At 44.0% G+C, this 70,159-nt stretch overlaps 5 protein-coding genes across 11 annotated transcripts in view; 4 read left to right on the top strand and 1 right to left on the bottom strand.

Moving 5' to 3' along the window:
- Window positions 1-3,279, bottom strand: part of LOC137593192 (high affinity choline transporter 1-like) — a 7,605-nt gene extending 4,326 nt beyond the window's left edge. Inside the window, exons 1-5 of the mRNA XM_068311847.1 lie at window positions 3,096-3,279; window positions 2,854-2,967; window positions 2,549-2,704; window positions 2,313-2,461; window positions 2,093-2,236 (exon numbers count right to left, since the gene is read on the bottom strand). Of these exons, the coding sequence (XP_068167948.1) occupies window positions 2,093-2,236; window positions 2,313-2,461; window positions 2,549-2,704; window positions 2,854-2,967; window positions 3,096-3,279 (747 nt within the window). The remainder of the gene's footprint in view (window positions 1-2,092; window positions 2,237-2,312; window positions 2,462-2,548; window positions 2,705-2,853; window positions 2,968-3,095) is intronic.
- Window positions 3,280-23,158: 19,879 nt separating this feature from the next.
- fgf17 (fibroblast growth factor 17) lies at window positions 23,159-29,176 on the top strand. 2 transcript variants are annotated; one of them, XM_068310967.1, is made up of 5 exons: window positions 23,159-23,424; window positions 23,515-23,551; window positions 23,745-23,889; window positions 25,801-25,907; window positions 28,757-29,176. In XM_068310967.1, the coding sequence occupies exons 1-5, from the start codon at window positions 23,393-23,395 to the stop codon at window positions 29,045-29,047; spliced, it is 612 nt and encodes a 203-aa protein (XP_068167068.1). In that variant the 5' UTR covers window positions 23,159-23,392; the 3' UTR covers window positions 29,048-29,176. The 2 variants fall into 2 exon arrangements, with proteins under 2 accessions (XP_068167068.1, XP_068167067.1); XM_068310966.1 differs by having other exon boundaries at window positions 23,712-23,889.
- A 2,005-nt stretch (window positions 29,177-31,181) lies between these two features.
- fkbp15b (FKBP prolyl isomerase family member 15b) lies at window positions 31,182-45,708 on the top strand. 6 transcript variants are annotated; one of them, XM_068311326.1, is made up of 29 exons: window positions 31,182-31,350; window positions 33,246-33,349; window positions 33,425-33,500; window positions 33,678-33,747; window positions 33,831-33,905; window positions 34,993-35,091; window positions 35,182-35,331; window positions 35,430-35,498; window positions 35,990-36,133; window positions 36,327-36,451; window positions 36,538-36,586; window positions 36,691-36,807; window positions 37,397-37,481; window positions 37,571-37,671; window positions 37,756-37,807; window positions 37,922-38,031; window positions 38,103-38,201; window positions 38,282-38,376; window positions 38,480-38,582; window positions 40,134-40,305; window positions 40,962-41,098; window positions 41,253-41,408; window positions 41,906-42,058; window positions 42,490-42,567; window positions 42,666-42,779; window positions 43,240-43,347; window positions 43,517-44,070; window positions 44,695-44,803; window positions 44,987-45,708. In XM_068311326.1, the coding sequence occupies exons 1-29, from the start codon at window positions 31,301-31,303 to the stop codon at window positions 45,059-45,061; spliced, it is 3,429 nt and encodes a 1,142-aa protein (XP_068167427.1). In that variant the 5' UTR covers window positions 31,182-31,300; the 3' UTR covers window positions 45,062-45,708. The 6 variants fall into 6 exon arrangements, with proteins under 6 accessions (XP_068167427.1, XP_068167426.1, XP_068167422.1 ...); XM_068311325.1 differs by having other exon boundaries at window positions 33,422-33,500; XM_068311321.1 differs by lacking the exon at window positions 31,182-31,350 and adding an exon at window positions 32,723-33,010 and having other exon boundaries at window positions 33,422-33,500; window positions 44,695-44,873.
- Window positions 45,709-55,264: 9,556 nt separating this feature from the next.
- On the top strand, window positions 55,265-61,015 carry ccn1l2 (cellular communication network factor 1, like 2). The gene is made up of 5 exons (XM_068310429.1): window positions 55,265-55,507; window positions 55,588-55,801; window positions 56,458-56,820; window positions 57,158-57,360; window positions 58,065-61,015. The coding sequence occupies exons 1-5, from the start codon at window positions 55,439-55,441 to the stop codon at window positions 58,365-58,367; spliced, it is 1,152 nt and encodes a 383-aa protein (XP_068166530.1). The 5' UTR covers window positions 55,265-55,438; the 3' UTR covers window positions 58,368-61,015.
- Window positions 61,016-61,363: 348 nt separating this feature from the next.
- Window positions 61,364-64,881, top strand: si:dkey-90l8.3 (LIM domain transcription factor LMO4-B). The gene is made up of 5 exons (XM_068310712.1): window positions 61,364-61,662; window positions 62,854-63,085; window positions 63,156-63,252; window positions 64,049-64,207; window positions 64,329-64,881. The coding sequence occupies exons 2-5, from the start codon at window positions 62,871-62,873 to the stop codon at window positions 64,335-64,337; spliced, it is 480 nt and encodes a 159-aa protein (XP_068166813.1). The 5' UTR covers window positions 61,364-61,662; window positions 62,854-62,870; the 3' UTR covers window positions 64,338-64,881.
- The last annotated feature ends 5,278 nt before the right edge of the window (window positions 64,882-70,159 follow it).

The raw sequence follows: 70,159 nt of genomic DNA, 5'->3' as shown, positions 1-70,159 counted from the left end.
TATGCGGACCCCCCACAAGGCTTGAGGATGGGGACTATAGGTGCAGCCCATTCTGAGTGAGTCACAGGTTCAATAATCTTAGCTTCCAGAAGCCTATCTAGTTCAGCGTCCACTAATGGTCTGACAGCATAGGGGACTGACATGGGTTTGAAGAACTTCGGCATGGCCTCTGTATCCATCTGGATAGTTGATTTAACACCCTTCAGAGTTCCCAACTCATCTTTGAACACTGCCTCGTGCTTCATAAGAACCTGCTCCAACTGGTGGTCACTCTCCACGGGTTTACTGGGCACTGGCTCCACCTGGTGGACTGCGTCCACCTCCACGGCCAATTTCTGTAGCCAACTCCTTCCCAGGAGGTTGGGCCCAGAGCCAGCCACCACAATCACGGGTAACACTCTGGAGACCTTCTAATGGGTCACAGTGACCTGGGCCATGCCTTTAACCTTAAGCCTTTCTCCAGTGTAAGTTTTCAGCTTTACCGGGCAGGCCTCTAACGGTCATGACAGCTAGATCTCTCAGCTTTACATACTGCTTTTGACTGAGAATGGTGACACTACAGCCTGTCAACCTTGAAATGTACTTCTGCGCCATTTATAAACACAGATTGTTGGATAGGGGGCACTCTATGAGCTTTCTGTCCTACCATGCATAAAGCGTGCATTGAATACATTTCCTGCTCTGATTCTCTCCATCCCGCAACAAATGTGCCCTCCCCCAAGTGTCTTGCTAGTGAGACCTGGCCCTGCTGCTCTGAGACCTGGTAGACTGCCTCTCCAGGTTTACTCCGGCCAGCCGCTCCAGCGTCATCTCTCCACAGGGCCTGTATATCACACACATCCTTCTCTGCTGTCTCCATGGACTGAGCGATCTCCCAGGCCCGCTTGAAATCCAGCTCCCGATGTGACAAAAGTTTCCTCTGGATACTGTCATCATTCACACCACAGACCAAGCGGTCTCAACATCTGTAGCAAAGTGTCCCCATTACTACAGTCTCGTGCAAGCTTCCTGAGATCAGCCACATACTGTGCAATGGAATCTCCCAGGCGGCGAGTCCGGGTGTTAAACTTGAATCTTTGCACAATCTCACTGGGCTTAGGGTCGAAATGGTCCTTCAGGGTCGTCACCAAAAATGCAAAGTCTTTCTGTCCAGGTGTAGCAGGACTCACCAGACTCTTCAATAGACTGTAGGTAGCTGGGCCACAACAACTGAGCAAAATGGCTCTCTTCTTAACTGCCTCAGTAATCCCATTAGGTGTAAAGAAAAACTCCAAGACTTTACAGTACTCTTCCCACGTTTGGGACTGGCTGTCAAATGGCCCAACTGTGCCAAATGTGGCCATTTGTGGCCTGATGGGTCGTCAGAGGCACTCCAGGACTGCTTTTCAACCACAGACTGGAGCGTATTCAAAGACGCAGCCACCCACAACAACACCACAGACCTCCAAGAGTACACGGAGACCGTCACTGCATACATGAGGAAATGCATGGATGATGTCACGGTCACCAGAACGATCTCCGTTCGAGCCAACCAGAAGCCTTGCTGACAGGTGAAGTCCACAGGTTCCTGAAGGCACGGAACGTGGCCTTCAGAGCTGGGGACAATGTAGGCCTAAGGACAGCTAGGGCCAACCTGTCATGAGGCATCCGAGTGGCCAAGAGACATTACTCCAGGAGGATCGCCACCCACTTCAGCGACAGCAGACACACCAGGACCTTGTGGCAGGGGATTCAGTCCATTACGGACTACAAGCCCCTTCTGCAGTCCTGCGACAGCTCATCTTATACTTTGTGCTGTACTGTCTGATGTACTGTCTGTGTTGTACTGCTTGTTGCACTGCCTGTGTTGTACTGCCTGTGTTGTCCTGCCTGTGTGTCCTGCCTGTGTTGTACTGCCTGTTGTACTGTCTACCGTGGGTCAGAGAGGACTGCAATTTCATCTGTGCTGTATGTCATGCATATATGGTACGTTTGACAATAAAGCTGACTTTGACTTTTGACATGAACAACAATTGCTGAAGTGTCGTCCCTTGTGTCAGAAGTGTTATTGATTCATTTTTACAAGGGACTCATAATAGAATTGTCATCTTACCATCACTAGAAAATGATCAATCCATTGACCAACATCCAGAGACTCAAGATGACCAAGCCATGGTGCCTGATATGTGTTGTTGACAGCTGTTTCGATGATGTCGGTATAAATCCCAGATATCATAACAAAAGGGACACACAACCACTGTAGAGAGAAGAAATAAATGAAGAAGAGGGTGACTGAAACATACCACCTTTCAGATTTACTTTAAAAAGCTCACCAGGCTAACAAGAATCAGTGACATCTGGATGACATCAGTGTAAGCAACTGAGTAGAGCCCCCCAAGAACAGTGTAGATGATGGCCACTGCAGCAGAGATCCAGACGCAAACAGTGAAGGGCAGATCCAGAACCACTTTCATGGTCGCCCCTGGATCAGAATCAAATATATACAGTACTAGAATAAAGATATGGTTGAAAGAAGTCAATGTGTTTGGGTGTAGTTGTGTATTTGTACCCAAAGCAATCAGTAATCCAGGAGTGACAAGAAGTTCACTTATGACTTGAACAACAGCAAAAACTGCAGTCAGTGCTTTCCCATACTTTCTCTGGAATGGATCCATCATGTTGATGTAATTCTTTTCCCTCATCGGCTTTGCAAAGAACAACCCACCTTTAAATGGATTAAAGGGAGAAAGAAATACATAACATTATGAAAGAGAGTGTTGGCTTTTGGTGAACTTTATTCCTGAGAGATTTGATGACAAAAGAATATTATGGCACTTTGAAGATACCTGCAAACCTTATAATTTTGTGACTTACCAATGACAAAAGAAATTGACACTTGCAGAGGAATAAGTGACCAGATTAGACCTCTGGTGGGGTCGTAAACTGACTCTGCAATGCCAATGACAAAGCCACCTCCAACCCAAGTGGCTGCAATTAAAGAAATATATACACATAAAATGATAATAGGAACTGTACCATTACTCTGGGAAGTGGGAAATACAAACGATTTAGAGAAAATTCCTGTTATCAGACCACATGAACTAATTAAGGCTCACCTGTCATGGTGAACATTCCCACGATCAAGCCGACACTCCGATTTGCCAAAAAAGTAGTCTCTAACTCTCCACTGTTTGTGTTATTGGCCATTTTCTTTGACTTCATTGATGCCCAGATGCCGATTCCCAACACAAATACGTAGAAGACGACCATCATTATTAGACCTGCTACATTGAGAGCCATTGTGATCCAGCTGGGTATTAAAGTTCTTTCTTTTAACTTGCCTACGTCTATCTGGAGACATTACATGATGACTGATAAAAACAGCTTTTTTACAATCATATTGGGGCGGGCTGATTGTTGAGTTGATATTGACAAGAGAATGTGGTTGAGCAACTAAGTACAGGGCTGTAACATCAATAAATGTATCTGCATGCACTTCAATAGGAGTTAATGATGGCTGTCTGACAAATAAATTATGGATTTCAAACCCCTTTTTTCAAGGAAGTTGTGTTGGCACCAAACTATTAAAATGTGTACGGGTGAGCTGATGTTTAGCAGCTGTCACACAACAGTTGGATATTTAAGTTTGAGCAGAACATAAATGATTCCTGATTAGATTAACTCTTTTGCGTCAGTGAGTGAAGTTATGTAAAAAGTAAACAAGAAAACAAGATGAAGATATTTTTTAGGACAACTCTACCCACAAGGTTAAATTATGAAATGAAAACAATTTTGTCTGTGTTGAAGGTGACCTGATCAGTGATGATCATCAAACTCCACTGGCTCAACAGGTCTTAAATTGGAATAAACTATGTTTTATTGAACAGCTGACATTTGCCTCTGCTGCAGATTGCCTGTAGTTGCTCCGTAACCGCTCCAAAATCTCATTGTACTATGTATAGTGACAATAAAGGCTTTCTATTTTCTTCTATTGGACACATCAGCAAAGAGGACGCAGACCAGTTGGGGGAATATAATCGTGCAAGTCAGATCTGCACCGAGGATCCAGAACACCAAGACACCACTGCTCAGGCTGGTGAAGGATGTTCCCACAAGCCCTACAACTACTATGGAGACACGAATCACCCACCTCAGCTCTTTGTCTGATGCCTATTAATTCAAAAAGACTTACCAACAATAAAGGAAATTGACACTTGCAGAGGAATAAGTGACCAGATTAGACCCCTGGTGGGGTCGTAAACTGACTCTGCAATGCCAATGACAAAGCCACCTCCAACCCAAGTGGCTGCAATTAAAGAAATATATACACATAAAATGATAATAGGAACTGTACCATTACTCTGGGAAGTGGGAAATACAAACGATTTAGAGAAAATTCCTGTTATCAGACCACATGAACTAATTAAGGCTCACCTGTCATGGTGAACATTCCCACGATCAAGCCGACACTCCGATTTGCCAAAAAAGTAGTCTCTAACTCTCCACTGTTTGTGTTATTGGCCATTTTCTTTGACTTCATTGATGCCCAGATGCCGATTCCCAACACAAATACGTAGAAGACGACCATCATTATTAGACCTGCTACATTGAGAGCCATTGTGATCCAGCTGGGTATTAAAGTTCTTTCTTTTAACTTGTCTACGTCTATCTGGAGACATTACATGATGCCTGATAAAAACAGCTTTTTTACAATCATATTGGGGCGGGCTGAATGTTGAGTTGATATTGACAAGAGAATGTGGTTGAGCAACTAAGTACAGGGCTGTAACATCAATAAATGTATCTGCATGCACTTCAATAGGAGTTAATGATGGCTGTCTGACAAATAAATTATGGATTTCAAACCCCTTTTTCAAGGAAGTTGTGTTGGCACCAAACTATTAAAATGTGTACGGGTGAGCTGATGTTTAGCAGCTGTCACACAACAGTTGGATATTTAAGTTTGAGCAGAACATAAATGATTCCTGATTAGATTAACTCTTTTGCGTCAGTGAGTGAAGTTATGTAAAAAGTAAACAAGAAAACTAGATGAAGAAAGATATTTTTCAGGACAACTCTACCCACAAGGTTAAATTATGAAATGAAAACAATTTTGTCTGTGTTGAAGGTGACCTGATCAGTGATGATCATCAAACTCCACTGGCTCAACAGGTCTTAAATTGGAATAAACTATGTTTTATTGAACAGCTGACATTTGCCTCTGCTGCAGATTGCCTGTAGTTGCTCCGTAACCGCTCCAAAATCTCATTGTACTATGTATAGTGACAATAAAGGCTTTCTATTTTCTTCTATTGGACACATCAGCAAAGAGGACGCAGACCAGTTGGGGGAATATAATCGTGTAAGTCAGGTCTGCACCAAGGATCCAGAACACCAAGACACCACTGCTCAGGCTGGTGAAGGATGTTCCCACAAGCCCGACAACTACTATGGAGACACGAATCACCCACCTCAGCTCTTTGTCTGATGCCTATTAATTCAAAAAGACTTACCAACGATAAAGGAAATTCAGACTTGCAGAGGAATAAGTGTCTAAATTAGACCCTTGCTGGGGTCGTAAACTGACTCTGCAATGCCAATGAAAAAGGTGACTCCAACACAGTAAGGAAAAAATGTTTATTATGCTTAGGGAATAATCATCGTGACAAATGACATAAAGGTATGGTCAGTTTGATGAGTTTACAAAATCCTCGTGCCTAAATTATCCAACAGTCTTAACCTTTTAGCAGTGACTATCGAAAAGAAACATGTAGATGTTTAGAGATAACAAGACTTTGAAATGCATGAAGGAGTGTATCATTATGTGACACGTTCCCTCCATGTTCAGGTCACACACACAGGTGAGGAGTTATCTCAGAAATCATAAAGGACATTATAAATCATCAATAAAATTAGAACTGCTTTACATAACTTGCTTGAAATAAAGAGCCTTCTGATATCCAGATCATTTATTTCTCACACTGATGTGCTATCTTTCAAAGTTGACGTGTTCCAGGTATGAGATCTGAAATAGGAGTCTTTACATAGCTCACTAAAACCATGTTTTCTTCTTTGCTATGAAATGAAGTCTTTAAATTAGTAGTGTTTAAATTATTAAGGAAAAGGGCAAATCTGTTTTAATCCACTGGAGGGTGCTGTGGTCTCATTTTTGAGAAGTGGATTTTTTTTTTAAATTATTATTTGTTCACATGGATTTCAGTGACCCATGATGTCACTGACGTGTGACTAGATAAGATACACACCTCAGGAAGTCATGATGATGTCATGATCGTGTCTGATGGAAGAACAAACAGCGACAAATTAAAACGTCTAAAACGTATGAACAGAATCTGTTCCGGTCATTTGTTCCAGTTTACTGAAACGGACTAAGTTAATACACGCTACACACTCCATGTGCTTCAGACTGTCATCCCCACTCAACACACCCAACCATTTGATCACATGTGGATGTTATCATGTGGTCACATTAACACAGTCTGAACCCCCAACCCCCCAGACTGGTCCACAGTCAGACCCGGATCAGTCCCACCAGTGTGTGATGTGGACCGAACTGTAGATGACACTGCAGCCTGTGATGACCGCTCTGTGGTTGGTGGAGTTTTGGGGGTGGGGGTGATTGCCTGAACAGAACCCTGGAGGGGGGTGGGTGACACAAATGGCCGTCAGGTGAAGAGGTCGGCAACATAATTCTGAAATGCACAAATAAATCAGAAGTGTTCAGGCCGAGTGGTCCAACCAGCCACCTGATGTTTCCTTTCTAAACACTCACTCCTCCCCCAAGGAGCTGCTACACTGTAAAAAAAAAAAAAAAAAAAAGTTCCCCAGCGGGGGCAAAAAGGTGGATTGTTGACTGATTGTTGGTTGCTATAAACCATCTGTGAAGAAAACACGAAGAAGAAACAACATCGTCTTCCTCAAAATGACCCTAACTTACTCGGAAAAATAACATTTTTTTTTGTATGTTAGTTCAATTTGCTTGTTCTAGTTTTAAAAGAATATTTTTATGCTAAATATTGAAAATTTTTCAAGAAATGAAAACTGAGCATAGTCATTGTCCATTTTGGTGTGTCTGTAGCTCTAATCAGCCGGTCCATGGGATGCTGCTCAAGAAAAGCTGTAAGAAAACAGAAGGTCTGTTGATGAAGAACAATCCATGGCTTTGCTACACCATGATTAAAGATGAAAGGCAGACGAATCAGACTGACCAAGCCAGCAGACCTCCAGAAATCCACATTTTTTGCAGTGTAGTCCGGGTCCTACGACAGGCTGTCCCTGCCTGCTGTAGATCCAGGGCACCCAGAGGGCATTCACACCTTGTTAAGTTTTACAACTGGTGCATTTGTCAGTCCCAGAGTTCTATTGCCCCTGACTCAGTCCCAGCTTTGAAGTGACCTTCTCTGTCAACTTGGGTGATGGAGACATTTTGGGTGTTTCTGCATTCAGCACACCTCAGGGTGGGTGTGAACCTGGATGAGGTTATCTCTGGAGGCAATTAAGGGCTAATGAAGGGTTAATGTGAATTGAATTTCATTAAACTAACAGGGTGATGATTAGAGCGGGTGCAATGACACAACACGTTATAGGAAGACAAACAGTGTCATCTGTCTGCAGTCAGTGGGAAGACTGACTGCTGGTGGAACATAGCCCTCCACCGGCGCCCAGCAGCCCCTTCAAAATGAATCAAATCACAATAAACTTTTTTTTAAAAAGTGAATTTCAAAATATTAAAAGACATTTAAATTGTTTTAGAAACATCACTTCAACCTGATCCATTTAAAACATATGCATATATCCCATGTCAGCCCCTCCAAGGTGACGACACTATTTATGGACCACATGAAGATGGACTTGTGTCTTCTGACACAATGGAACTTAATGGATCACTACTACTTTTGAGAAAATTAAAGGCTTTTATGTGTGCCTAATAGTGCAGAAAATACTGTACTTATAAAAGTAAAATTTAATAAATACCTCAAGTAAATTGTGTGAAATTAATAAGGAAATACATTAAATGTAGGATAGTTGGGCATAATGACACCAGTCTGCAGTCATTAGCCAGATTTTTTAGAATTACTTGTGGTTTAAGGTGTAGGCATCAAAAAAATATGTGAGGATTTCCCATAGGGTCTGTTGGAGTGAAACCACAATAGAATGTGTTACAGTAAGACAGCAAAAAAAAAAGTTTGGCATCAGTTTTACTACTTGAGATTAATTTAAAACCTCCTTCAACATCTGACTGCTTGTATTCCGTGTCCTTTTTCTTTGCACCTCAGACAGATCCTTACAGGTAAACAAGTTTTTTAGTACTTTTAGTTGTTTATTACAAGAAAAAACTACAAACCATTAAATTATTGCTCTTTTACTGCACATGCAGGCATTTTTTGACCAACCTAGAGATCAGATTGTCTTGCATATTTGTGATTTTGCTTTTGAAGTGATCTTCTTCATGGCTTCTGTTCGGACATGAAGTCCCAGTTAGCGTAGATTTCTCGGTTTTGGTTTTTGGAGGTTTTTTCCTTTTGTCTGTGCATGACGGATTCCTGTAACCTGCACAAAAGAATGCCTGTTGAAGTGATTAAAGGCACAGAAAGCAGGTGATATTTAAGTGTGTGTGGGGGGGTAGACTCATCAGCCACACATCCTACAGTCGAGATTGTCCAGAACGGTACCCTGGTCAAGTTGGCCTCCAGAAAATGCCCATTGATGAATCGTACGTTATCCCAAATCAGACCAGAATTACACTCCACCTTGTTTATCTGTAAAAGTTTATTACAGTAGTAGAGGGCCCCCCTTTGCACCCCCCCATACACATTTTTTTTCAAGGTAAGGGTGGGAAATGGGAGGCACCTGAAACAGTCTTGTAACCCACCTTTCCGATATGAATGACTTTTCTTGTCAGGTCTGAATGTGGGATTAAACCTTTTGAACACACCCACTTTGTAGAAGCTGAATGTGAAATAAAGGCTGCTATTGTGCCCCCCCCCCCCCCCACCGACCCCCCACGGCCCTCACAGCTCCCAGCCTTCCAAGCCACGTTACGGACTCTCTCAAGCCTGAACCAGCAATTAAATGGTCAAATCCAAACCCTGGCACTCTGGACTAATTGTTTCTAACATGCCTTTGTAAAGGGCCGTTCCTTTCCCATTCAAGCGGGCTTCCCAGCCACTTTGTGTGAGATAGGGGAGGGGGGGGCATTGCCCTGGCCAGAGATAAGCCACAGGCTTTTTAATGCACCGGGGCAGACTTAACGTTCACCTTCCTTTCACGGCTCTGGTGCATATGTGTATTGAGGCGGTCGGATTGCTTTGGGTGGGTCGGCCTGACACATACTGTACCTCACAGGATGTCATTCATCAGCCGCTTCCGGAATGTATTGTGTGCGTGTGCATGTGCATGTTGCGTGTGCGTGTGTGTGTGTGTTAGGAGAGGAGTATCAGATCTACTCATGACATGATTTGTCTAAAAATGTGCAGAGATGTTCTTTGAAAATGTCTCTGGTTAAAGCAGGAACCTCCCCCAGACAAACTGTGAGACACACATTTTTTCATGCAACAGTGTGAGTGTCTATAACAGGAGCACTTTGTGTTGTCCTTGTGGTGACGGATGGGTAAAGTCCAGGACGGATTAGAGACAGTGGTGCTGAAACGAAGACAGGAAGTGGAGCTGGAGGTGGAGGAAATGAAGATGTTGAGGTTCTCTAGGAGTGACCTGGTTGGATCAGAAATTAGTTCCTCAGAGAAACAGACAAGGTGTTCTGGAGACAGAGTCAGAGAGACAGTCTGATGGTTTGGACAGGTCTGGAGGAGAGATGGTGAGGATGTTGGTAAAGAGCAAGAGGAAGGGCAAAGAGAATGTGGATGAAGGTAGTGAGGAAGACATGAGGACAGCTGGCGTTAGAGAGGATGAAGAAGATAGACTGACATGGAAAAGGACGACACGCTGTGGAGACACGCCCACAGGAAGAGAAGAGTTTAAAGGAAACTTAATCAAAAGTAAAATCAAGCCAAGCCACTGCGTCCTCACCTGTATGTCATTTGAAGTTACCGTGTATGCTATCGGGTTTACTTCTTTGTGCCTGTGGGTTTTCCAATGTTCCTGTTTGGCTGATGACTAGCACCACCTGCTGGTGTGGAGTGTTGCTTCCTCTTGTGCAGGTGCAATGTTAAGAAATGGCTTTCCTGTCCACATTAGTCTTGTAGAACTTAATTCTGTTCAAGTAGGTCTCTCTGTGTTTGCTGCTGCTGCTCGTTATATAATTCTGGTGTCTGGACCATTTAAGCTGGTGTGAATGTGACCCTTATCCATCATAATGAAACCTAAAACCCATCCCCTATTTATACATCGTGTGGTTAATGTGGATTTCAAACAGCAGACAATCGGGCTCCCACACTGTGGAACCAGCTCCCAGCTGGTAGTCAGAGTCAGACCCCCCCCTAAAGGTCTGGACCCCAGAACCTTCGTCTGTGAGTTAGGGTGAGTTCTGGTGACCCAAACCAGGTCTTAGTCAGGCTGGCATTGGGCTGGACTGCTGGTGGACTCCCTTTACATATGGAGCTCTCTCTCTGTCTTTGCTTTTATTTGGTCATTGTTCAACAATTGTTCGACCCTATTATCCATTTATTTTACTGATTTCTATCCACACATACCAGTCCACGTCCTCAGACTCTCTTTTGTCAGTCCTTTCTCATTCCAACATTCAGTCCAACTGGAAGAGGCACAGGTGGCCCAGGTCACCACCTATAGGTCATCACTAGCTCTTATTAGTATATATGTCTAAATATTATATGTGATTTTATTCAAACGCTCTGTTCTCAAGGCATCTACAGTGTGCCCTCGTTCCTCGCGGTTAATGCGTTCTTAGGAACCACACGCGATTAACGAATTTTACGATAGAACTGCAAACTATTTTATTATTTACTGTAAGTTAAACATTTCTGAACCCCCCCCCCCATACTGATATTAAACCACCTTCTATGTGTATTACCTTTAAAACACTCTGATAGATTGTACTTTTGTGTCTCACGGATGTCCGAGACTCACGGAACCGTCAGCCAATAGAATGCGCGTACGGCATCACGTGACTGCCTTCCAAAAATCCGCAAAGAGGTGAATTTAAAAGCGTTGATGCACGAATGCGTAAGGACGCGCTGTATATGTGGACGATATGTAGTAATATCTCCATCTCTCCTAAGGTAAAATAAAAATAACATGAAAATAATAATTGAAAGCCCTCAATCAGTGCTGTTAGTCAAGCTTTTGCTTTATTTGATGGCATCTCTGTCAGAAACACCCCAAACATCCATGATGGATTAGAAATCTCTCCTGACCTTCTTCTTCTTCAGTGTTAAAGATAGCCTGTCAGGGAGGGGGGTGTGATTCCGTCTATCTGTGACTGACCTGCTGTCTGCACCCGGCCAGCCCCGCGCACCCGCCTTGTTTCAATGGGAGTGTGACTGGAGCTATACTGGGAGCAGCATGGAGGTGGGGTGAGGCTTTTCCATCACTGCCCCCGCAACACACACACACACACACACACACACACACGCACGCACGCACGCACACACACACACACACACACACACACACACACACACACCCTGCTGTGGACCCCTGTGTCTGCTGCTGAGCCTGTCAACCTGAGAGGGAGGCACAGGCACACATTTTCTCAGGAATGCTGGAACAAGTGACGTGAAACCGAACCCTCTGTTGGATCTCAGACCTTATCTCTGCTGACTAACCCCACAACCTGGATCGGAACCGCTCGTCCCTCCTGCTTCCCTGAATGAACATTCTGATCAGGATATCTGGGTCAATAAAGCTTGTAAAAATAGTTTGATACCCCCAGACCCCCACAGTGGGGGTCTGGGGGTATTCAGGGATAGGATGCGTAAGTCTTTATGCCTTCATAACCATGGACTTCATATGCCTTCATAACCATGTACTTACCAAAGACTTAACTAGGATTTACCAAAGACTTACCAAAAACTAACTAGAACGTACCAAGAACTTAACTAGGACTTACCAAGGACTTATCAAAGACTTAACTAGAACTTAACAAGGCTCTACCAAGGACTTAACTAGGACTTACCAAGAACGTATGATGCTATGGGTTCTCTGATGTGGGTTCCTTTCAGCCTTGGTGGAACCGGCTGAACCAAGGCTGTGCGAACATGATTTTGTGGGCCAAAGAGGCAATGGCATCACAAAATAGTTGTGTTTTTTAAATGTACAGAGCTAAGGATTCTTTTATCTACTGTCCAGAAATAAAAGAAAAAATCACTATGCTAACAAGTAAACATAAGCTAGGTTTTTTAGGAGTATGGGGAGAGGTAGCCTCTGACCACTGAAGCCACAGCTCTTCACATTTGCTTTTAATGCAGTGACAAAAATGGATTTTTTTTATTAAATGAAAACTTAAGTAAGGGGACAATGCTGCTTTAAAGCAGGGAAACTGTGTGTAGTATAGGAATATGACCTGAAATAAATGAAATGTGATCCGGTAATGGCAGGCAGTGACGCTGAGCTGAAGTCAAACGGGATGAAATCCTTTCAAAGTTCGTTTGTTTTTCCTCGTCCTTTCTGTCATGCCGTTTTCACCACATTTATTTAGGATCCTGCTGTTAGGAGGTAGAAGTGGGTGTCCTGTTGTCACAACTCCAACAGATGAATAATGTAATTAAAAAGCAATTGTTTGCTGCATAAGGTGCTGCTGCCTGTTTGAAGCCCCTCTGCCATCACCCTATTAGTTCATGCACTTGTGACACAACTGATTGGGCTAACGGCATTAGTCTCTTTGACCCCCCCCCCCACTGTTTACTTTCTACCCAACCAAACAAGATCAAACTATTCTCAAAGCACCCCCAGAAGAATCCTTAGCACAGACAAATCAAGTTAAATCCATTATTCTGAGAGCACCATCTAGTGAGGACCTCCTGCAGACAGATAACACACCGACCATCAGGTCGACACGCTACTGCCGCTTCGGTGCTGTGGTATCCACGGTAACAGGTCCTGTAGCAACTTGTTCAGGGCTTGATGCCCGAGCTTTTCGGGTGAACGGTGACAAGAGACCCCCTGTTTTTTACTTTTTTTTCCCAAGTGTTTGTGCTGTCATTGATTGTTTACTATCCTTTTGTTTTTTGATTAATACTTTGTGTTGTACTGCCTGTTGTACTGCCTGTGTTGTACTGCCTGTGTTGTACTGCCTGTTGTACTGCCTGTTGTACTGCCTGTGTTGTACTGCCAGTTGTACTGCCTGTGTTGTACTGCCTGTTGTACTCCCTGTGTTGTACTGCCTGTTGTACTGCCTGTTGTACTGCCTGTTGTACTGCCTGTGTTGTACTGCCAGTTGTACTGCCTGTGTTGTACTGCCTGTTGTACTGCCTGTGTTGTACTTCCTGTTGTACTGCCTGTGTTGTACTGCCTGTTGTACTGCCTGTTGTACTGCCTGTGTTGTACTGCCTGTGTTGTACTGCCTGTTGTACTGCCTGTTGTACTGCCAGTTGTACTGCCTGTGTTGTACTGCCTGTTGTACTGCCTGTGTTGTACTGCCTGTTGTACTGCCTGTGTTGTACTGCCTGTTGTACTGCCTGTGTGGTACTGCCTGTTGTACTGCCTGTGTTGTACTGCCTGTTGTACTGCCTGTGTTGTACTGCCTGTTGTACTGCCTGTGTTGTACTGCCTGTTGTACTGCCTGTGTTGTACTGCCTGTTGTACTGCCTGTTGTACTGCCTGTTGTACTGCCTGTGTTGTACTGCCAGTTGTACTGCCTGTGTTGTACTGCCTGTTGTACTCCCTGTGTTGTACTGCCTGTTGTACTGCCTGTTGTACTGCCTGTTGTACTGCCTGTGTTGTACTGCCAGTTGTACTGCCTGTGTTGTACTGCCTGTTGTACTGCCTGTGTTGTACTTCCTGTTGTACTGCCTGTGTTGTACTGCCTGTTGTACTGCCTGTTGTACTGCCTGTGTTGTACTGCCTGTGTTGTACTGCCTGTTGTACTGCCTGTTGTACTGCCTGTTGTACTGCCTGTGTTGTACTGCCAGTTGTACTGCCTGTGTTGTACTGCCTGTTGTACTGCCTGTGTTGTACTTCCTGTTGTACTGCCTGTGTTGTACTGCCTGTTGTACTGCCTGTTGTACTGCCTGTTGTACTGCCTGTGTTGTACTGCCAGTTGTACTGCCTGTGTTGTACTGCCTGTTGTACTCCCTGTGTTGTACTGCCTGTTGTACTGCCTGTTGTACTGCCTGTTGTACTGCCTGTGTTGTACTGCCAGTTGTACTGCCTGTGTTGTACTGCCTGTTGTACTGCCTGTGTTGTACTTCCTGTTGTACTGCCTGTGTTGTACTGCCTGTTGTACTGCCTGTTGTACTGCCTGTGTTGTACTGCCTGTGTTGTACTGCCTGTTGTACTGCCTGTTGTACTGCCAGTTGTACTGCCTGTGTTGTACTGCCTGTTGTACTGCCTGTGTTGTACTGCCTGTTGTACTGCCTGTTGTACTGCCTGTTGTACTGCCTGTGTTGTACTGCCTGTTGTACTGCCTGTGTTGTACTGCCTGTTGTACTGCCTGTGTTGTACTGCCTGTTGTACTGCCTGTGTTGTACTGCCTGTTGTACTGCCTGTGTTGTACTGCCTGTGTTGTACTTCCTGTTGTACTGCCTGTGTTGTACTGCCTGTTGTACTGCCTGTGTTGTACTGCCTGTTGTACTGCCTGTGTTGTACTGCCTGTTGTACTGCCTGTGTGGTACTGCCTGTTGTACTGCCTGTGTTGTACTGCCTGTTGTACTGCCTGTGTTGTACTGCCTGTTGTACTGCCTGTGTTGTACTGCCTGTTGTACTGCCTGTGTTGTACTGCCTGTTGTACTGCCTGTGTTGTACTGCCTGTTGTACTGCCTGTTGTACTGCCTGTGTTGTACTGCCTGTGTTGTACTGCCTGTTGTACTGCCTGTTGTACTGCCTGTGTTGTACTGCCTGTGTTGTACTGCCTGTTGTACTGCCTGTGTTGTACTGCCTGTTGTACTGCCTGTGTTGTACTGCCTGTTGTACTGCCTGTGTTGTACTGCCTGTTGAATGTGGGTCAGAGAGGACTGCAATTTCATCAGTGCTGCATGCCGTGTTTTATCAAAACAGTAAAATGGCGTTTCGTTACAACCAGAAGCATCAGGTTCCATAATACCCAGGAGTGGTTTGAGTGTGTTAAATAAATCCTTTTGTTCGAGGGAAGGCAGAGGAAAGTTCTTTAAATTATTGCTGCATGTTCCCTGAATAAGTCAAACGAGTGGTAATAAAATGAGTAAATAATGTGTGTACTGCACCTGACAGCTAAGGAAAACACTGTAAACCATCTTTGGGCTTTGACGAGTGCGTTCCTGATCAGTAACACATTTGTTTTCTGAGCATTGAATTATTGTTCATTAATTGCATATTTTTTCTGCACCATAGCATGAAGACAATTACAAGATTCTCCTACAATTTAACTTCCTACTTGTGATATTTTTGGTCCCTTGTTGATTGGTGCCAGCAGCCTGCAGTCGGCTCTGGTAATTGGGTGAAAGTCCAAACCAGCCAGGATTGTGGATTCATACGGGTTCCGTTTGTGTCGAAGTAAGAACACCAATTTTTTGTCATTTTAGGTATGTCATAAAATGGGTGTGAATGTTCCCAGAATGCATTAAGATGTCCAAACTCCAGAATCATGACAGCTGTGAAGGAGTGGAGGTAAACCAGTAGAGGGACGATGCAAGAAGAGCTTCAGCAGGGATGATGGAGGTCAGAGGTCAACACTCCACTCCATCCCTGAGTAACATCAGTAGTTCTTCATACAGAAAGCAATAAGTGACATTTAAAACTGACTGAAGGGTGGATGTTGGTTGAAGTCGGTTGGCTGTAGCCTACATATAATTACTAGAGAACAATTAATCTGATGTAAAGGATTAAAGTCATATGAAATGGTATTTCTTTGTGTATTTCATATTATATATTAAATGTAATAAATGTATTTTGTCATTGACTTCTTGTCCAAATAGTCACATGTGTGTGAAACAGGCCCATTAAAGCTGCAACACTCCTGTAAATGCAGTAATATGCAGATTTGTTTAGAGTAAATAACCCTATCTGTTAATGTTAGCCTGACGTTGAAACGCTATTGGTGGAAATCTTCCTGGTCACCACGGACAGAGTGTGTGTGTCACACTTGACTCTGGTGGTTTGGTTAAACTCTCTGGTCCCTCCACAGCAACTGAGTCATGGAAGAAGTCCTGAAATACCAGGCGTGCTGTTGTGTCACTGCTGTGTGGGTCTGTCGCCAGCCGCCACGTCGTGGGGCACCACTTGCCATTGGTCTGGGGGGGGCGGTTGTGAGGTGGGGCAGAGCGGCGGAGGAGGGTGTCAGAAAATAGAAAATGGAAAATTCCTGTGTGAAGTGCAGTGGTTGTTGATCAGGTGTGAACTGCGAGGCAGAAATCAGAGCAGGAAGGGGAATGGAGCAGACAGCTGCTGCAGCCCCACGCCGGGCCCTTGTGCTGCCGCACACCAGCTGGGTTTGGGGCCCCCAGCTCACGGCCGGGGGCTCGGCTCACACCAGACCTGCCATTGTGATAAAGACAAAAAGGACCTTGTAAATCATTGTACAATTCACAGAAATAATGATTTGGTTTCTCAACTTCATACAAATCTTTCACAGAGTTATAAAAATTATTCATTAAAGTTGGACAATGTCTCTCATTATTCTGTAAAGCTGACTTACTGACATAAAATATACACTCATAGTTTCAAGAACACTGTTTTGAGAATGTTTCTCAGAATGATTTCAAGGATTTTCTTACATCAGAGTGACAGACATGGGCTTCCAAATTCCATCTGCAAATTAAATAAAATTAAATCAAATTAAATTAAATTAATTGATTTGTAAATACAACTAGATTAAATCTTCATTACCAAGAAAATCAATAAATCTGCAAAATATCTCCAACATCTCTCCACCGTCCCTCCACCAGCTCTACATCATCACTCCACATCACTCCACCATCATTCCATCTTTACTCTCCCTGTGTTTTGTGTTTGAGTCTAAAAACCCTCATTATATTTGTTTAATTCATACTCGTATTATCTGTATTCTTTGTAAAAGTGTGTCCTTTAAAGTCTTCCTCTACAGGAAGTGAGGCTTGCTGATGGGGTTTCGGAAACTTTCCTAAATTTGTTTCCAAACCTGCTTCTACTTCTGCTGGAAGGATTCTGCTGGAGTTATGTGAGGTGTGTTTTGACTGCAGGGCCCGCTGACATCAGCAACATCTGTCTGTTGTCTTGCTGTCAACTGATGACAGAATAAATCTTGAATGGCTATCAATGAGTCCTTGAAATACCAAACCAGTCAGATATAATGGCCCAATGTGTCCTCTGGGAGCAGGAGGTCACATGTTTCTCCTTCCATAACTAATTTCTAAAAAATGGCCAGTTTCCTAATGACAGCGTTCAGAGGTCACATTGTTTGAATGCTTTGTACCTCCTGGCTACAGATTCTCAAGAATCTCTTTATTAGGTATAAACTACTATGAAACTGTAAATATAATACCAATTATTTTACCATTTTATACGCATATTGCTTCCAATTTGTGAAACTTCCTTTACAAAGTAGTTGGTACTTAGTCAAAGAGACGCCCCAAACCTAAACAGTCCTTCACACGTCTCCATTAAAGTTAAGTGGAAATCAGTTTAGCAGTTATTTGGAAAATTGGTGGAAACTTGTCATTTAAAAGTTATGAAATGTAAAAAGTAGAAAATCTTCTGGCTCCTTTTTCGTCTCCCTTTGTGGAAATATGTTCAGCTGTTTCTGTGTATTCCCAGTAGAAATATTACCAACCCTCCAATAAAACCAGATACCAAATTAAATTCCTGGGCTGAAGTCATTTGTTTCCACATTCGGAAAGGTTGTGTTTCCACCTCAATCTGTTTGATGATGAAAAACTGCTGAACAATCTGTGAAGACTACCGTTTTATGATCGATGAAATATGAGGAAGACTTGGGCAGAACTGTAAGAACAAAAGGACACGGGACAACATGCAGCGGGAACACAAAACCAACTCCTCAGTGGGACTTTGACAGAGGCTCTATATCAGTTTCACTTCAGTTCATTCACTGTTAGCGTGAGTCCAAGACGTTTATATGATGGTAGAATGGCTCACGACTTATACTTCATAGATTATTAGCTGAAGAACTGTGTCACAGGGATTAGATGGCCCTGATCAGACCCCATACTCTCGCAGTACCTCCCACAGTGTACCCCTAGGGACCCTTTTCTAAGTCCACAAAACACATGTAGACTAAGGCTCGACAATCGGCCGGACCCTCCTTTCCAGCTCCTTGGAGTAAACGTTCCCAGGGAGGCTGAGGAGTGTGTTGCCCCTGTACTTGGCACACACCCTCTGGTGCCCCTTTTTAAAAAGAGGAACCACCACCCCAGTCTGCCACTCTTTCACCACTGTCTCTGACTTCCACGCAATGTTAAAGAGGCGTGTCATCCACGACAGCCCCTCAACACCCAGAGCCTTCAGCATTTCTGGGTGAATCTCATCGACACCCGGGGCTTTGCCACCGTGAAGTAGTTTAACTACCTCGGTGACTTCGCCCCGAGAGATTGACTCGGATCCCCCATCATCCTCCAGCTCTGCCTCTGCAACAGAGGACGGGTCAGTTGGGGTAGTTGGATTCAGGAGTTCCTCAAAGTGTTCCTTCCACCGACCGACAACCTCCTCAGTCCAGGTCAACAGTGTCCCATCTTTGCTGTATACAGCTTGGATGGTTCCCCGTTTCCCCCTCCTGAGGTGTCGGACAGTCCTCCAGAACAACTTTGGTACTCCGATAGTCCTTCTCCATGGCCTCTCCGAACTCCTCCCACACCCTCTGTTTTGCCTCCATCACAGCCGAGGCTGCAGTCCTTTTGGCCTGTCGGTACCCTGCAACTGCCTCAGGAGCCCCCAGGGACTAAAACCTCTTTGCCTTAGGTGACCCTACCTGGAGTACAAGACTCATAGGGTCCTGGGTTTGTGTGCCCAGGATCCTTAGGGCACACAAACCTCTCCACCACCATAAGGTGACGGCTCCTCGGAGAGGTCAGCTATGATCTACATCTATATGATGATGAGACGCAAGTCCTCATGCTGCCACACGATAATCAATCTGGCGCACACACACACACACACACACACACACACACACACTCACACCTACGGACAGCCCAGTCCAGTCCAGTCTAAAATTTTAATTAGTTCAACTTTTCAGTTTTCGAGGAATTCCGTTTAGTAGTTTTCCTGCAGCCATCCTGACAAACTAACCAATGGAGGAGGGTCAAAGTAAAACATGGTCCCAGAGTTAAGACCAGTGGATCCACTGCACACACAGATCATTCACTACAACAAACAGGGAGGTTGATGTTCTATTGCATGATTCTAATTTTTACAGACATGTACTATAATGGAAAGTACCATGTTACTATGGGAACAGAAATGGTTTGGCTAACTCGACCATTTAGCTTTCATTCAGAACTAACTGAACTAACAAACGATGGACGGGGTGCACTAAAGTCGGACGTTCCTGCAGACGGGCTTTTAGTGTTCCCGCACATACTAGTAAAGTCAATTCAGAGCTAGCAGTGACTTTTCATAGGACTGCAAAGCCGTAGCATGTGTGTCGCCAGCTTTTACAGCAGCATCTGTCTTCAGAAAGCGATCTGGCTTCGGCGTGACCTTGCTTCTAACCCTGGTAGATACGCGTCTCGAGCATGTCCATTGCTCTGCGATATTTGCTCCTTATAAATAACACCGATGCTGGGACTGTCTGCCTCTTTAGCCTCGATGTAGCTGGATGTCCTGTCCGGCTATTTCCACACACCCAACCTCAGCCTGTCTGTTGGTGTTTGTGCCTCTAGGAAGGCCAGTTGTGTCTGTCGCTTCATTAGCTCTGAGGTCTGACGTGTCCCCACCTTCAGATCAAGCAGCAAGGGTCTGTCTGCACCCGGCAAGTGTTAATCAACGATCAGCAACTTGGTTATCACCTGTCGGACATCCCAGCACTCGGGGACACGGGAGATTTGCACAGTCTGGTCACCCTGGCAACACTGTCTGTCACCCATTAACTCTCCTAAATCCACCTCAGTCGTTCACACACGTTGGTTCAATCTGCCATGTGTTCCATTTTTAGACATCAGTACTCATTGTCACATTTCTACAGATTTATGATTTTCTAGATTGCTTTTCTCTTTCATCTTATAATGCAACTTTATCCTGAGATTATCACGTTGGGATTGCTGGTATGTGTGCATGAATGTGTCTGTGTATGTGTTCAAAGGCTTTGACGGCACTCATTATGGATAAAGGGGGTGGGAAACGAGTTCAAATTTATTGCGTCAGCTGTGTCAAATTTGGCAAGCTCAAATGGTCAGCTTGCAAATGGCAGGGCGATCCCTGAGAAGTTAGGAACCCTTATAATCAGCACCGAGTTGGACATGTTTGCCACTCAGTCGGCATGTTGAGTGTTCATCTTGAAATACAACCACAGATTCTGAGTCGTACATTAGTACATTCCCAGGGTTCAAGAAGGACAAGAAGAGCCCTGCTGCTTCTGATGAGGAGCTGCTGGTCCAAGGAAATGCCTTTTTTTAAACTTTTTTCCCCCTTTTGATCATTCATAAAGGGGACCACCCACTTTCTGAACCCTTCCTTCTATTTTTGCAGGGTCAGAAAGAGTGGCCAGTTGCTCTTTATGGCGGATTTTTTACGATGTAGTCAGAGCTGTTTGGAGACCACCAGTTCCCCTTTCACTCGTCACTGGTGCTACAGTAGCCCCAAAGAGGACTGGATGGGAAACGCTCTTCACTGTTTTCAAGTGCCGGACTCTTGGCATCTGCTCAAAAAACTGGAACGCATTTTTAACCTCTGTATGAATAAAGCTACAAAACGTATTTGCCTAATTTCATTGTGAAATCAATGTAATTTCATAGAATATCTAGAAATCTCTATCATAACCAGTGTGATTGAAAATGGTTTAAAAACGGTGCTCCAGTTCTTCCAATAAATGAATATATTACTCCCTTAAATCATCAAATACAAGGTCAGAGCTTCACAAAGGAAAGATACATCACTTTAGTGGTGATGTCATCATGAACTAAAGACATGCAAATACAATAGAGCAGGACTGGCATCAGTATTGGGTGTTAGATGTCCATCAAACAATCCTTCCTCTTCAACAAATACCCCGCTATAGGTGAACGGATTGAGAAAGGGAGGGCAACAGAGAGAGAGAGAGAGAGATTTCATTTTTATTTATTTTTTATTCATATAATATTATATCTATTTTTATTGTTTTTATTTATTTATTTATTTATTTATAATTAAAATTCATTTATCATCACGTTCATTCATAAAAGTCAAATTACACATTAATCACGTTGACACAAGATCCAAAAGAGATTCACGTAAAGATGATTTTCAATAGTACTGTGTGTACTTTTAACATTCATCAAACTGAAAAATAAAAACCACAGACAAAATTAAGAATAAATAAAAAAATATCTGTTCCCCACGATCATCTTTTCTACAATCATGTCTTTAACTTTTTTCATTATAGTTTTTTCAATCTATAAAACTCTCGAGACAGGACCAACAGGATCAAATTATAATAATGAGGAATGTTCTGATATAAATAATAGTTTGATCATTAACTCATCAGTGACCAGACTGATGAGCAAACACTGCTGTGTCCATTTCTATGACACTTGAAAAACATCTGATTTTTAAATATGATTCACAAGCCAGAATCATTTTAAGGTAACAGTTGTTATTACATGTTTTACTGTGTGTTTATTATTCTATTATTATTATTACTATTATTATGTTGAGCGGAGGCTGACTGATTCTGCCTGTGACTGTAAATCATGACATGTTGTTTCATCACACATCACTGACGTGTGTTTAGGGCTCTGACTAGATCAATACCGATCGCTGTGACACAACAGAAGAAGTGATTGATGGATTGATTGATCAACCACTGATCAGTTGTTGCTGTCAAAAGCCGACTGCGGTGTCAGGGATGCCTAACTGCTGAATTTTATCACTTTATTGCCCCAGACAGGGGTGATGGTCGCGGTGGGGTCAAGAGAACGTGAGAAGGGTAAGATGTGAGGCTTCGTGTTACACCGGTGTTCATGGACACAGTCTGGCCTCCTCTCCTCTCCTCTCCTCTCCTCTCCTCTCCTCTCCTCTCCTCTCCTCTCCTCTCCTCTCCTCTCCTCTCCTCTCCTCTCCTCTCCTCTCCTCTCCTCTCCTCTCATCTCCTCTCCTCTCCTCTCCTCTCCTCTTCTCTCCTCTCCTCTCCTCTCCTCTCCTCTCCTATCCTCTCCTCTCCTCTCCTCTCCTCTCCTCTCCTCTCATCTCCTCTCCTCTCCTCTCCTCTTCTCTCCTCTCATCTCCTCTCCTCTCCTCTCCTCTCCTCTCCTCTCCTCTTCTCTCCTCTCCTCTCCTCTCCTCTCCTATCCTCTCCTCTCCTCTCCTCTCCTCTCCTCTCCTCTCATCTCCTCTCCTCTCCTCTCCTCTTCTCTCCTCTCCTCTCCTCTCATCTCCTCTCCTCTCCTCTCCTCTTCTCTCCTCTCATCTCCTCTCCTCTCCTCTCCTCTCCTCTCCTCTCCTCTCCTCTCCTCTCCTCTCCTCTCCTCTTCTCTTCTCTGATTAGTTGTTGGCCTTTCTCACTTAACTAGAAGTGTGACCAGTTAACATCAGAAAGGACATGAGGTGAGGTGTGTGTTTTTTTTTGGGGGGGGGGTCTCTTTAACACCTAATGGCCACGCCCATTAGGACCCATTAGACAACACCTTTAAATACTGTAATGATCTACATTAAAGGGAGACGGATTGAGCCAGTCTCACGTTCTGGGGAATTCTTTTCATCATTTAATCTAATTATTACTCTTTCTAGTTGTTTTTTAGTTTTAAAAAAAAATATTTTTATTTTTTAAACTGTGACTGATCTGTCTGTGCATCAAGTTGCCGTTGGGGCCCCCGGTGGTTTTGCCCACCCACAGCAGGAGCGCTTCAGGGAGGGACCAACATTTAACCACTGCGCAGTGGGACCCCGGTGAGACAGGGGGGGGCTTCTCAAACCTGGAACTAAAGCAGGCAGACCCCCACGTTTCCTCCGGTGATGTGTCTGAACACCTTCAAGGCTTCCTCTCATGGAGGGGTCTCCGTTTGACGCGCGGCTCGGAGCTCCGGAAGGGCCCCCATCATCTGGATCGGGTTTTTGACGTTCATCAGTGCTTGTGGATGGACTACAAGAGCCCCAGTTGGATTTATTTGCAGCATCCTTGAGGATTTCTATCGATTATTGATCGGGCGAAATAAAAAAAAGAATGCATGGAATAAACCGGCGCAGTATTTACATGTAAGGTGGAGATGGGTTGATCGATTTTTCTCTCTCTCAAAATCAGACTTTTCCGACAGGCTAACTCTTCATTTATTGTTACTTCTGCAGATCGTTTCATTTTTTCGTGCTGTGGTGCCATGCTCAGGTAAGCGCGCAAAAATAACGTTCAATTCCATAAGTAAGAAACCCAAAGGAAAATAATCAATTCAGGAAAATAGTAAATCTGGCTTTACATTTCTTTCCAACTTTCCCAGATTAGAAAGAAAAACCATGATGTATTTCATTTTTCCCTATGCATTAAAAAGGGGGAGAATCACCCGTCTCCTAATTTTAACCAGTATGTGAGGACGCAGGGCGCAGTGACAGACCAGCTGAGCCGCAGACAGGTCAGGGTCTACCAGCTCTACAGCCGCACCAGCGGGAAACACGTCCAGATCCAGGGCAGGAGGGTCACCGCCACCGCGGAGGATGGGGACGAGTTCGGTAAGGGCTGACCTGGGGTCTGCTGGGGGGGGGGGGTCCCCTTCTCTGTCACTGCCTTATAGTCCACAGTCAGGGGAGAGAAAATGTTCTCTTTTTATTCTGATATTTCCCCTTTGACCTCATGGAATGTGTGTCCAGTTATAGTGAATTCATGTAAATATCACAAATTTTATTTTCTGAATGTTATCAATATAATATTAATATATATCAATATATATCAGTTCGGTTCATCCACTTATTCTTGTTCTTATATCTTCTTCCTTTGCTCCTTCTTTGTCTTATTATGCTTCTTTTTTATTTATGTGTACTGTTGTTGTAGTTAATGATGCACTTATGTGATTTAGGTAACCTCTTTTTGTCTGTGTCAGTCACCCCTATGTGTATTTAGTAGTATTTTTTATTTGTATTTTTTGTTGTGAGCAGATGTTACTCTGAATTTCCTTCGGGATGATTAAAGTATCTATCTATCTATCTATCTATCTATCTATCTATCTATCTATCTATCTATCTATCTATCTATCTATCTATCTATCTATCTATCTATCTATCTATCTATCTATCTAGAGACATCATTAGTAGCAGTAATTATTGGGTATTTAATTGACCTTCTGTTTGGGTTCATAAATCAGGTATCTGTAATCTGAATGGGATTAAGTGAAACTCAAGCAGCCCGTTGCTGTGAGTGTTGTCACAGAGCTCCTGCTGGGACCGCTGTCCCGGGCCCCCCCGGGGGCCAACCAGCAGTGTCACCTCCAGCCTGCTCGTCCCTCCCACTGTGAAGTGTTTTCAGTCCTATATGCTAATTTATCCCACCTCACATCCAAGAAGTCACGGTCTGGAGAATTAGCAGCTGATTAGGACGCGTCTTTAGTCTCCTTGACTCCAATACACAAGTCAGCTGTAGGAGCGTTAATATAAGAGACTGAAGACAAATTCAATTACAGGATGTATATTCTGCCTCGTCACGCCTTCGGACTGTCCCAAGGTTCACAGTGACTTCAACAGCTTGGAGTTCAGTCTATTACAAAATTAAATTCTAAAATTAACAATCTTGTTTAGTGGCAGCAGATAAAAGTTTAGTAAAACTTTGTAAACTCCATTATTAGACCGCATGTGTCAAACTCAAGGCCCGGGGGCCAAATGTGGCCCTCCACATTATTTTATGTGGCCCGCAAGAGCATAAAAAGTGGAAGCATCTAAAATAGGTCAAAAGTGTGTTTTGAGCAAAACTACATTTCCCATAATGCAGTAATTTAGCCAATTTTGGACAAAGTTAATGTCCTAACTTGTGTTATTTTTCTTTATTGATTGATAGTTTGATCCTTGATTGATGGAGTTCTGTGGGTTTAATAACCTGACAAATTAAAAGGATTTATGTTAGATTAAGGAGTAGTTACATTTACTTACATTTATTAGTTACATTAAGGAGTAGTTACATTTAGTTACATTACACTGAGTTACATTTAGTTACATTTATTAGTTACATTAAGGAGTAGTTACATTTAGTTACATTACACTGAGTTACATTTAGTTACATTTATTAGTTACATTAAGGAGTAGTTACATTTAGTTACATTACACTGAGTTACATTTAGTTACATTATTAGTTACATTAAGGAGTAGTTACATTTAGTTACATTACACTGAGTTACATTTAGTTACATTTATTAGTTTGATGACACCCCTTATGCTGATGGTACCTCAGTTTGACCCCCCTGATCTATACTCTATTTGACTGTTATTGCTGGTTGACTTGTGTAAATGCTGTTCATGTCTGATGTTCTACTGTGAAGTATAAACCTGTTTCAACAGAACCATCAATGGAAAAGTGTTTGAGCCCTGGAGGTCTACATGTCGTGTCCAATCCTCTGAAGAGTATTTTTTTGTATTTTCCCTTCTTCTTTCTGTCAGCTCGTCTTTTCGTGGAGACCGATACCTTCGGCAGTCGAGTGAGGATCAGAGGTGCGGAGAGTGAGCGCTACCTCTGCATGAACCGGAAGGGGAAACTTGTTGGAAAGGTACGGAGAGAGCTCCATGAGGGCACGGAGACTACCAGCAGTCAGACCGCGTCCTACCAAGGTCACCAAAGAGTTACATGTAGGCGTCTTTTACCACACTGCCCATGCTGCAGCTCCAACACTACTGTAGGTGTCCAGTCCACTGTCATTGTGTCCTCGTCACCCCAGGATATGATGAGCTGGAAAAGGAACCCTCAGAGGATGAGAGACAGTCTCCGGGTCTCATGGACCCGGCACACACCAGTGAGGGGAAAGGCGCCTCCCACTACCTGTTTTTGGTTTCATGTCAGCTCTCCACTTCCTGCACGGAAATGGAAACGATGGATTCGTGTCTGTGGCTGATGTTAGTGACATCATGGTTCACAAGTGTAGGGATTGTTCTGATTGTTCTAGAGTCAAACTAGTGGTTATTTTACCGTTTAGGGATTGGTCTATCAACCTGTGGGTACCACAAAAGACTTTCTTCATTTCATGGACTGAAATAAGGAAGAGTTTCAAATCTTTAATTTATATTTATGTGTTTGTGACTCTTTTGAACTCACGTTTTCATCACTTATCCAAATTTGTCTCGTTGAGGGTTACTACCCTGTTTGGTAATTAGCTGGTTAGCTTACTGTAGTTTATCATGGCTGGAAATAGAACTCTTAAAACTGAAGCTCCAGCCGGTTCCGTCCAAATGTACAGAAACCACGTTCCCATAAATGAAACTGTTTCTATGAACCGAATGACATACATGAACGTGTCACTAATCCTTGTTGGAGTTCTTCCGCTTCGGACAGGCTCAGGTGCTAACGATTGATTAGTCATCACTTCCAGGTGGTGTCAGTCTATTCACCTGCCCTCAGCCAATAGGATTACAGGCATCATTGTGACCAACAGCTAACCAACATCTGTTTTTAACTTGCATCGCCTATAGGTGATACTAATGCTTACTTCCAGTATACTCTGTCACATGTGTCAAACTCAAGGCCCGGGGGCCAAATGTGGCCCTCCACCTCATTTAATGTGGCCCACGAGAACATAAAAGGTCAGAGTATCAACAATAGGTCAAAAGTGTGGTTTGACCTGAAACTACAGTTCCCACAATGCAGTAGTTCAGCCCATTTTAACCCTGACTAAACGTTGTGAACAAAGTTAACATCCTAACTTGTGTCTGATGTTATTTTTCTTTATTGATTGATAGTTTGATCCTTGATTGATGGAGTTCTGTGGGTTTAATAACCTGACAAATGAAAAGGATTTATGTTAGAACAGAGAAACAAACAAACATGTTTTTTCTGTCTAACTGTAATGTTTGGAACTAGAATCAGTCAGAAATTCAGTTATTTAACATTAAGGAGTAGTTACATTTAGTTACATTACACTGAGTTACATTTAGTTACATTTATTAGTTACATTAAGGAGTAGTTACATTTAGTTACATTACACTGAGTTACATTTAGTTACATTTATTAGTTACATTAAGGAGTAGTTACATTTAGTTACATTACACTGAGTTACATTTAGTTACATTTATTAGTTACATTAAGGAGTAGTTACATTTAGTTACATTACACTGAGTTACATTTAGTTACATTTATTAGTTACATTAAGGAGTAGTTACATTTAGTTACATTACACTGAGTTACATTTAGATACATTTATTAGTTACATTAAGGAGTAGTTACATTTAGTTACATTACACTGAGTTACATTTAGTTACATTTATTAGTTACATTAAGGAGTAGTTACATTTAGTTACATTACACTGAGTTACATTTAGTTACATTTATTAGTTACATTAAGGAGTAGTTACATTTAGTTATATTTATTAGTTACATTAAGGAGTAGTTACATTTAGTTACATTACACTGAGTTACATTTAGTTATATTTATTAGTTACATTAAGGAGTAGTTACATTTAGTTACATTACACTGAGTTACATTTAGTTACATTTATTAGTTACATTAAGGAGTAGTTACATTTAGTTACATTACACTGAGTTACATTTAGTTACATTTATTAGTTACATTAAGGAGTAGTTACATTTAGTTACATTACACTGAGTTACATTTAGTTACATTTATTAGTTACATTAACGAGTAGTTACATTTAGTTACATTACACTGAGTTACATTTAGTTACATTTATTAGTTACATTAAGGAGTAGTTACATTTAGTTACATTACACTGAGTTACATTTAGTTACATTTATTAGTTACATTAAGGAGTAGTTACATTTAGTTACATTACACTGAGTTACATTTAGTTACATTTATTAGTTACATTAAGGAGTAGTTACATTTAGTTACATTACACTGAGTTACATTTAGTTACATTTATTAGTTACATTAAGGAGTAGTTACATTTAGTTACATTACACTGAGTTACATTTAGTTATATTTATTAGTTACATTAAGGAGTAGTTACATTTAGTTACATTACACTGAGTTACATTTAGTTACATTTATTAGTTACATTAAGGAGTAGTTACATTTAGTTACATTACACTGAGTTACATTTAGTTACATTTATTAGTTGCATTAAGGAGTAGTTACATTTAGTTACATTACACTGAGTTACATTTAGTTACATTTATTAGTTTGAGGACAGCCCTTATGCTGATGGTACCTCAGTGAAAATGACCCCCCCTGTATGTCTATCTTGCCGTATGTACAACAAACACGACAATTTTCACTCGTCAAAGAGGATAAATTCAGCTTTTTCACATTTAGTCGTCACATTTTAAATCTATATTAAATACGTTTACTGAGCTGTACTCATGCATGAATCAGAATGAAGGCTCGTTTCTGTATGCAGTTCGGTCCAGATTTATCATCAGAACCTCTTCTGCCCCCCCCCCCCCCAGCACAACGGCCGCAGCAGAGACTGTATCTTCACGGAGGTCGTCCTGGAGAACAACTACACGGCCTTCCAGAACGCCAAGTACGAGGGCTGGTTCGTGGCGTTCACCAGGAAGGGGAGGCCGATGAGGGCCTCCAGGACGCGGCAGAACCAGAGAGAGGTCCACTTCATCAAACGGCTCCACACGGGGCCCCCGCCCTTCCCCAACACGGACCAGAGCAAACACTTTGAGTTCATCCGATTTCCTTCCACACGCCGAGCGAAGCGGAACAGGAAGTCAGGCACCTCTACATAACACGCAGGAAGAGACACGGACCAGCGATGTTTGTCGGACAGGAAGCAACAGATGTGATTTTATTTTTGTATATTTTTGATAGGTGAAATGGTTATGCCATAAATCTTAAGTAATATTGCTCTAAAGTGATCATGTGTAAATACTGAGAGTAAAGAAGATGTCTTATATTTAATTGTCGTGTGCATGTGTTGACTCTTAATATTTCATAATTTAAATTGTTTTTTATAAAATAATACCAAAAACCTCCTAAAAAATCAAAGAGGTGACTTGATCTGCTGTGCACCCATCTTTATACTTTTTTTTTTTTACTGACAACAGCATCCATGAAATTCCAAAATATCAAGGAATGTTAAATTCTGTAAATTTGCAGAAATTTCTATGCATGTCTGTACATAAAAGGATGGATCTGTAAATATCTGCACAGTGCAACTGCCGTTGTAAGTCAAAATAGTATTAATGTACACATTTATATACATTTGTCTTTGCATTAACAGATCTGTCATTTTATTCACAGATCTGTCCGTATTTACAGAATTATTTTACACAGTTACATATTGTAGTATTTACATTTTCGCACTCGTTTACAGATCCACATATTTACAGTTTGTCCTCAGTTTTACTGGTTTATCTACACATTAACAAACCGCTCTACAAGTTTACAGAGCTTCATTCCTACAAATGTCTAGAAATGGACGCATCTGGCTCCACATTTCCAGAATTATAGACATCATCCTAAATCTCAGTACTTCATTTCACTTACTTTACACTTACTCACTTCTCAAGTTATTTTTCTATATTTTTAGCACCTCTCAGACACAGATTTGGTTCTATTGTATGTGTCTGCTGCTGAACAAAAATAATTCCATTGATAAGGGCCAACAGAAGGGCCGACAGCCCCACAGGCTGTGTTCAAGGGGCCACAGAGAACAGCTGCAGCTACCTCTACTGGACCTTCATTATAGCTCTGCACAAAACGTTATAGTTTGAAATGATTCCAAGAAGGATTGTGACGACTGAAAATTCAATAGAGAAGTAGAGAAAACTTTAATGAGAAAAGTTGATTTCATTAAACTCACATCAGTTTTTCAGTGACTCCAGTGTGTAATCATGAATGGAATCCAGTTATAAATGATGATATTGAGTGTGTACATGTAAAACCTACAGACTGACGCCCACGTCACCAGAACTGACACGAGGTTACGACAGATTAAAATCCCATTTGGAATTCAGCCAAATAATGTGGCTCTTTTAATGAACTTGGAGTCAGGGGCCTTAGACTGCATCCAGACTGATGTCAATGTAATGACATCTATTTTTGCCATGATGCTGGGAAAACCTTTGACAACAGGCCGTTGGAAGAACACCAACAGTTTGTTCCATCCATCCAACCATTTTCCTGAAGATGAGACGACCGTAATCGTCGTGTGGGTCACGGGTGACGCTGGAGCCTTTCCCAGCAGGCTGTGGGTGAGAGGCGACGTATGCATTCCTAACATGAAATACACGAATAACTGTAAAACACGTCTGAAAATAGCAGAAAGACTAAAAAAAGTGAATTGGTACAGGAATATTTTTTCCCCCCAGAAACAGTAATAGGAGTCAGATTAGAAAAAAAACAGTTTCTCATGTTTTTGTAGTGCAAATATCATTATTTTAATCTAGCATTATATTATTTATCTCAGGAAAATACTGTATTTTAGAATTCCTATATGAAAACCAGGAATGAGATGATCTGTTCCTTCAAAATGAGTGGATTCTTCTTCTAATTATTATTATTATTATTATTATTATTATTATTATTATTATTATTATTATTATTATTATTGTTATTATTATTATTATTATTATTATTATTATTATTATTATTATTATCTATCTATCTATCTATCTATCTATCTATCTATCTATCTATCTATCTATCTATCTATCTATCTATGATTTTAGTTTGTGTCGTCTATTTAATTTCCTTCATGATTCCTTATCTGTTTATCTGTGTGAGGTCAAAGGTCGTGTGAGCCTTCAGCGTCTCGTGACTGTCTCGTGTGTGACCTTGTTTCCTCTACTCGGAATCCCTCCAGCGCCATCTAGTGGCATCCACGGGTAGTTCTTGTGGTCACGTGGGCAGTCAGCTGAGTGTCCCACAAACAGGAAGAGGAAGTCTCCGTTCCACAAACTAGTCATGTTAAAGGCTTTAACGTAAAGCCGCTGTCCGGTGTCCGCTCCGGGTTTATCTCGAAGGCGTGAGACGCGAACATGTTCGGCGGAGACGATGAAGACGGAGACTTCCTGTCCCCGACGGGAGGGTGAGTCTGTCTGCGGGGCTAACGCCGCTTCCTGCAGGCTAACGAGCGTGCTAGCAGTTAGCCGGGGCTAAGCTAGCTGTAACTAGCGTACTAGCAGCTAGCCAGGGCTAAGCTAGCTGTAACTAGCGTGCTAGCAGTTAGCCGGGGCTAAGCTAGCTGTAACTAGCGTGCTAGCAGTTAGCCGGGGCTAAGCTAGAAACAAATGTCATTTGAACCGTTTCCAGTGGAATATGACTCGTTTGCAGCTAACGCCTCTTAGCTAATGACATAAAAACACGTTCTACATTGATAAGGTACTTTCTAAGTGTCTTCAATTTATTTGCACAATAAAACAAATAGTAAAGTAAATATCCTAAAATGTATTTTATTGTCAAAAGTTGTGCTGTGAAACAACTCTAAAAGGTATTCAAGGATATTGTCTAAAAATTATCAATATATTAAAATAATGACTTAATATTCGTTAGTGTTTCATAGTCAGAGGGCTAACAGCTGCTAACATAAGAAAAAAATTAGAAAAAATGATAAAGAAAAAATTCTTTATCATGTTAAAATTAGCAACTGTTTCCTCCGTAGATTGAATAATGTTATTAAGAGAAGTTGAGTTCCAGCTGTCAGATGTTGTCATCCTGATGTCGTCTGTTCTGTCATGAGTTCCTTCTTACAATGAGGGTTTACTGTTGTCTTGGTAACCACAATCCTAAGAATCAAAACTGAGCTTTTAACCCAGCCTGAGATCATCAGTGTAGTTTCCTTGAGGTTATAAACAGGATAATAGGTTATAAAGTCACGTAAGGTGTTATTACAACAGAAACTAGAACCAACGTAGTCACAACATCCTGCGACACCCCTGAATTCAAATTTGTACCCTGACCTACTTCCATGGGTCAAAGATCAGAGCTAGTGCTCTGACCTACTTTCATAGATCAAAGAGTGCTCAGACCTACTTTCATAGATCAAAGCACTAGCTTTGATCTACAGTCTTACTCACACTGGCCTTCTCCCTCGTCTTTCTATCTTAACCGGTTCCTGAGTGTACAAAAGTTAAAATTTGACCATGACCTAGTTTTCTCAAGGTCAAGGTCATCATCTCCTTTTTATCCCCTTTGCTGCCGGAGTCATGTGCTTTTTGTTTCATTTTTCTATCTGCGACGGTTGTGAAGACATTTGGTGGACTAACGTACGAACACTGACATTACAATACATCACTGCTTTGGGGTTGACTCTCAGATGGGGCGTTCAGGACCAGCGGTGCTTTACGGCGCTGCGTTACAACAGCGCCGTATGGAGCCGATGGGGCGAACACGCCAGCTCTGGAGGGAGTGTTATGGCTGCTAATTCCTCTCACATGCTGCCTGTTAGAGGAGCGGAGCGAACATTTCTCCCACAACCCTTCTCTGTTCAGCGGGGATCAGCTCTAGGTTGGAGTTCCTTTGCTATTGCTGATAAATCTACCACAATGGTGTAAATGCACGGGGGATATTAGTCTGAAACAGCCCAGGAGGAAGACTTGGAGCGTCAACTGGAAGGATTTTAAGTCTACCATGCACACAAACTGCCCCACCTCACCCCAGTTCCTCACCCTTGGGGGCGAAGACCTAAAGGTTGTCAGCATGTGTGTTGTTGGAGACGGCAGTGACTACCAGTGGAAGGAGTTCCAGGGGTCGGTACCGTTACCACGACAGTTTCTGGATGCATGGTTTTAGTTTTCAAATGTCGCTGTAGTCCTGGTTGAAAATGAGACTCATGCCCGTCATTCAGGAAGTAATTGTATTGATGCATCGGTTGTTTGGATGTTTTTGTAGCACAACTGTTGTGAAGTACTTACTTCATCAGAAAATGAATCACTTTCAGTTTAAATGTTTGTTTTATTGCTTAATGATCTTTCCACTTTCCAGGGCCAAGTTGGCGTCTTTGTTTGGACTGGACCAGGAAGCCAGTCAGGGGAACGAGTCATTCCAGTACACAGCACCGAAGCAGCCCAGGAAGAGCTCCAACGCAGGTGATCGTCCTCGACTTGAGGCCCGGTCGTGATGCGGGAGACGAACTGAATGTGTCCTTTGTCCGTTTACAGCAGCAGCCTCTCAGAAAGCAGCGCCGCCGTCTGGATCTCCTGCAGTCTTATTCGCCACAGCGGTCCAGACCTTCAGATAGTGAGGAATTCCTATTTTAAACCACTTCACAAAATGTTGGTCTGTGTTGTTTTGTATTTTCCAAACCTAAAAGGTTTGAGGGCTGCAACCTTAAATCCACAGGAGAAAAGACGAAGCCTCCAGACGTGTGTGAAGTCGCAGGTCGTTTCATACCGTACTTTTCTGTTTTGGTTATAGTTCTAACGGACAGCATGTGAACCAAGGCAAACTGGGAGCAGCCGTGCTGGGAAACGACACAACCAAAGAGGTTTGGAGCTCTGCTAACTGGTCACTTGTTGGAGATTTTAGTTGTGACTTTTGGAAATAATGCATCTCTTCTCTTTTTTTCAGTACAAGCTGCTTCTGTACTTGAGCCAGCAGAAACAAGTCACCGCTGCCAGGATTCATGTGGGCTTTGCTTTCACGGTGGGTCGAGACGTAGATCCTCTGGTGTCTGGATGCTTTACTGTTGTCAGATTCGGCAACAATTATTTAATTAAAATAAAATTTTGTAGCATTCTTGTATGAAACATGACTTTGCTAAATATCTAGTTCTGTCCTCTATTATTCCACATTTCCAGCCATATTGAAATCTAGAGATTTTAACAATGTGATTCATTTGTTTGTCTGTTAATATATCATCTGAGAGAGTCCCAGAGAGTCAGAGTGAGTCACGTCAGATGACCATGATCTCATACTGACTTACCACTTTTGTTCTGTTCTAGACAAGTCATTGTGTTTGATGAATGAATAATTTTAGAATATCATTTTCATCCTTTTTTTATAATAAAATATAATTATTGGCAGATGCATTAAATTGTTGTTTTAGGTATTTAATTCACATTATAAATGTAAATTAAATCAGAATGAACCTGGGTCTTGCTTTCGGAAGCGGTTCAGAACTCCACACGGTTTCTTCTTGGGACGTTATCTTCAAACTGCTCTTAACTAATGCTGTGCCTTTTATTGTCTCTGGTTTTATTGATCACTACTCAAAAGAAATGCTTGTTAACTCCAGCATGAGAACAACAAGGGAGCTCAACGATCACTTCCCTCTAACATCTCAATCATAAATATTATGGATTGTGTTCCCATTGAATCAAAAATATTTCTTCTCTGCATTGTTAAATGAAAGCTTTAATGAAAGAAATGACATAAAACTAATTTTTTCACTTTTAAATTATAATTGTCAAATGTATGGATTGTAATGCAATGTGGAAAAAACTGAGTAAAAGGTGAGGGACTTGTTTTTTGCCCCATAATAATAATAATTATTATTAATAATAATAATAATAACAATAAGTGTGTTTCTGACACAAACCACACTTTATAATAGTGCAGCCTTAACTTTAGCCCAGGTTTGTGTGTTTGTTAGTGGTTCAATCCCTATTTCACTGCCTCAGGATGAGGCATAGTCTCATTTTAAAGCCTCACAGAAGGACTCATCAGACCGAGCTCTCGTTCATTTTCTTTCTTTCTGCTCCTGAACTCTTTTCTCTTTGAACCCCCACAGATGCAGCCAAACAACTACTGCACGTTTTATGACGACCAGAGGCAGAACTGGTCTCTGATGTTTGAGTCGGAAAAAGCTGCGTCCGATTTCTGCAAGGAGGTGAGATGCACCGCTAGGATAGAAACACACACACGCACACACACGCACACATACAGATGATGATGACTTGTTTCTTCCCACACATGTCAGCTGTGTTTGGCCAAAGTGAACAGCACCCCCTCGCTGGATGCTGTGGTGGTTCAGGATCTGAGTCTGGGGGAGGGCCAGGCGGTGGAGAATGGAGACTCTCTGGAGGTGGTGTACACAGGCTGGCTGCTGCAGAACCACGCCATCGGACAGGTGACACCCCTCCGTCATTATTTACTCACGTTTTGTCCTCCGTGTTCCGTGACTTCTGTAAACTGAATGGTACACGACTCATGAAAAAATCTTTCCAGATGTTCGACTCCAACCAGAACAAGGACAAGTTACTGCGCCTGAAAGTTGGAGCTGGAAAAGTGATCAAAGTAAGATAAAGTTTTCAGTATTAAATGAGAGTGACATTTAAAGTTCAATATTTATGACGCAAACACTGTAATTTTAGAAAATGTGATTTTTATCACTGAATGATTCAATCAAAAACCTAATTTTTTTCAGATATTGCGCTGGTTTGAAACCCAAACAGGATCCCTGTGGTGGGATTTACTACACCCCACATACTTTATCTGGTTAAAAATTGACAGCAATCTGATGTGATATTGGTAGATGGGCTGACAACTTGTTCTTTAAACATGTTGAATGTCGTGTGATTCTCTGCAGGACTTCCTCTAAATATTTCTGTGTTCCATATCAGACTTTAGAACGAGAACGAGTAACATGGATCTTCCCCAGTGTTCATTTTTTTATCACTTCCTGCTCATATTTCCAACTTTTTGTCTTTCATACTTTTTTCATACGACAAGCTGAAACTGTGACTGCGTGGTTTTCATGCCATTATTTCTCCCCCCATCCTGACTAGGGCTGGGAGGAGGGGATGCTGGGGATGAAGAAGGCGGGTCGGCGTTTCATCATCATCCCTCCCCAGCTGGCCTACGGAGCCAAAGGAGTCCCCAACCGGGTCCCGTCCAACAGCACCCTGATCTTTGAAGTGGAGCTTCGTCGGGTAACGCCCCCCTCACCAGTGTCTAAATGTTTACCTCGTTCTTCACATGTTAATCCTTCTTTCACTCATTGATCATTTTAATTTCACAAGAGCACTTCGGTTCTTATTTCACCAACTTTACAAACAGCTGCAAGTAAAGAATTCACATCACGAACAGAAGCGTTTAGAGCGTCTTGTTGTTTTCGTGTTTTAGGTGAAGTTTGCGAAGGACGCGGGGTCGGATCAGACCGGTTCCAGCTCCAGAAGCTCTGCTGCTCCTTCCCCAGTCCCCAGTGTGGAGAATGTGGCCCCAGAGCCCCCAGGTCCAGTCACACCGGGGTGAGACTCAAACATCAGAACTCATTCATGGTGCGGTTCCACACATTAAACTGACGTCTCTCTGGCTCTTTCTTCTCTTTTCTCAGGGAGCCCCCACTTCGAGCAAAGTCAAACTCATTCAGTGAACAGCTGGCGGTAGGCATTTCTGCTGCTCTTGTCTTATTTATGACATTATTTCATCATGATTTTATTAATTTTTTTGCCCCTTTTTCATCTGAAATGTCCTTTTCTGACTTCAGAATCCAGACGCCACCAAAGCCAAGCTGATCTCTCGCATGGCGAAGATGGGTCAGCCGATGCTGCCGTTCCTGACGGGAGTGGTCAGCCAGCCGGAATCCAGCGACTCTGAGCTCGAGGTGGGCTGGTAGATTCATCGCACTGACAAAACTAATGTCTGCTGGCGTTCTGCTTTTCCATGAAAGGAAGAAGCAGCCGGTTCCGATGCTCGTGAGATAATGTCCAGTCTGTGGTATTATGATGCATTCAGTCGTAAATGTTAGGGAGGTGTAGAATCAGCTGCTTCAGGAGAATTAAAGCTGGAAGTGTGTGAGTGTATTTGTCTACAGACAAATGTAAAACAAACATTCTTCACCTTACATTAATTAATTTCTTATATATTAATGTTATATATTAAATTAATTTAAAAATCACGTTAGGCTCTTACACGGATCTTTAATGAGAGGACTCATTCAGTCAGTATCTTGTTCAGATTAATAATGTCCATTCAGATTGATTTTTCTGGATTAACTAATATTAATCCAGAAAAATCAATCTGAATGGAATAAGTAACTGCAGAATAAGAATGAGTAACTGCAGAACATGAATAAGTAAAATAATGAATAAGTAAATTAAATTATTAAAATAATGAGTAAGTCACTACCGACAGAAGGTGACTGTAGTTCTGTTGTGAACACGTTTCACCCGTTGGTGTGTGTTCACCTCCAGGACACCAGCGGCAGCAGAGGCAGAGATCGTCCGGTGGCTCCGTCTCCTGTCCACGTATCCGCAGCCTCCCCAGGTGCAGCTCACGGTCAGGGTCCTCTACCTGTTGGTCACATGTTCACGTTCACTGTGGTGATCAGGTGATTAATCAGTTAAATCCTATTGGTTCTCCTCCAGTTCATCCCCGTCACAACACACCTCCACCTTCTGCCTTACTTCCTGTTATGACCACCGTTGCCCCGCAGCACGGCTTAGCAGGCAGCAGCCACGCCTTCCAGGTGACGTCCCCCCCATTATACACTGATCAGTAACTACCTGTGACTACATTTGGTACCATCTATTTCTTTGCTGTATGATTCTAGCCTCACTACACTCAGACGTCTGTCCACCCGGGACAAACCATCCCGTACATGGGTGAGAAGATTCAGTGTAAAATACATGAATTATCAATTTGCATGATTTATTGTGAGCATAATTAGGATAATTAGTAGAAGTAACACCTTGTGTGTTGCTGTGTGACTCGTCCAGGTTCCAGTGATGTCACTTCCTTCCTGATGACTGAGGCCAGACAGCACAACACAGAGATCCGACTGTCTGTGGGAAAAGTCGCAGATAAAGTGGATCAGCTGGGCTCGAAGGTAAAAACCCGCCGTACAGGATCGTGTGAACAGGAGGAGGATTTACAGCTGATCACTTCACTCTTCAACAGATTGATGAGCTTCAAAGGCAGGGAGGCGTTTCCATGGGGATGTCTACTATGTCGATGGAAACCTCTATGATCGTGCACAACATCCAAAGAATCGTCCAGGTACACATCTGAACGGTAACGGCTAGTCAAGCTATCTTTATGTGTTTTTCTATTTTAAAAGCTTCTGTTTCGTTTTGTAGGAAAATGAATGTTTGAAAAAGGAAGTTTATGAGAAAAGCTTCCGCATCGAGGAGCAAAATCACAAGATTGGAGAACTCATCAACCAGAACCAGAAGTGAGTCGGAAAGGTTCAAATGTAGTTGGAAGTTTGTTGAATATATAGAAGTGATTTTCAAAGCGATGACGCGAGGACGACGTTGGTGTTTGTGCTCCTCCAGGTTCATGGAGCAGAGCCACCTGATGCTGGAGAAGAGGAACGACTCCCTCAAGTCCACCAGCGAGCAGAGCCAGGCCAGGCTGCTGCAGGCTGAGCAGGACAAGGTGAGGATCAGCATCAGCAGCTGGTGATGAACACATACATCACACACACACACACGAGCACAGACCATAATATAACACTCCTGATCTGACCTCTTTGGCTGCAGATCGCTGCTCATTCATGTATTCAGAGCCTGTAATGCAGGACAGGACATTCACTTCTTCAACACGCGTGTCAAAGCCTTCATTCTGGACATGTTGAAGTTATCTTTAATATGTTCTGTTCAGTAACAGGTAGTCCTCAACATACGAACATTCAAAGATGAGAACAAATGCGCGCCACATTATCCGATTATCATCCTGCAGTTCCGTTTTCTACCACAACCCCACGGGGGGCAGCACCGCTGCGTTCACGCAGCTCCAACAATCAGTTCCTCGAATCTTTTTCTCCTCAAGGATTAAATTATAAGGATTAAAGTTTACTGTAAACTAATCTGGATTAAAACGATCATGTGAATCACGAGTGACGCTTAACGGCAGATACTGGAACTATATTTACGTATTTAAATATGATTATATGTTTTTATCCTTATTAATTAGACTGTAACATGACATTATGTGCATTTCATGGTTTTCTAGTGATATTTGGATTCCAGTATTTTTGGTTGTCACACGCTGAATCAGGGGAAATGACGTAAACCCGATTTTCATTTTTCCGTGTGTTTTTTTGAAAACCAACGTTTAATCAGAACAAAAGAACTCTAAAAAAAACTGAACCTGTATTTTATGTATTCTGTGTTTTTTTAATGTCCTGTAATTGTTTCTGGTCAGTCTGAGGGAATAGAACTTTAGTAGTTAGAGCAGTAATGACATTTAAATGACCTCAAATGGAGATTATAGGTTTTAATAAATTTAATAAATAACTTACGAACAAACTTTAGGAACTAATTGTGATCATAAGTTGAGGACTACCTGTACTTTATATTTACTGATATCAATGTAGATTGGTTTACGTTGAATCATTTCCTGTGTGTTGATGCTAACGTGATGCTAACGATAGCCGCCTCAGTCTTTTCTACCTGCGCCGCTGTGCTGTAGAAACCTAGCTTCTGCTGCTCTCTCTTCTCAGCACACGCGGCCTCCGGACCCGGGCTCGGGCCAGGTGAGACGGTTTTTCTGTGTCCTGCTGCTGGACTGGGGTCAAATAGTATGTTCAGTTACACTGGGAAACAATATCAGGGTGAACTTCTGATCACAAGTTTAAACTCAACCAGGACCATCGACTCTGTCCTAAATGATTCTGGAATATCAGTTTAAAGGGAATACAATGATTTAATTCCCAGATGAGGACTGTTGTAAGTTAATATAATTACTGTTTGACCCAGAGCCGATTAATTCCACTAAAGTCCTGCTCATATCATTCTTTGTTAATACTTTTTTGAGTTTCTTTCACATCTTTCCCTTTCCGTTACCCATCAGCCACCACTGATCTTCCACAGGGTCTCATTCCTCCTCACACGTAGCCACTCATACGGGCCGTCACGTTGAATGAACGCCACACGGCGTCCCCGTCACGCTCTCAGCCCCCCGCTGTCCCGTCTGTTTGTTCACCAGGTCCGCCTCACGGAGGATCTGGCCTCGTGCACGGCGCGTCTGTCTCAGGCGCAGCTGGAGGCAACGGCGCAGCAGCAGAAGGCCCTGGAGCTGCAGAACAGACTCAGCTCCGCCCTGCAGGACAGCGAGAGTCACAGCCAGAGCGTGTCGGCCCTCGAGTCACAGCTGGAAGGTTCGTCAGCTAAAACTACAACCGGCTGATTCAAATGAAACGATGCTGGTATGAGAATCATCCTAAATGTCTTTATTATTTACTGGATAACAGAGTCTGAGCTGACCTCGAACAGTGAGGATTCAGGGACTCCAGCTGGCTGCCTTAATTCAGTTCAAATGGAAAAAAAACTTTATTAGTCTTCAAGCAGCAATTGAAAGTACATAAAGCAGGACAGGTGTAAAAGTGTAACATAAACAATCATTAAATAATAACATAAATATAAATACAATGTTTATGTTAAATAATAATTCAAAACCTAGTGAGTTAGTTCAAAACTTAGTTAATTTAAAAACCTAGTTACCTCAAAACCTAGCTAAATAATAATAATAATTTAATAAATGATTTACAGTGTAAACATAAATAATTAATAACACCACATAAATACACTGTTTATGTTACATAAAATTCAAAACCTAGTTTAAAAGCTAATTAGTTATTTCAAACCTAGTGGATTAGTCAGTTCAGAAACTAGTTAGTTTAAAACCCTAGTTAGTTCAAAACTTAATTACTGTAATTGGTTCAAAGCCTAGTTAGTTCTAAATGACCAAGCCGTGCTATCTCAGCCTGTTGCCCTGGAGGTGGTGTTGTCTTAACGGTTCCTGTTTGCCCCCCAGAGGTGAAGGGGGCAGCAGAGAGGACTCAGAGTCAGTACCGCCTGGAGAAGCAGCGACGCAAAGACGTGGAGCTCCGAGTCAGCGCCGTGGAGGAGGAGCTGCAGGACCTGAAGACCGACAAGGACAGGCTGGAGAGAGTAGGTCTGGGGGCTCCACAGAGCGTCAGCCAATCAGATCGCAGCACACACCCAGATTAGGCTCTGAATGATTCTACACCGTAGAGAAGAGATGGGGTCCTGTAATGAAACAGTCGTGGTTTAAATGCTGAGACTTTGCCCCCCTCCCTTTAAGACGCTGGTGGAACGGAAGACAAAGTGGCAGGCTGAGCGCCAGCGGCGAGACGAGGAGGTGGAGGAGGTCCGCAGGAGCAGCCAGCAGGAGCTGGACCACCTCCGGACCCAGCTCCGCAAGGCCCGGACCAGCACCGACACCGCTGCAGCGGCACAGGTGGGTCCGATGGGAGGGGTCTGATGGGAGGGGTCCGATGGGAGGGGTCAGATGGGAGGGGTCCGATGGGAGGGGTCCGATGGGAGGGGTCAGATGGGAGGGGTCCGATGGGAGGGGTCTGAAGGGGGATACAAATTTTCTGAAGGGACATCGACAGGAAGTGTCGGTCAGCGTTTGTAAATAAAGGTGTTTGTGTGTGCGTGTGTGTGTGTGTGTGTGTGTGCGCGTGTGTGCGTGTGTGTGTGTGTGTTTGTGTGCGCGTGTGTGTGTGTGTGTGTGTGTGTGCGCGTGTGTGCGTGTGTGTGTGTGTGTTTGTGTGCGCGTGTGTGTGCGTGTGTGTGTGTGTGTGTGTGTGCGCGTGTGTGCGTGTGTGTGTGTGTGTTTGTGTGCGCGTGTGTGTGTGTGTGTGTGTGCGCGTGTGTGCGTGTGTGTGTGTGTGTTTGTGTGCGCGTGTGCGTGTGTGTGTGTGTGTGTGTGTGTGTGTGTGCGCGCTGCAGTTGTCCCAGCTGCAGGCAGAGCTGGAGGAGGAGCACAGGGTGAAGTGTGAGCAGCTGTCGGCCTCCACCAGAGAGCGTCACTCCAGGGAGGTGTCGGAGCTGACGGAGCAGAACGACGCCCTGCAGGAGAAGCTGACCCAGCTTCAGCTGAAGGTAGAGCAGCTTCAGGTCCACAACGCTTCACGGGACGGTTCTTTACTGCTTGTTGGCCTTTAAAACCCACAATGCTCCTTATAGTGCAGGAAACACTGTACTGATGTTATTCTGATGATGTCATCTGAGTGACGCTGTAGGAAAAGTCTTCATGAAGTTACAGCAGACACTTCCTGCCATTCTGTCTTTGTCAGAATTAAACTTTTTTTGCTCTGGAATCTTTTTTTTAATCTCAATTTATAACTTGATGGTAGAAAAACACGAGATGTGTGTAAATCTCAAAGCAGAATAAATGGAGAAACATTTTTGTTCACCAGATTTTTAATGTGGTCAGCTTAATTTCAATGTAGTCATGATTTGATTAAACTTTCAAAAATTAATTCTAAAAATATAATTTTGATGTCCCTATTTTTGATCCTTCTTATTAAAAGTTTGCGGCTCTGAAGCAGTCAAGAGATTCAGAAGAACAGAGCAGAGAGACGGAGGAGCTGCAGGCCCTTCAGCAGAAGGTAAGATTCATTCATATCAAGTACACAACCGGGTATTATTAACTGGTTCTTAAGCACACACGCACACACACACACACACACACACTGTTGTTTTTTAGTACACAGCCTTGGAGCAACAGGAAGAAGCTGTAAAGAAGCAGCTGGAAGGTCGGGTGGCTGAACTGGAGACCAAGCTGGCGCAGCAGGAGGGTGTAGCAGACACCGCAGCAGAGGTGAGCCGCCGCCCATCGACACACACTCAGTGTGTGTGTGTGTGTGTGTGTGTGTGTGTGCGCAAATGGAAGGGGCGGGAGGGTGTCGTGTGATTCCCCGCGCTGGACTCCACCTGTCCACTATTCTGGGATAGTGTGACGTCAGCGATGATCAGCAGTGGCGTCTGACCACCACCAGGTGGCACTCAAGCACTTTGTGTGAACGTCTGTCAGAACACAAAAACAGGAAGTCACAGGAGTTTTTAGAAGTCGCTCAAACTAAACCGTTTTGGATTCTGTTCTGATTTGTTCGCCAGACATTCGTGTGGTTTGATTTAAATAAAGTTTTATTTTAATCAGCCAATCGGGGGAGGAGCAGCTGAGTCGTGTTGTTCTGAATGGAATTAATGCCGATTGAACAGATTGATGTGAAAAGACCCGTTAGAAGTGTGGAAGTGATGCCGTCTGTGGGTGCGTTCAGGTGAAGCGTGTGATGAACGGAGTGTTCCATTCTCTGCGGGGGGAGTTCGACCTGACGGAATCGTACCGCGGCCAGGCTGTGCTGGGGGTGATCGTCTCCACCATCAAGGTGAGTTCTGTGTTTGAACAAGCTCGTCCAATGAGGTGCTTCGTCTGCGGTGTCGTCTGTCTTTTTAAAGCGTTCCTTCAGTTGTTCAAACCTGGACTCTCTGCAGACGATAACCAGGTGTTTGTGGACGTTCATCGGGGGGGTTTTCTTTATGGGTCTTTATTTTCAGAATGTAACCCTGCAGCTTCTCAGTGGCTCCGACAAAACTTCACTAATGAAGAGTCGGAACGCAGAGGAAACTAATGACGTGGGTCAAAACGAGGAGAACGTCCACCTGAACGGATCCATGAAAGTCAGTGAAGAGCCTGTAGCTGAAGTCAGGGGGGTCCAGATGGGTCAGGGGGGGGCAGCAGAGAGGCAGATGGACACAGAGTCACACACACTGAGTCATCTGGAGGCTTCAGCTGCCCCCGACCCCCGTCCAGGTTCCCCCGCCGGACAGGAACCACCAGAGACGGCGTCGGAGTCTGAAGCGGAGCAGCAAACAGGATCCTCTGCTCTTGAAGCCCCCGCCGGTGAAGAAGACCCCCCCAGGAGAGGAGCAGAGCTGCAGGCAGGACCCCCAGAGGAGGAGAGCAGCACTGCAGCGACTCCAGAGGAGGAAGAGAGCAACGGAGAACACGCAGGAGAAACGAGAGCCGCGTCCCTGAAGGACTTCGGCCCCCCCAGCAACCCCCCACCACCACCAAACGGTCACCACGGCGACTCGGCGCAGGACGCGAGGTGAGGCAGGAACGCTCACGATGACACCATGATCCTGCCCCAGGGGCACGACCGCTGAAGAAAGAAGGAGCTAAAAGCAGATTACTGGGGCAGCAGAGGGGATGAAATGAGGGGGTGACCTTGAGAAAAATAGGTCAAGGTCAAATGTCAACTTTTGTACATTTTTTTTTGCACACATCTCAGGAACCGGATAAGATAGAAAGACAAAACAAAAGGCGTTGTATTCAGGGAGGCAAGGGGATGGAAATTAGATCACAACCTTGACCTTGAAAAACTAGGTCAAGGTCACATTTTCATTTTTATATCTTTTTAGGAATATCTCTGAAACCTGATGAGATATAATCACTAAACAAAAAGCAACATTTTCAGGAAGCCAGAGGAACAAACTTGTGTGGGTCAGAGTAAAAGTTTAGAATTCAGGGGTGTCGCAGGATGTTTCAGGTTTTATTGTTTTTTCATTTTACCTGCCCCCCCCCCTATCTCTGCTAATTTATGCATGTACTCTATCCCTGCTTTGTTTCATTTCCTAACCCCACCTCTACCCCTGAACACACACACACACACACACACACACACACACACACACACACACACACACACACTTCTTTTCTGCCATCCTCTCAGTCTGACGGGGGGAATGTCTGAGGAAAATGGAGAGGAGCCATTTTTCCAGAGCACCTCTCCTGCCCACCCCCCCAAGGGACCCAGTGAGGAAGAGGAGGAGGATGAGATGGTGAGGAAGGATCAGTCTAAGCTCTCCCATGATGCAACAGTTTACAGCCCAGCTTTTTCCTTTGTTTTATGTCAGTACCAATCAGTCGCTGATGTTTATCTCTACGTGACCCGCCTTAGATATACTCAATTATTACTAAATCATCAATACATTGATTGATGGAACTCGTGTTTTCATGTCCAGAGCCTGAAGGGACGGCCCCCCCCGGCCCCCCTGTTCGGCGATGAAGACGATGAGGATCTGGACTGGTTGAGCTGACGTGGAGCCGGTGCGTCGATGTTCAGCACCAGAACCCAACGGGTCCCCCAGCGTCTCAGGTGGGGGGACGATGATGATGATGATGACAAGAGACACCTCTGCTGAAGAACCCCCCCCAGCTCACCTCCGATGGACGGTAGTCCTGCTGACATCACAGCTGCTGCAGAGCCCCCCGATTTTCATGAAAATAGCTGAACGGACCATTATTATGTTTTTAACTACTCGTCTGTGTACTTTTACACAGTTTTGTAAACGCTGATGGACATTTTTACTGCTAACGGAGGCAGAAGCACGTTAAACGTCTCCGGTCCAACAGTACACGGTAGGTTCGGTACATCAGGAACTTTTTATCGTAGGATTGTTCTTGGATTTTGTATCAGTGTTTTCAGATGAACGTGCCTTCCTAAAGTCGTCACCAAACGTTCTTCATGCTGTGAAATACCGCCTGAGCCCAGCAGAGGGTGTTCCACACCCTAATACAGCCTCTCTGTTGCTAAGTAACAAGTACTAACCAGGAACAGACTGATTGCGTAAAACTTAACGGTTTATTTGATGATTGTGATTGAAAGGTGAATGTTTTACTGAGTTCAGTTTACAGGTGACCAAATCTAAAAGTAATTGAGAAATAAAGTAGACAACTGTCTCAACAGCTTTCTAAAGGGTGAATTTATTACATTACTGGAACGTAATGATTTGGTATAGATAGAGCCGACCTGAGTCCCACAGGAAATCTATGGGAACACGTAAAGAGGACGTTCCCCCAAGCAGGAGGTGTCTGGAAGCTCTTATTATCAACAAAAGTATGAAATACATGTAAGCGTGTTCTGTTCTTACCCCCTGGAACATTCCATTCTGTTATACATGATCTACAAGCTTTGATTTACTGGCATGTGTTTGTCGTTACCCACGTCTGGTGAACATTTCATGTCAATAACGGCTCCTGAGACAAACTGACGTGTTCAATGCTTATTTCACCCACTGCACCAGTAAATCAAATCCAACATTTGTCCAAAAGTTTGAGATCTAGTATATAACGATCTACAAATATGTCTCTCCTGAAAATCAGACAGAAATCCAGATTTCAATGTTTTTTCTTTCAAAAATGACAGGTAGAAAAAAGTGAAAAATTATTTGTGAAAGTTAAAACGGATTAATTTATAAGTGGATGTAGAGAACTGTGTACCTTCATGAGCTGATCTTTCTCTGGGATGATTTTTTTCTATAAATTCTTCTTCCGTTAATTTTAAAAGTTACAGTTTGTGCGTTACCAGCAAAAGTGTAAATGCATTTTTTATCCACTATCAGATCTGATCTGTTATTGCAGGTAGAGACCTGAACCCAGTTCCCCCAGTACATCCCAGTACTCCCAGCTCATCCTCATTCCAGTTCTTATCTTATTCTCAGTCAGTTTTAACTTCGGTGTTCTGAAATATTCCCCCCTGAGTCGGGTTTGAAGCGTTCCTGCTCTAATAACCTGCTCCAGTTGGAACAAACAAAACACTGCTTTATACTGTTATTAGATAAGGAATGGATTTTAGAGACAAGTATTTAAATAAATGTATAAGACATCTAAATAGTGAAGTAGAATTTGCCACATGTCTATAGAACAAACTCAGCGGTTAATAATTATCATTATTATTATCATCATTATTATATTAGGGCGAGTGAGGACAGAGGAAACTGAATACATTAAAGAATGACTTATTGGCACAAAATTGGGAGAAGGTATATAATGAAAAAGACATTGATAGTGCATATGAAACTTTTATAAAAATATTCACATTATATAATAAAAATTGTCCAGTAAAACAATATGACAGGAATCAAAAGTACAAAGATGGACCATGGTTCACAAAGGGATTACAAAACGCCTGCAAAAAGAAAAATACACTATATAGAGAGTTCATTAAAAGATGAATGAAAGAGGCAGAAATAAATACAAAAAATATAAAAATAAGTTAACTAATATTATAAGGGTGTGTAGAAAGGAATATTACAGCAAAATATTATGTAATAACAAAAACATTACAGGAATGTGGGACGTATTAAACAGTGTTATTAAAATGGTTCTAAACAACAGCTAACACGAACATGGACAATATGGATGATGTCGTCGACAGTTTGAACAGTTTTTTTGTAAATGTTGGACCCAAACTGGCAGATGAAATCCAGATCCATGTATGGATGAGAAGTGGAGTGACAACCTTATCGAAAGGAATCCCAGTTCAGTGTTCCTCACAGCAGTGGAAGGACAGGACATAATAGATATTGTAAATAAATGTGAAGGTAAAACATCTATGGATTTAAATGGAATTGATATGAAAAAACAGGTTGTAAAACAGGTCATTGAGGGGATTTCAGAACCACTAACATACATCTGCAACTCATCATTCCAGACTGGTAGATTTCCTAACAGCATGAAAATAGCTTCCACAATTCTCCAAAATCCTAGAAAAATTGTTCAATAACAGACTGGATACATTCATCAATAAACATAAATTACTCTCTGATAGTATGGATTTAGAGCAAACAGCTCAACGTCACTGGCATTGATAGATGTTGATAGATATCCACTATCAGATCTGGTAGTGGATAGTGGATCACCAATGCCATAGATCATAAACTTCACTCTGTTGGAATATTCATAGATCTACAAAAAGCATTTGACACAATCAATCATGACATTTTAATCAATAAACTAGAGAGGTATGGGGTCAGGGGGTTAGTACTGCACTGGGTGAGAAGCTGTCTGAGCAACAGGAAACAACTTGTGAAGGTGGGTGAACATCATCGTCATGCTTGGACGTTGCTTGTGGCGTCCCCCAGGGGTCAGTGTTGGGTCCCAAACTTTATATAAATGAGATATGCAAAGTTTCAAAGGTATTAAAACTAGTATTACTTGCAGTTGACACTAGCATTTTTTGTTCTGGGGGGGGAATTACACAAACTACTGGGGAGGGTCACTGATGAAATACACAAATTAAAAATGTGGTTTGACAGGAACAAATTATCATTAAATCCAAGTAAGACCAAATTCATGATATTCACAACTGCGACAAGAACATTCAGGCACATGTACAGGTAGATGGGGTGGATGTTGAAAGGGTTTATGAACATAAGTGTCTGGGGGGGGTAATAGATGACAGGATTAACTGGAAAGCTCATATCAAACACATACAAAGTAAATTATCAAGAAGCATTTCAGTTGTGAGCAAAGCCAAACACCTTCTGGACCACAGGTCACTCCACATTCTCTACTGTTCTCTCATTTCACCATATTTACATTACTGTGCAGAGGTCTGGGGCAACACTTACAAACGTACAATAAATCCATTATATTACAGAAAAGAGCCATAAGAATAATCCATAATGTCGGGTACAGAGATCACACAAACCCACTGTTCTTACCAGAATATTACATTTTGTAACTTATTTTTCTGTTTATTCTCCTTTCTTGTATACTATATATGTTTAGTACTTCATTTGTTCATTTATTTTTTGTACTTGGCGAATTCATGTCAGTGGAGAAGTGCAGGAGGGGGAGGATTCAATGAGTTTATGCTTCCTCCGACTCCTTGTCGAGCATCTTTTGTGTGTTATTAGTATTATTGTTGTCTTCATTTTTGTTGTTATTCTGCGCAGATGTTCGAAAAAAGGCATTCATTCATTCATTCATTCATTCATTCATTCATTCATTCATTCATTCATTCACCTTCATCGTCATTATTCTCATTATTATTAATATAGTTGTTGTAAAGTTTATTGGTGTTATTATCTCAATCACTCTTCCTTTTGTAGCTTCCTGTTCCTGAGTAATGCGTTTCCATGGTAACCCTTGGATGCTTCATGTGGTCTGGACTGATGTCTGTCTGGACTCTCAGTCGGTTTCTTTCCCTCCCCAGGGGTGGAAACCGTTTCAAAGGCGTCTTTGAATGAACGATCTCAGTCCCGTTTCCTACGAGCACAAACACTTGTGACCCCCTTTGGGTGTGAATAACGGTGAATATTCACCGTGGGACGCGTGACGGTCAAACAAACGTGCACTGAGCTCCAGCCCCCCCCCCAGCTCACACCTACAATACCTACTGGGGTGTGATTTCATGATTAGAAGTGACTTCATTTCCATTTACTGTATATTGGTTTTCCAGCAGCCGGGGGGGGGGGGGGGGGGGGCACAGTGAGCTTTATGTGTGTGTGTGTGTGTGTGTGTGTGTGTGTGTGTGTCGGTTCCCGTCGGCCGCCCTGGAACGTTTTCTGTTTATGGCTCTACTGTGATAACATCCCCCCCCCCCTGAATCACAGGCAGTGCTGTGTAGCGGTGCCACCTCTCCCCTGCCCGCTAACAGGACGCCCTCTGTCAGCCGCCGCCCCCCCAGCCCCCCAGCCCCCACACTAAAGTCCCTTTGAAATAGCAGTTTGTTTATCCGACTGTACTAAAAATGTAGTTTTCAGTTGAAGAAACGTCAGATTGGTGGAGAGAACGGCGTCTGTGGGGGGGTCACTCTAGCTGAACTCTGTTCCTACAGGACAGAGATCCAACGCCGGGCCTTCATCTCTGCTTTATCAGTTCTGCATCTTCATCTTCAAACAGGGATGTGATGGAGGTGGTCCCACCCAGAACCCTCCTCTTCACCTTTCTTCTGAGCTCGTTTCAGGAGAACATCTCAGGAGAATCTGGGTTCTGTCTTCAGACGTCTCTGTGTCAAACAACCCTTCAGTGCTTCAGTACATTTACTGCTGAAGCACCTTTAAAAAAAGATAAGGGATTGGTGAAAAGAAAATGAAGCTGACGATGGAGACGATCACAACCAACGCTGTGGTTCCTCTGGAGACATTCAGAACATTGTTTTACCTTTTTGTTATAAGGCTAAAACTTATTACTTATTACCTTTTCTGTCTAACTGTAAAGTTTGGAACTAGAATAAGAAATAAATTCAGTTATTTAACATTAAGGAGTAGTTACATTTAGTTACATTACACTGAGTTACATTTAGTTACATTTATTAGTTACATTAAGGAGTAGTTACATTTAGTTACATTACACTGAGTTACATTTAGTTACATTTATTAGTTACATTAAGGAGTAGTTACATTTAGTTACATTACATTGAGTTACATTTAGTTACATTTATTAGTTACATTAAGGAGTAGTTACATTTAGTTACATTACATTGAGTTACATTTAGTTACATTTATTAGTTACATCTGGCCCTTTGAGGACAGCCGTGATGGAATCACTGCTGTCGTCCAGCGTCTTGACAACCAGTAGAATCCAGTAGGTTTTCATCTGACCAGTCACTGCTGGATCCTGTGTGCACCTGCTGTATAACTCCACCAATGACACGCCTCTATTCCAGATTAAGTGGAGGTAATCTCTGATGAACATGAACTCTTCATCACAAACCTTCTGCAGTTTGTTCACCAGAGACTCCCAGGGGTTCCTGACTCCCGCTGTGACTCTGTCGGCGTCTCGGGGGTCGGTGACTCGTTGGTCAGTAGCTGCAGCCCACCTGCTCCTGCCAGACAATGATCAGGTTAAAGCCGCCATTGATACACCGCGAGCCGTTATTGCCCCTCTGTGCTCCCTGCTTTCATCACTCCTATTAGAAGCAGAGGTGGAATGTTCTGGACACGGCCTCCTTCTGCCCCACGCTTGGGCAGCTGCCAGCTCAGATCCCCACTCCCTTTTGTACACGGCTGCTGGATGGCCACACCTGTTGCCGCCGCACGCGGGACTACTTTTTCATTAACTTTTATTGAGTTGGTGGAAGCGCCTCGTCGTGCTAATGAAAACCCACCCGACCAAAACCACGTCTAAAAAAAGTTAAATAGTCTTTAGGACAGAATGTGTTCGAACTGCCCATAAAATGAGACAAATCTTTTGTTTGATTAAAAAAAAGGTAAATTCTGTCAAATATTTGATTGCAGACACACAGACAATATTTAGGCAATATTAAAATCATACAAGCATTCATCTGTGGATGAAATTACAGAAGTTAATACTGATGTGAAGGAAGGAAATACGTGTTTTTCTATGCAGGCACCAGATGACGTTGTGACATAATGGACTCACACTCATCTACGAAATCTGCAGTCCAGTGTTTACAGTGTGAACATGATGTGTAGGAAAAATGAAACCCATTCAGAGCCGCAGTGGGACGAGAGATGATTCCAGTGTTCTGTACCAGCAGCGCTTTAAGGACACTAGCATGAGGAATGTAGCGCAGAAGTTAGCTGTGGAGACGGCGTCATGACGAGGGCTGACACACACAAACACACACACACACACACACCCATGATCTCATAACCTAACTCAATACTGAAGGGTTCTGGACGTTTACCTCACTGAAAAACCAGATAGGATAGAAAGACCCTGGAACAGAAGCGTTGGTACAGTCACGTTAAAGACTCTGGGATAAACTGGCCCAACGAGCGTTAGTGTTCATTAAACCAACATATTTTAAGTGTGGAGCTGCTTCCTCAGTCTGAATAAGACTAGTGTTTATTACGAGATGGAAGATCGAACTGAGACGGGCCGATTTGTGGAGAAGAACACAGTGTTTACAAATGGGACAGAAATCAGTGGAGACGACAGATGATTACAGACAGGACGTAATTAAAGCTGTGGTTCCCTACGGTCATCACGGACGATGAGAGATCACTGACCAACAATGGTTAATATTTCGTGTAGGATCAACCACAGCTTCCCAAATGCTGTTCAAACAGTTCTAATGTCGTCCCCTGCTGCAAATCTTATGTTTAGGAAGGACCCACAAGTTCTCAGTCAGGTTTGGATCAGGTGAGGGAGGGGTCATCACATTATTCTGTCAACTTTAAGGCCCCTGCTGACTGGACATGCAGTACTTGGGTGCTGGGGATTGATGCATTTGTTCTGCAATGACTTTTTCATGATGTTTAGTCTGTCGTCAACCAGAAACGGTCCAGTTATCTCAGGGTATCGTCAAGGACCAGGACCAGGACCAGGACCCCGGCTCCACCTTGGTGGAGTCTGACTCGAGGTGGAGTTCTGCACCAATCAGTGGTCCAGCCTCGTCCATCCAGTCGGTCAAGAGTCTGCCATTCACCAAGGACTCTAGGCCCAGCCTGGAGTCTTGTTCAGTGGTCCTTACCTGGACCACGTTTCTGACCACCAAACAACTTCTGGACAATCCAGGAAAGTGGTATTTCTGGATGTTCATGGATTCCTGCTAGCTTCACATTTAATCCTCTGTCTCTCTCAGGTTACATATTTTCCCCCTCTTTGCAGCTCCTGTTGACTGTTGCAAAAAGCCTTAAACCTTCGTTTAGCATCCCGCTGAAAGGCATTTCCCATTTTTTGACATTTTAGCTGGTTTTCTCAGGGTGTAGATGACTGTAGGTCTCAACCTTCCTCATTACACATCACCTGCTAACACTTAAATCCAAGTAGCATTTGATTTTGTGCAGCTTGGATTTGGAAAATATGCATGAAAATGAAGAGTAGTGTCATAATAATTGTGCATGCGAGCTCTTTTGTGGACAGAAGAACACATCCTGACCCGCTGAGTGAACCTTATGCTTTGCTCCTCCAATGGAAAAACGGCTGTGGATGTTCCTGTAGTCCATCATCTCTGCTGTTGACTCAGGTGTGATTTCCTGCATTCTGGACACACTTCCTGTTTATTTCTGAGATGGCCATGAAAGTGTAATTCTGAGGTGTTGAGCAGGATGACCTTAGTTCAAGACAAACTTCCACTCAGAGGAGTGTGATACCTCCAGTGGTCACCAAACCAGAGCAGAACCAATAACATTACATAAGACAGTTGTTGGAACCGTTAGAGACGGATCTGGTCCGATCTGGAGCTGGTAAAACAAACAGTATAATGACTTGTCAAAAATTCCTGACCTCCACTTGTTTTGGAAATGTTCGCCTGGCCAACAAACAATGGTTGGCACATGTCCAGGCAGGAGTCTGCCAAACTGGCAACCCTTCCACCCCCCGTTGACTACCCCCACCCCCCGCTCCTGCATCAGTGTCCGATGCAGCCCGGCCAGTGCACACATCCTGCCTTTGTGGGCCAGGAATGCAAAGAATCCAGACTGCTGCCCTCCTCCACACGGCTGCCCGACGAGATGCTGCGCCCACCTCCCATCTCGCCCCCCAGCACTGCTTCACAGCCTCAGCGGTGATCCGTCTGCGTGTCTCTCTGCACCTCGTGGCTTCAGTCTGAGGTCGGGAAGCTGTTTCTGGTGGGACCAGATCCATGTGTCCACAGGTTTGCTGTCAGGAGCGAAGCCACCTCTGACGGGGTGTTTGGAGGATTCACTGCGGCTAACTGAGGTTAGCCTTTCTCAAGTGACAGTCATCCTGAAAGTTTCTGAAAAATCACGATCTTATTAAAACCCATAAACTGGTACCACCTGCAGCACATCGAGACGATAACGGATGATTTGTGACAGATGGTGTTTCAGGACCCCATAAAGCAGACGCTGATGTGGCCTCTTTACAGCCACCAACCTGATGGTTAGAACATATCTGACATGGCTACATGAAGGTGCACCTGTTTTCCCCGTAGGGTTGCCCCCTGAGGTCTCCACTTTCAGGGAATCCGAGCACACGTGACCAGATTTACTCTGTGTTGCGTTCTAGTTCCTGGCTGGATGCCTCCTGTTGACCACCATCACCACAGCGATGCTGTTTGACCATCATGTCTGGTCTCAGTACAGAGAAGCTGCTGCAAGTCAATGTCTGAAGGTCCGAACCAAAACAACGCAATACGAGTACAGTAATCCCTCGTGACTTCCCCTCATCGCGGATTTTTAGTACGTAGTCACATGATACCGTGCACGCATTCTATTGGCTGACGGCATCCTGAAGTGTGCTACGTTCCGTGAGTCTCGGACTTCCGTGAGACACAAAAGTGCTTTAAACAGTCTATCAGAATGTTTTAAAGGTAATACAGACAGAAGGTGGTTTAATATCAGTATGGGGGGGGGGGGGGTCAGAAACATTTAAATTACCCTAAATAATAAGATAAATAGTTTGTTGCTATATCACGGAATTCATTATTCGCGTGTGGTTCCTGGAGCGCGTTAACCGCGAGGAACGTTTTGTCATTAATGAGATGAACTTATAACCCCAACTACTTCAGAGTTTAGGGCTCCCCCTCAATCTATACCGTATGGAGAGGGGGGGGAGGGAGGGAGAGAGGGAGGGAGGGAAGGGAAGACCTTCAGTAAATTTGGTTTCCCATGTTTTGCAGCCAACACTGACTGCGAGGACCTTCCTGCACTCCAACAAAACACTCCAGAAGCCCCCCCTGAGATGACAATGGAAACGCAGAGCTTTTCCTTCCAATCATGGGAACCTGAGGATCGGCCTGTGATTCCTGGAACGACGCCCGATAGGAAAGAGGAGGGAACTCAGGTTGTCCTGACCTTGGCGTCCCACAGTCCACTGCGCTACGGAGAGGACCAGGGGGTTGGCGTGTGCAGGTGGAAGACGTGTTCGCAGGGGTTTTCTCCACAGCACCACACCCCCATCACGTTGAAGGAGTTCCCACCTCAGGGCTTCCCATCACTCCGACCCTACATCACCTGTGTGACCCCCCCAGGGCATGAGGAACAACCCCTCCGTTCGTCCATTACTTACTCCACCAAATATCTTCTCAACCGTTGCAGATAGAAAGATGAAACAAAAAGCACATTAGTCCAGCAGCAAAGGGGATGAAGATGAGATAACGATCTTGACCTTGAGAAAACTAGGTCAAGGTCAAATTTCAACTTTTGTACTCTCAGGAAAGCAATAAGATAGAAAGACGAGGGAGAAGGCCAGTAAGATCATTAAAGCTAGTGCTTTGATCTATGGTCTTAGACTGGCCTTCTCCATATGCACTAGTCTATGCACCAGTCAGGTACTACTTTCTACCCTGACCTACCCTGAAAGTAGGTCGGGGTATTTGTGGGATGTTGCATTCTCTGACTGCTTTGGTTCTAGTTGAACGTTTGTCTCTTACAGTCATGTTGACATTTTTTCTCCATCTCATATGTTTACAATTAGAGAGATTTGAACACGTCTCTGTCACGGCCCGGCCACCTCCTCCCTCTGGACACACTCCAGCCATCTTGAGGGGAGAGTGGATGATGTCACTCCAGGGGTGGGAGCATGTGTGTCTATAAGTAAAGGGCCCTCACAGGGAAACCTCTCTACGAAGCCAGGCTGAGCTGACCTGTGTTGACATCAACATACCAACCGGACTCTGGATACATTTCTTCTTTCTTCTTCTTTTTTTTTTAACCGAAGCTGGAAGTCTCTCCTCGGGATTGTGGGTGTTTTATCTGGATGAATGTGTTCTGATACCTGTGTAGGTTTCACCAGCGTTGGCTCGAGTCATCACGATGTGCGGCGCTTTGACTTGGCACCAGATCGTTTCGACTCTGTTTGCGTTCAGCATCGCTGCAGAGATCGTGAGTCCTTCTGATTCCTATTTGAAGATCCCACTGTTTCAGATCCTGACCTTGACCTCACCTCCCACCTGGCTTCTCAGGTGGAGGGCGACTGCCCGGCTGAGTGCTCCTGCACCCCCTCACCCCCGGTATGCCCTCCCGGCGTCAGTTGGGTAGCAGACCGCTGCGGTTGCTGTAAAGTTTGTGCTCTGCAGTTCAATGAGGACTGCAGCGCCACCGAACCCTGTGATCACATTAAGGGGCTACACTGCCACCTGGGGGCTGGAGGGGACCCTGAGAGGGGGCTGTGTCGAGGTGAGTGGCAGCAGCAGGGCTGACCAGAGGCACACTATGAAATGAAATGTAAAAAATGTGGGTTTAAATCACAATGAGACTTGTTTGAATACTGTGCAAGTAGGGAGAAATGAAAAGTAGGTAAAAGTAAAAGTTATTTTACAATTGTAAGGAATGACCAGATAAATAACGCAACAAAAATGGAAAAATCTGAGAAGAGAACATCTCAGTTGAAGGTTTCCATGTCATTTCTTCTCATCACATGTCATGGAATCTGGCTTTTAGACTCTGTCCTGTTGTAGGAACTGGCAGACAAGATGCTCAAATACTTTACTTCTCAACAAAAGTCAAGTCAACTTTATTTATAAATGACTGAATCACAGCAGAGGCTCTTTACATAGTCAGGAAAGAGAGGGAACCAACTGAACCCCCAAGTTCAAGCTTGGGGGTTCAGTTGGGCAGGAAGAATTACCCACTGGGAAGAAACCTGGGCCAGATCTTGCCCCAATGGTAGGGGGGGGGGGTCTTCTGCCTGGACAGGTTGGGGTAAAAAAGGAAATACAAGGTAGAAGACAGAGGGAGATAGTCTGGGTGGCAGGCAGGTCAAGAGGAGCCACACCCCAGGTCCAGGATGTGTCCGCTGTCCCTTCACACCTCTGGTGTCTGTCCACTGACAGCCAAGGCCCACGGTTTGCCTTGTGAGTTTGGGGGGCGGGTGTTCCAGCACGGAGAGGACTTCCAGCCCAGCTGCCAACACCAATGCACCTGCATGGATGGGGTGGTGGGGTGCATGCCTCTATGTCCGTACCAAGTGCCTCTGCCCAACTGGCACTGCTCCCGCCCCCGGCTGGTCCGGCCCGAGGGCGCCTGCTGCGAGGAGTGGGTGTGTGATGACGACAACCGCATCAGGGAGGAGCCCGAGGAGCCCACACACACCGCCTCGCCGGACGTCCAGCCCCTCCCCAACCACATCAGCGCTCTGCTGCAGGACCAGCTGCAACCGCGACCCCCCGCCGCCGCCAGAGAGGAAGTGTTCAGAGGTAGACCTCACGCCGCGTCCCAACACCGCTTCTCATGACGCTCATCACGGGTTCTCGGTTCAGGGTTTACAATCATCCAAGGAACATACATGTTCCAGATTTAATGTCTCTAACCAGGCTAGCCTGAACATTATTTTTGAGGCTCGAGTCACGCAGAAGAAACCAAACCAGAGACCTCTCACATCTTCATGCCCAGCTTTGAGGCAGAATAACATTACATATCATGATTTCAAGCTGAGGCCATGAACATATGGATCTGTTTTGTGTTCTTTTTACATCACACCGCCGTAAAAGTATTGAAAGTTGGGTCTTAACTTGTTTCTTGGCTGCCCCACAGAGATGATGTCATTCCCCATGCCTGAGATGTTGCTGGAACCCAGCTGTTTCCCACAGACCACAGAGTGGACCGAGTGCTCCACCAGCTGTGGGATGGGCATTTCCAGTCGGGTCACCAACAACAATCCAGAATGTCGCCTGGTCAGAGAAACCAGGCTGTGTCAGATCCGACTGTGTGAGCAGACGCTTCCTGTTCCGAACAAGGTGAAAACATTTGTGGAACATCAGGCGACTTGATCACAAACTGAGGAACTCTTCATTTAAGTTCTGATAAAAAGAAACTACCTAATAATTATTCAGACCTCGACGTCGGGTGTTGATGACTTCAGGCTTTACCTTTCCTCATTTCATGAATACACCTGATAACTACACCTGATCACATTTAAATCCAATTAGTATTCATGATTATATAACTGGGAGCTGGAAAATGATGATAAGACCAAGATAGTCAGATACCCAATAATTATGTGTGCAGTGTGTACAGTCACATAGAAATCTGTCAGTTATCATGTTTACTGTTTATTTGAGGCATTTAGAAATGTTAAAAAGTACTGATCTGTTCACAGACCATGGAATATATATATATATATATATATATATATATATATATATATATATATATATATATATATATATATATAAAATTATTATATATATACATTATATTTTATTATATATTTATTTATATTATATATGTATATACAGTATGTATATATATATATATATAAATATAATTATATATATAGGTTAGGTACATGTCGGTATAATCCTGCCTCAAACAAATGAAATGAATGAATAAATAAACGCTCTGGTCCAGGTGGTCAGTAAATACTGAATTATCTCTAAATGAATATTTCATAGGAGCTTTATGATGTCATTTTAATACCGTCTCTGTTTTCATCGTCCAGAAGGGGAAGAAGTGTCAGCGAACCATCCGACCGCTGGAGCCAATCAGAATGGCCTTTGCCGGATGCTGGACGGTGCAGCGCTATCGCCCTCGTGCGTGTGGAACGTGCACCGACGGCCGCTGCTGCGTCCCATCCCTCTCTCGCACCGTGAGGCTCCGCTTCCTCTGCCCCAACGGGGAGCGCTTCTCCAGGGACGTGATGTGGATCCAGCGCTGCAGCTGCCGGGGGGGCTGCCTCACGCTCGGCGGCCCCCCCGGGCCCTCGGTCAGCCTCCACAACGACATCCACACCTTTAGCCACTGAGGCCGACCCCCCCAGATGAAGACTCTGACTTGCTTGCACTTTAACCTCCTGATATGATGACATCAGTGTGTGCACAGTGGAGGTGTGTTTAAAACGTCTTTATTTATTGGTAACGTTGTTCCCTCAAAGGATGATGGGAAGGTTGTTCAGACGGTGTGTTCGTGGTAACTACAGTATTTTCCGTAACATAAGGCGCACCTAAAAGCCTTTAATATTCTCAAAAACCAACAGTGCTCCTTATACAGTGGTTCCTCTACTTACAAACGTCTCTTCATACGAAATTTTCTACTTACGAAACGCCTCAGCAAGAAAATATTACCTCTAGTTACGAAAGAAATTTTCGAGTTACGAAAGGTAAAAATACAGTATGGGCTGAGACTCCCATTTCCCACAGGTTCCTGAAAGCAACACTCTCATAGCTGCTCTGCCATTGGCTATTACCTAGCATCCTGGCATCCCATTGGCTCAGAGGGACCTCTGTGTGGAGCTAGATAGGTGTCTATGCAGCGTCCTCGTCATTCGGCCCTCGACCCATGAGGTGTTCTGATAGTTTTATGTAAATATATTAACTTTTAGAGTATTCACTATGGACCCCAAGAAAGTGACGGAGAAAAGAGGAAAAGAAAAGATGAAGAAAAGAGTTTTTTTGTCCGTACAAACAAAGCAAGAGATGATAGAAAAGCCTGAAAAAGGGATGAGTTTGGTTGATCTCACCAAAGAATATGGCCGTAATGCATCTACAATCACCACGTTATTAAAACAAAAGGAAGTTTAAGGAGTTTAAGGCGTCGCGTGGGTGGTTGGAGAAGTTCAGAAGGAGGACTGGAATTCACTCTGTTGTTCATTGTGGGGCAAGAGGGCATGAACCACAGAGGGCAAAAAACAATGAGGACAGCAGTTAAAAGGTAAATGACCATCATGTTTATTCTTTGTTTTTTTACGTTATGCACAACTCTCATTTATTGTGTAATAATCTAATCGTAACATGTATTTGTTACATGTTTTGATGCATTTTTATGCTTTATAAAACATTTATGTCTGAATTTTGGGGGGCTTGGAACGGATTAGGACATTTGCATGGAAAACGCGTCTCTACTTACGAAATTTCTTCCAGAACCAATTAATGTCATAAGTAGAGGTACCACTGTATATGGTGGCTCCGCGGTGCACTGGCGTCGTGCCCGGAGTGTCCCCCGCCTCACGCCCTATGCCGCGGAGATAGGCTCCGGCTCCCCGTGACCCGCTGCGGCGGATACAGCGGTGGTCATCTGAAGATGACTGACTGACTGTATATGAGAACTGTTCTAAATAGACCATTCAGTGAGTTCTCAGATGAGTTCTCAACTCTCAGCTGTAACCTCAATCCCGTGCGCTTTATCTGTGAATATTTTTTTAAACGGGTCCCTGATTGAAGGTGCGCCTTGTAGTGTAGAAAATACTGTAATGACAATACTGGTCTCACATGAGGAGGTTGACAGAATTTAGTGGTTATGGAATTCATGACGTGTGTGTGACGGTGTGGGTGTGTGTGGGAGAAAACGGATTGCTGTGCATGAAAAATGACAAACTTTCTCCAGAGACTGTGCTTCTATGTGTCTACAGAGCAGAGGTGAAAACATAGACTTCACTCTCGGTTGTGGAGTGGTAGATTCTAGGGATCGCCTCATTTTCGGGGTGTCATTTTATTTTTATTGTGTGTACGTATAATGATTTATTTTGACAGATGACATTGCATTATATATTATTCAAATATATAAATATATTTGTCTGTAAACTCCATTTAATCCAAATTAAAAAATGCATTTAGCTATAAAATGTATTCTTGGCTAATGTGTTAAAGAGGTTTTGTGTGTTCATGCAAATGCATTTAACTTAAGACTGTTTGTTTCACTAAATTTAATGCTTTTAGTAGAATCAGAGGCTGGAATTCATTATGAAATATTTAAAAATCATGCTTTTCTGGAGCCTATCCCATTAAGCTGTCCATGGGTGAGAGGTGGGGGACACCCTGGACACGTTGCCAGCACATCACAGGGCCACACGAAAGACAAACAGACCATTTGAAGCGATCGATTCACCTGAATGACTTGTTTTTAGAGGGAGCAGGAGAACCCAGACAGAACACACACTCACAGAAAGGAATCGAACCTTTCTGTGAGTGTGTGGTCCTCACAGAGTAATAAAATGCTTCCCTCTACTGGACGTCCGGTGGAACTACAGCAGGGTGACCGCTCGACACACTGACTCCTGCAGTGGTTTTTTAATCCTGAGAGTCCTTTAACATTATTTATTTATTGTGTACTTCACAAACTGTGACATAATAGTTTCTCAAATAAAACCCCAAAAGTAAAATTTGTGGTGGGTCATGGAGTAAAATCCCTTCATTAATGGACAACAGTCTGCAAATCAAGTCATTTTAGGGGTTAACAAAACAAATATAAGCGTTCATCTAAAATAGGAAAAGGATGAGACGCCGTGGCGACACCAAACTGGACAAGAGGAAAGGAAGGTCATGGGTTTGATTCACATCTCAACAGCAGAAAGAAATAAAAAATCACAGGCACACACTGTCACTCATTACAAACTTTCTTGTATGAAGTATTGGTGTTTAATTTGTGGAATAAGTGTCATCAAAAACACAATTTTTATGTATGCACAACAAACATACACATATTACACACATTATGTATTATCTATATATTCTATTTAAAATAATCTGTTTATTATCAATTTATTTGCATCAAGATGTTTTATTGATGCGGGAATAATGAATGGATTTGTTAAACATGTCTCCAACCAGCGTGTGTGTTTCTGGAGCCGTCGGTGTGTCGCGGGGTCTTGTGGGGACCTGAAGGTGTGAAGGTGCATATTAATAAGCGACTATAAACTCATCAATCATGTGGCCTGGGGACACGCCCCCTGCTCTCCTATTGGCTGCTGAAGGCTTGCTGTCGGCTGCGCGCTGCTCTCGGTGACTTAAATCGCGTCTTGCGTAATTGGATGAACATCATCGTAAAGAGGAGGACAGATGGAGACATGTCCGCAGACTGACAGCTGCTGCGTCATGTCCGCCCCGCGTCTCTCCGTGGACTGACTTCTGGGAGCTGGATGCTGGGGGGTGGGGGGGGGAGCGTTCTCTCAACTATCCCCGTCCTGGACTCCATGCTGCTGCGTCTTCCTGCGGACCGATGCGCTCCGGATCGCGTCGGGTCTGAGTCCGTCTCCTCCGCTCCGACCTGTGGTGAAAATCAGCGTCTGGAAGTTTAGCGCGGGAAGAAACCTTCAGCTCCCCCAGGTAACGGCTCTCTCCCCCCGCGAAAATCATGCGCGGAGCCGCGGACAGAGAGTTGGACAAAATGCTGTACTTGTCTGTTCCTCTCTCCAAATCAGGGGTTTTAATTGTTTGTGAATCGATTACACGAGTGAAGTATTGGGTCGTAGGACTACAGAGAGCCTCTGATAGATGTAATGTCCTCATTCTTTTATTTCTGTGTTGTATAGATTTGATGTGACATACTTTAAAATCTTTATTCCTGCCCCTCAGTGCAAAGGATTTGTATGATTATCAGCTTGATCCAAATCTGAATGTTTCAGGTGAAAATAAAAGCCTCGTCCTCATTCCTGTGAGACTTACTGAACTACTGTATTTCACACCGCCTGTGCTCTAAACCAGTGGCCCCCAACCCCCGGGGGCCAAAACTCCTGTAGATTACTGTACATCCGTTTTACTTATTTCAGAGTCTAAAGATGTTTTATTTTGAAAAGTGGCGTCTGTGAAGGACACACAGGTGAATGCGTGCGCCTGTGCCTCTTGACAGGTCAGGGTCACGTGACAGGTTACCAGCAGTTACCCCTAAATGAAGCGCCCACAACTGCCCCAGTGTTCTGGATTAGAGTCAGGGCAGATTATCCTGAGACCCCAACAGAATCTTGATCCCTGCTTCCATCCCCTCCTCCTGTCTCTGAAGTGGATTTTCTGCAGAGACTAAAGAAAACCGAACGAGTCGACCGGACGTCTGAACACACTTCAGGTGTCATTGTCTCCGTTACCCCCAGATCAGAGGCCCCCCACCACTGATTCATTACTGTAATGATTATTATTGATTGATTGTTGACCCTTGATTGATGATCAGTATTTGTCCTACGGTGAATGAACTGATTGTAGGTCTCTATATTTACATAAACCTGATCAGGGCCGTCCCCTCGCTGACAGGTGTTGTTCATCTATTGATGGATAAAGGTTGTTTATTGTCTGATGTCGACCTTTGACATCAAACCACTGATTTAGGATCAGACTCCAGCTGTCCTGGAGTGTTAACGGTTATCCAGCAGACCAAGACGCTCTGTTACATGTTGTCTGAGGGGAACCGCTCCCTGGACACAAAGGGGGCCGCTGGTTTAAACCGTACAATCTGAGAGACTTCAGTCTCAACCTGATCTGGGTTTAGTTGCTCCTGTCTCAGTTGTTGGATTGATTTGTGTTCAGGAGCGTCCCGGACCAACATGGTGAACAGCCAGACCCCGGGCGTCCCCCCGGCCCCCAGGTCGTGTGCCGGATGCGGCGGGAAGATCTCCGACCGCTTCCTGCTGTTCTCCATGGAGCGCTACTGGCACAACCACTGCCTCAAGTGCTCTTGCTGTCAAGCCCAGCTGGGGGACATCGGCACCAGCTGCTACAGCAAAGGGGGCATGATCCTGTGTCGCAGCGACTACATCAGGTGAGGGGCGGGGCGGGGAGGGGAGGCTCACCTGGAGAACTCAGTGTGAGCTCTCTGCTGATGTGTGCAGGCTCTTCGGGCACAGCGGCGCCTGCAGCGCCTGTGGTCAGTCCATCCCAGCCAATGAGATGGTGATGAGGGCACAGGGGAGCGTCTACCACCTCAAGGTGAGGACCGAGTGTCACCTCGCTACCACGCCCACTTGTTGGGTAGGAACGGGGGGGTTTGTTGTGGAGAGATGAGAGGATGATGTGAATGTACTTAATCTAGGTAGTCCTCAACTTACGAACACAACCATTTCCCAGAGGTTGTTTGTAAGTTGAATTCCTCGTAAGTTGTTATTTATTAAATATCGATCCATAATTTGAGGTTATGAAATACTTGGAAAAATAAAAATCTGGTTTACATCATTTCACTCAACTTGACATCTGTTGTCCACAAATACTGGACTCTAAATCTAAAACTCACGTTACTGTACAATAAATCAGAATAAAATCATGATATCATATTAAAATCCGTACATATATATTTCCAATATCTACAGTTAAGCGTCACTCGTGATTCACGTGATTGTTCATATCCAGATTAGTTTACAGTAAACTTTAATCCTGATAATTTAATCCTTGAGGAGAAGAAGAACACATTTTGAAGGAAGTGCGTGTTGGAGCTGCTGGAGCGCAGCGGTGCTGCTCAGCGGGGGTTGTGGTAGAAAGTGGAACTGCAGGACAATTGTCGGATGTGGCGGCACACGTTCGTATCTCTGAATGTTCATAAGTTGAGGACGACCTGTTGTGTCTTTCTGACTGAGACAAGCGAGGATTCACACAAACATGTATGAGACGTTTTAACAAGTTTTTTAATAACTTATTTACTATTTGTTCCTGCAATGTGTGTGTGTGTGTGTGTGTGTGTTTAGCGTCACAGATTGCGATCAGTGTGTGACTCTTTTTGCCGTGTCCCCAGTGCTTCAGTTGTGCCACCTGTAGAAACCGACTGATGCCCGGCGATCGTTTCCACTACATCAACGGAACGATCTTCTGCGAGCACGACCGACCCGGCGCTGCCTTGCTCAACAGCCACCTGCCTCCACTTCAGAGCAGCTCCGTCCTGACCGACCAGAAGGTGAACGAACCAACGGGGGGGGTCGTGTGACCACATATGAATCTATTTAACGTCTGTCGTCCATCCATTCCGGGTCTCTCTGGTGCTGCTGGTCCGACTCTTCCTCTCCTCTCGTCCACAGGTTTGCTAAGAGATCGCCTGTTTCCAACGGCGTCTCTTCTTTCCGAAGCGCCGCTCTCCTCCCGTTGTGTTGCTGTTGTCGTGGATACATGCCCCGCCCATCCTTCCTTCCTTCCTTCCTCCAAGAGGACACGATGCATCTTCTCTGTCAGACTAGATTCAGTACAAAGTCCTGTTAGTGTTGTGTTTAATGTGCATCATGCAGACTGTCGGTACACCAGCAGAGGGCTGGACTCTGGACGGAGCGCCAGCTGGAAGACGCTTCACTGAAACTTTGACGGACTTCTGTAGAATTTCCTTTTTGCCGTGTGATCTTATTCCTCCGGGGTGTCGATGCTGAATGACTCCTCTCTCTTGTACATGTTAATCTGGACTCTCAAGGAAATCAAACCGCGTTGATGTCACCTAGGATCCCTTTTCAGATGTCCTGCACAGAGAACTGAACTGACCCGGGGAAGGTTTACTTCTTTTTTTATTTCTTTTTTCAGATGGTTGTTCAGTGTGCTGAAAAAAAAAAAAGTTGCAAAACAAAAATCGTATTAAAATAATTTTCTCGTAAGGCGTCACGAAGTGAAGTTGGCGTTGGTGTTGGAACCTAGTGTGATTGGGACCGCCTCGCTCACTCTCCTCTACCCTGGGTGGTGAAAACATGCCTTGATTACCCAGAGGAGGGGTATTAGCCGTTTACCGAAGCAATTAAACATGAGCCCTGTATCTGTGCTGCTGGAGCCCCTGGGAGTCTGAAGTCAGGGCATATCCCGTTGCTGACTGGCTCAGTGGCTGCCTGCCTGCCGCTAATAAAGTCTAATCTGAAGGCAGGCTAATTAACGGGGAGCGGCCCCCTTTACATCCAGGGCATTTGGAGCAATCTGATGTATTTACTATTTACCATGTTCCAATTAACGCTCCCGCGCCGCCCGGTTCGTCTGCCGTCACGGCTCTTTGTTCTCAGACTCTCTCCTGAGCCGCGTCTAATTCTTCCTCAATTCTCCCTTTTAATGCTATTTAAAAACTTCTCAGCGTACCGTCGGCAGATGGGAGAGAGAATTAGTGCGATTCCAACAAGACAGTTGCCTCAGGAAGGGCATCCGGCGTTAAACTTGTGCCAAATCAAACATGCGAATCAAACCTATGACTTCCATCAACAAGGTAGTCAGAGACTGTCCGCGACACACCTGAATTCAACATTCTACCCTGACCTACACACTTTTGTGCCTCTGGCTTCCTGGAAATGTTGCTGTTGTTGTTGTTTTGTGATCATTTCTCATCAGGTTTCAGAGATGTGGACCTAAAAAGGTATAAAAGTGCGCCATCGTTCCTCTCGGTTAACGCTTTCCAGGAACCACACACGATTAACGAATTCCACGATATCGGTACAACCTATTTATCTTATTATTTACGGTAATTGTAAACGTTTCTAAACCCCCCCATACTGATATTAAACCACCTTCTATCTGTATCACCTTTAAAACGCTCTGATAGACTGTTTAAAGCACTTTTGTGTCTCACGGAAGTCCGAGACTCATGGAACGTAGCGCACTTAGCCAATAGAATTGCACGTACGGTATCACGCGATGAGTACAAAAGTTGACACTTGACCTTGACCTAGTTTTGTCAAGGTCATCATCTCATTTTCATCCCCTTTGCTTTCCTAGTAATGTGCTTTTTGTTTGGTCTTTCTATCTGCAGCGGTTGTGCAGATATTTGGCGAACTAACTAACGAGACGAACGCACAAACACTGACAGTTACAACACATCACCGCTTTGAGGTAACAACGATGCACGCCGTTATCAGGGCAGATGATCGTATCTGCCCCACTTTCACACCTTCGGCATCAAACTCACACCTTAATGCGCTTAGCTTCTTCAAAAAAAAGTCCCACTTGTGGTGGCGGGTGCTGATGCGGCATCAATCATTTATTACACGTCTGATCAAATAGCGTCATGCAAATTCATTAGCTTATGCAAATCATCACAATTACAATTATCTCTGTGGTGTTGGTGGAGAAATAAAAACCTCGGCACATTCCCGAGTCCCACCACACCACGAGTTACACTCCGCATCCAAACTAATCAAACCTCATCTGCTTTCTCCTAATTAGCCCGAACATTTTCAGATGCCAATTAGCAGGTCTCATGAAAAGGCTTTTTGCCACGAGGCGTTGTCTTTTATCGGAGCCTTTGCAGGTGTGTGGCTCACCATGACGTCCGTGTCACAGGAAAGTGTTTATTCCTGCTAATTAATCATATTAACACGTGCAGATGAGTGTAATTGCCTGAGCTCCTCCACCTCTCACTGTGTGAAAACACAAGATGATGCCAAGATATTTGTACGTACTCATGATGAAGAGGACAGATGAAGGCTCCTTACAGTGAAATAGATCCAAGATGGCCGCGTCCATTCTGGTCAGGTGACGTGTTGGTTCCAGCTCCACGTCAGCCGTCACCGTAAAACCAAAGAAATAGTTGGAAGTGATTCAAACATGTAAGTAGAGTCAATTTTCTGGTTGGTTGTTATACAGTAGTGGATTATACATTCAGTAATGATGAGTTTATACATTAAAGTATGAGATTTCTCTTTAACAATTCATGCTAGTCTAGTCTTATTTTATCATTTATAATTCATTAATTAATTATATAATTTATTTAAGCAGGTAAGTCAGTTTAGAACCAGTTCTTTATTTATAATAACAACCGAGCCACGAGATCATTTAAAGAACAACAGTGTACTCGAATACTTTTTGAAACTGTAAAGTCCGACAGCACAACTTCAAATGAGCACATTTTTACTCTTTCAATGCCGCTCAAGATGCTAAATTGCATTGACTCGGTATTGACTCCGCATTAAGGAGTATAAAGTGACCCGCTGACCTGTCGTTAGTCATGATCTGAACATCTTTTTAAAGGACAGGATCATAGTGGGTACCATAAATAGTGTGAATGCTGCAGAATCAATCAGATATAAGGGTGAATCTTGTAGATATTTATTTGATGAATATATTTTTTGACACTGAAATGGTTTTATGGCTTTAGTGTCCATCGGTGAGGTGTGGTTGTTACTTCTGCCTCTGTGTGAACTGTCTGTTATTCATGTGACCATTTGTTTTACTGAGGATGTTTTCATCAGCGTCTCCAGTCCAGAACTACAAACATGGAGAGAAGTGATGCGTGTTTAAGGGATGTAGGTGTGAAACCGTTAGCGTGAAAGCTGCCGACTGCTTGTCACCATTAAAAACCCAAGAAAGGAACCCAAAGGTCTGTTGGGCGGTGCATGAAGTCTTCGTCAGACGTGTTTGCGGTGTAGTTCCAATCCCTGAGCACCAGCTGACTAGTCTAGTTGAGTAGTAGCTGCAACATTTACCAGCATGCAACTTGTGTGGACCCGAGCGTGTTTAGCGTGTCCTCTCGGCGGCGTCTCGTCGTGTGGGAGTGAAACACGAGACGACGCTGGAACACACAGGAAGTGAGGCGCGTCGCAGCCATAACTCACCCCCCCATTAGCGGGAGAAGTGTGACGACAAAGAGCTTCACAACTCCGAGCCTCACGCAGGAATGTCATGGAGGGGGGAGGGGGGGAGAAAAGTTCTCCTGGCCAATCGGAACACTTTGAATAATTAAAGTGATCGGCTTAATTAGCTCAATTACGTTAATTTGACCACGGAACACGGCCATATGGTGAAAGGAAACAAAAGAGGGGGGAACTAATTAAAAGTAAAATAATGAGGATTTTAATTAACTGGCTCCCCAGACAGCAGAGCGCAGGGATCAGGAGCCCGCTCCCATAATTAAAGCGCTGCAACGCTGGCAACATCTCTCCTCTCTTCTCCTGTCTGGGAGGGCTGTACCATCTAATTAAATCTGTAAATAAATTAGCAACATGGAGGGTTCCTGCTTGACTTAACACCACCTCCCGCCCAGCCCCCGCCCCCCGACAACAGGCTCACCTTAGTTTCGTCAGCATCGGGCTGAGGTCCCCACAAAGCTCACCACCGGACGCACACACACACACACACACACACACACACACACACACGCTCCTGAGAAAATATCTGTTTCTAAATGATGGTGTGTGTGTGTGTGTGTGTGTGTGTGTGTGTGTGTGTGTGTGTGTGTGTGTGTGTGTGTGTGTGTGTGTGTGTGTGTGTGTGTGTGTGTGTGTGTGTGTGTTCGCCTGTCATTCCCTCAGGTTGTGTTTTGAGGCTCTGACGTGGACAGGAGGCCGGAGCGGAGCTGACAGCAGCATCGCCTCCGTGTGTTACACGTGTTCAGGCTGCAACACGCAAACATGTATGTTAACTCCAGCCATCTGGCGCTAATAAATACCCTGTACCTTTAGCCCAGCCTCCCCTCTCGCTGCCCCTGGCCTCTTTTGCCTGCCCCCCCCCCCCGGCCCCGCCCCGTGGAAGCAAGAGCTTTTTCATTAAAAATGCAGTCAGATTGACGAGAGACTGATTTGCATATTAAATTAACGAGCACTCACGAGCTCTCGCTGCCAGCCCCAGGAAACGAGGAGCGAGCGTCGGGCTGACGTCCCCACAACGCTCACCGCCGGACACACACACACACACACACACACACACACACACACACACACACACACACACACACACACACACACACACACACCCTCCTGAGAAAATATCTGTTTCTATATAGACTTAGAATATGCTTAACAAACTGTGTGGTATGCAAATAAAGAGATTATAATGAAGTTTAGTTAAAGAGATAAATTGACATTATTAAGGGCGTCTATGGAGCTGAAACAATGACAGCACCTCAGGAGGGCACCTGTTCTGCCCCCCCAGCCCTGAGGGGATCGGCTCACCCGACCCTACAGTGTATTTACTGCTGTACTGGAAGCTGTTTGTGAATTATGGAGGAAAAAGAGAAAATAATAAAGGCAGGACTCGTTTAAACAGATCCTTCAGCTTTAGGAAGGCCAGAATAAAAGGGGTGATCAGTAAGTCTTTATTTAACCTTTAGTAACCAGGTGAAACAGGTTAACAGCAAACATTCTTATTTACAACTGTGGCGCGGAAAGAAGCACAATCTCTTGAGGGACGGGAAAAAATGGGGTTTATATAAAAAAAGGTAAAAAGGTTTTTTTTTGAGGTCGATGATCACCCAAAAAGAAAACTGGTGATTCCAAACAGCTGAACGTTCGTATTTAATACAAACTTATAAATCTGTGAAACATTAATTTTCTGTACCGGCCACGACGGTGAAGATGAAGATGTCCTGGTGAGGCCTCAGTGCCTCAACACAGGATTTAGCCTCATGCTAACAGTCTAATGCTAACAAGCTAATGCTAACAGTCTAAAACGTAACATGAACACGTCACGGATTCAGATTTCACGTGTCATGTTAACATGACGAAGCAGATCTGACTCGGTGGACAGTTTGCTCTGATGCGGATGGATGGACGGATGACGGATGATGGACGGATGATGGACAGGTCGTTTCCATGGCTACTTCCTGTCGGAGGAACACTCCTCACGGTCTCTCTGGGCGGGGCCTCACCTGAGCCTCACCTTCATCATTAGAGGGGGAAGCTCCTCGCCGTTGTCAGATGAGCGTCGGGGGAACGAGCTCCCTGTTCGTCTGGAGACAGTTTTCACTGTGGGGGGGTGGGAGGGGGCTCGTCAACCCCCCATTCCGGTGAACCAGGTGGAACACACGTGCGTTCATTAGCGCCCTTTAATGAGGAGCAGATGACACAGTGCTGCCTGTCGCTCTGCAGCTCTCACACAAAGACAGGCTGGTGTCTTCTGGGGGGGTGGGGGGGTCGTGTTGATTCTCAGGCAGTTACAGTCACACAGACAGCTCCACACG

This window comes from Antennarius striatus, chromosome 3 (assembly GCF_040054535.1).
Source record: "Antennarius striatus isolate MH-2024 chromosome 3, ASM4005453v1, whole genome shotgun sequence".
NCBI lineage: Eukaryota > Metazoa > Chordata > Actinopteri > Lophiiformes > Antennariidae > Antennarius > Antennarius striatus.
This window is presented reverse-complemented; position numbering and strand designations above follow the sequence as displayed.

What these genes read in the sequence shown, in the direction of transcription:
- fgf17 (XM_068310966.1), top strand. Translation starts at nt 23,393, where the DNA reads ATGCATGGAATAAACCGGCGCAGTATTTACAT. An exon ending in AACCGGCGCAGTATTTACAT is followed by an intron (nt 23,425 to 23,514) that starts GTAAGGTGGAGA and finishes TTACTTCTGCAG; the next exon opens with ATCGTTTCATTTTTTCGTGC. An exon ending in AGGGGAAACTTGTTGGAAAG is followed by an intron (nt 25,908 to 28,756) that starts GTACGGAGAGAG and finishes CCCCCCCCCCAG; the next exon opens with CACAACGGCCGCAGCAGAGA.
- fkbp15b (XM_068311320.1), top strand. Translation starts at nt 32,892, where the DNA reads ATGCACACAAACTGCCCCACCTCACCCCAGTTCCTCACCCTTGGGGGC. An exon ending in GAAACGACACAACCAAAGAG is followed by an intron (nt 33,748 to 33,830) that starts GTTTGGAGCTCT and finishes TCTTTTTTTCAG; the next exon opens with TACAAGCTGCTTCTGTACTT. An exon ending in CCTCGAGTCACAGCTGGAAG is followed by an intron (nt 40,306 to 40,961) that starts GTTCGTCAGCTA and finishes TTTGCCCCCCAG; the next exon opens with AGGTGAAGGGGGCAGCAGAG.
- ccn1l2 (XM_068310429.1), top strand. Translation starts at nt 55,439, where the DNA reads ATGTGCGGCGCTTTGACTTGGCACCAGATCGTTTCGACTCTGTTTGCG. An exon ending in TGAGAGGGGGCTGTGTCGAG is followed by an intron (nt 55,802 to 56,457) that starts GTGAGTGGCAGC and finishes GTCCACTGACAG; the next exon opens with CCAAGGCCCACGGTTTGCCT. An exon ending in CAGAGAGGAAGTGTTCAGAG is followed by an intron (nt 56,821 to 57,157) that starts GTAGACCTCACG and finishes GCTGCCCCACAG; the next exon opens with AGATGATGTCATTCCCCATG.
- si:dkey-90l8.3 (XM_068310712.1), top strand. Translation starts at nt 62,871, where the DNA reads ATGGTGAACAGCCAGACCCCGGGCGTCCCCCCGGCCCCCAGGTCGTGT. An exon ending in TGTCGCAGCGACTACATCAG is followed by an intron (nt 63,086 to 63,155) that starts GTGAGGGGCGGG and finishes TGATGTGTGCAG; the next exon opens with GCTCTTCGGGCACAGCGGCG. An exon ending in GGAGCGTCTACCACCTCAAG is followed by an intron (nt 63,253 to 64,048) that starts GTGAGGACCGAG and finishes CCGTGTCCCCAG; the next exon opens with TGCTTCAGTTGTGCCACCTG.